This window comes from Ciconia boyciana, chromosome 11 (genome assembly GCF_034638445.1).
Source record: "Ciconia boyciana chromosome 11, ASM3463844v1, whole genome shotgun sequence".
Classification (NCBI taxonomy): domain Eukaryota; kingdom Metazoa; phylum Chordata; class Aves; order Ciconiiformes; family Ciconiidae; genus Ciconia; species Ciconia boyciana.
In genome coordinates, this window is record NC_132944.1 from 9,168,011 (window position 1) to 9,239,172 (window position 71,162).

At 48.1% G+C, this 71,162-nt stretch overlaps 1 protein-coding gene and 1 long non-coding RNA gene across 8 annotated transcripts in view; one reads left to right on the forward strand and one right to left on the reverse strand.

Moving 5' to 3' along the window:
• Positions 1-7,100: 7,100 nt before the first annotated feature.
• LMCD1 (LIM and cysteine rich domains 1) lies at positions 7,101-46,136 on the reverse strand. Of its 2 annotated transcripts, none has more exons than XM_072875568.1 (6): positions 45,934-46,136; positions 27,482-27,570; positions 25,233-25,488; positions 19,411-19,746; positions 13,357-13,572; positions 7,101-12,860 (listed from the first exon to the last, which is right to left on the reverse strand). In XM_072875568.1, exons 1-6 carry the CDS (start codon positions 46,012-46,014, stop codon positions 12,702-12,704), a joined length of 1,137 nt encoding a protein of 378 aa, XP_072731669.1. In that variant the 5' UTR covers positions 46,015-46,136; the 3' UTR covers positions 7,101-12,701. The 2 variants fall into 2 exon arrangements, with proteins under 2 accessions (XP_072731669.1, XP_072731670.1); XM_072875569.1 differs by lacking the exon at positions 45,934-46,136 and adding an exon at positions 38,360-38,398.
• A 13,161-nt stretch (positions 46,137-59,297) lies between these two features.
• LOC140658098 (uncharacterized) overlaps positions 59,298-71,162 on the forward strand; it is a 13,691-nt gene continuing 1,826 nt past the window's right edge. Inside the window, exons 1-3 of one of the 6 annotated variants that reach the window (XR_012044601.1) lie at positions 59,298-59,441; positions 70,000-70,106; positions 70,734-70,959. This is a non-coding gene — a long non-coding RNA (uncharacterized lncRNA). Of the gene's footprint in view, positions 59,442-69,624; positions 69,703-69,999; positions 70,107-70,568; positions 70,960-71,162 lie in introns of those variants that run through there. The other 5 variants (XR_012044602.1, XR_012044600.1, XR_012044603.1 and 2 more) reach the window with 5 other exon arrangements.

Sequence of the window (71,162 nt, forward strand, 5' to 3'; positions counted from 1 at the left end):
GCGTTTCTTAGTTTAGATTAATGCCCTGGCTGCGCCCCAGTCCTTGCCAACCTGCGAGACACTGCCTGGATTTCCTCCCACTCCTAAAGCAGCACAGGGCTTAGGGCTTGACATTGGCACTTGGTGTTTAAACAAAATACACGTTAATATCTGCGGAAGTCATGCCTGAGTAATAGCTGCAGGAACAGACACGATTAAGGGCTGTGGAGAAAAACAATTAAGCTGATCAGCCAAAATATTAGGAAAGCAAGTCTGCAAATACCATTTTTTTCTCTCTCAAAAATAAAGGAGCCTGAGGTTGCTGGGAGCTGTGCTCTGAATATTCATGGGGTATTACTGGTCCTCAGGCAGGGCTCATTTGCACTGAGGATAAGGAAGGCCACCAACTGTTAACCTCTGCAATTTAGTCTTTCATTTCCCGCATTAGTACACTATGGAAAAAGCTGCAAGTGGCGGTCATGGTGTATTAGTCCTGGTAACGGCTGCGTGAAATCAGGCTGAACTCCCTTGTTTGCCTGAAGAGAGGAAGCCTGGGCCCGAGCCCGGGGGAGAAGAGGAGGATTTTCTCATAGCCTGGGAGCACTGGCGGCCCCGCCAGGGCAGGGGGAAGCATGGACCTGGGCTTGGGGACTGTCGGACACGGACGGACAGACAGTGTTCCCGTGGGACGAACACTGTGACCTTTCCTCCTGAGAGAGCTGGAGGTGAACAGGACAGACCCGCTTGCTGACCAGCCTTGAGGGCATCAGGTCCTGCTTGCATCACGTTTGTTTTGCCTCTATCATCTAGTCAAGGTTAAACTCAGTCATTTAAAAATTAGATGCAAAGAGCTGCTGACTCTGCAGGCACTCAGGGGGATGTGCACGCTTTTGCCTTTACACTGTATCACAGGCAGGTAAATCAACTTTGGTACAAAACTTGTTGGTTCAAAGCCATTTTGGTACAAAGCCGTTTTGGTTCAGGTAGACTACTCGGGAAGGGTTATTTTTCTTGCCAGGTTCTTGCCTTCCAGCACTTCCCAGGCTCTCCTGCCCAACTCTCTCCTCCTTTACTGGGCAGTTCTCCCTTTCTCCATCATTTGCAGGTTCTTCTTTGGGTCTGGTGACCAATGTGGGTTGCTACTTGACAGATGGCGGCACTATATAGGATGGTGCTGCTGAAAGCAAGCCATTCCGCCCCAGAGCAAAACATCAACCTGCGATGTGGTTGTTGCTTCAAAGACAAAAAACTGAATCACCAAACAATGCAGATCTTCCGGATTCACTCACGCGGTGTCAAGTGGGACTATGGGAAAGTATTCAGAAAACATGTATTTTCTGGGGGATCTAAAATGCAAGCTGGTGTGTAGGAACAGAATAGTCTCTTGTAGCTCACTATGAACCTAATCCGGCATGAAATGGAGAAGACTGAACGCTCTCACTGGTTTGCAGACCCAAAGAGCAGATCTGTGTCCCTCCCTCCGCTGGCACGCCTGGGCTCCTCGGTAGGTGCTGGCAGCAGCCAGGACAGAGTCGGGCAGTGCCCACGCTGCCCGCAGCCCCGCCGCCTCCCGCCGGGCTCACCCCCGCGGCACAGAGCGGGTTTGCTGGTGGCTGGTGAGGCAGCAACCAACGCGCGAGCCGCGAGGCCGCGGCGGGGCATGGGGCACGCTGGCCTCCCGTTCCAGTCCTGTCCCCCCTCACCGGGCTGCCTCCACCCTCCGCTGGTGCTCGCCGTCGGCACTCGCCCGGGAGGTGCGGTTTGGCACCGCAGGGCATGGAAACACCCATGGAAAAAGCAACCCGAGAACAGCACGGCTCTGTCTCTCCTGCGGCCCAGCTTGTACAACAGCCATCTGTTTGCTGGCCTCAGCGTTTGGAGGAAGTGCTGGTGAATTAAAGGCTGAGGAACAAAACGTTTCATTTTGGTTTGTGGCATGTGGATGTGTGCAAGGGCAGCAGGAAGCATGGTGAGGGCTCTGTTTGGCTTTTCCCCCCCAAAAAAGGAAGATGTAACTCCAGCATCATGCCCATGTAAGGCCATGCAGACACCTTACAGGATCTATGAGACAAACTGGCTCTTGGGAAGTTCCTGATCACAGTCCAACTCCATGAGACAAACACAACCCAAAAAATGCAGTCTCTGCGCTACCGACTGCTGGGATGCTGCCCATTGCTGGGCTGGGAGAGGTAAGGAGGAAGAGCCTCCCCGTGCTGCTGGGGGGTTGTACAGCTGGGGTGGGGGTCCACGCACGGCCCTTCTCATGCACTAATACGCTGGAGACCAGCCTGGACAAAATGGCTGGGTCCCCATCATGAGAAACCACCTCATCCCCCTGCGCAGGGGAGCGAAGGCTCTGTGCCCACAGGATGTGGGACAGGCAAGGTCCCCCGGGACAAGAGGGGGGTGCGGGGCAGCCGCCCCGCCTGCACCAGGCACAGCCGAACAAACCCGTTTGTCATGCTGGCTTTGCAGGGCTGATTGATAGGAACGCAATGCTAATTGCAGCAAGTATGATTTTTCCATCCTAACCTGCCACTTCTTGTCCTTCCTTCAGCTTCTCATCGCGTGGTTTAAAACGCCTTTCGCTAGCGCAGGAACCGTGCCGTCGTATGTGGAGAGGGATGAGCACAGCAGACTGGGCAGTTCTGTAATGCAGCAACTAGGGAATACCTACGCATGAGTTGTGGAGAAGCTCAGGAGAATGAAGGGACTTCAAAGCGCAGCTCTAGCACAGACACAGGGAAAGCGCTGTACTTACAGTGTTTATAAACTGGCTGATGGGGTCTGCAGGGGGATCCCCTTGCATCACCGCTCCTTTTCATTGTCTCTTCTCCTGCATCCCAGTTGAGCCAGCATCCCTCCTCTCCCCCGGCTGCAGCGGCACTGCTGGAGCTGCTTGTCACAGCTCTGCTCTCCTCCAGCCACAGGAAGGTCCATCCCACACCCCAGGGAATTTATGAAAACCCCTCAACATTAGGCACAGCCAATTTATCAAGAGTAGTTCATTAAAGGCGACTCATTATTAATTTGGAGATTCCCCAAGTATGTGATTGTTCAGTCCCTGTAACAGCACCAGAAAAGAAAAATTGCTGCAACAAGTTTTCCTTGGATTTGAAAAATGACCTTTCTTTTCTGAGTAAATTCGGAGCTGCAAAGCCAGAAGGCTGGTGCCTTCCAGTTGAACAGCTTTTGAGTCCTGTTTCACTAAAAGGGTTGCTTTTCAAGCCTTGTCAATCTAAGGAAATTTATTTAGGCAGTCTCAAGGGAAGGTCTTGGCAAAGTATTAATAGGTTTCTTTTATAAAAGAGACCTTTATTCACTGGTCTTTAAGTTGGCCTGTGTCTCGTTCGGCTTTTTGAGTTCATGTGCAGAGAAAATATCTGTCTTTGACAGTCTCCATGCTTCAGCGCCATTGTGGGGCTCCGGAGGAATTTGCTAAGCCAGTAATGAAACATCTGGCTCAACAATAACACAGCTGCATGCGGCGCCTTCTCCCCCCAGGCGGTGAGGGGCCGTAGCCCTCGGTGTTATGGGCCCAGCACAACTAACACATGCGGCTAGGTGCAGCCCGCTGCAGGGGCACGCTGGAAGCGGGCAGCGCAGGCAGCGTGCTGGGCGATACGCTGGTGCGAAGGCAGACAAGTCACACAGGAAAAAATAACCAACCCTGCGGTGCACGCTTTCTTACCCCAGATCTGTTGCAGCTTGCCTGCTAAAGGTGCATCAGGACAGAAACTGCTGCATGGAAAAGCCCTTTGCCCACTCCGGGTTGTGGATGGAGCTAAAGCGTGGGCAGCTGGAACTCCAGAGGACCGAGCGCGCCTGCAGCGTTCGGGGCCTGCAGACCTGGGCTCCCACTGTGCAGGTTTTGCTCCATTTCACCGTGCGGCCGCCTGCCTTCCCCCAGCTCCCACCGACACAGGCTACTTGCTTCCAGCCCAGCTGCAGGGCAGGAGGTACCCGGGCGATTCAGTGGGACAAATTTCTAGCAAAGGCTGTAGAAAAGCAATGGGAGAATTATCCTTGCCAACAGAGTAGAGCAGTGAAATATGTAGCGTTTTGCACAATTTAAAAAATATCTGATTCAAAAAAAGCGTATTCAGCCGCTGCAGCGCTGGTCCTGCAGCCAGCCAGACGAGGAGGCACGGCCGCAGCTCACCCCACGTCAGCAGCTGGGGCTGGGCGGCCATTTCTCAGTGGGGCTCCCTGTCTGCAAGATGGTTTGAGCTGACACCTGGAAGATGCTTGAAGTAGAAGTGATTATTTGAACACTATCCATCATGATTTGTTCAGAAGGCACTTTGCTTTCCAGGTAGACAAAATCTGGTTCCCTTCAGTTTTCTTTTATTAGCAGTACAATGCAGTGCATGGACATGTAAAGTCAGAAATCAGGTACTCCTGCAGACGTGCAAGGCAGGATGGGAGAAGCACCGTCAGATGAGCACCGTGCCATGGGGCTGCTGGAGACGCTTGCACACATCACCTCTGGAAATAAGGCAACAATGCATAAAAACCTCATTGTGGAAAGATTGACTTTTTGGGTGATTTGGCTGAAGAAGTTGAGTTTAAAAAGTAAATAAAAGCTCAAATTAGATTTATATAGGCATAATTAACCTCACTTTTTATAGAATAACACATGCCCATATGAACTTTATATAGCTCAGTCCCAAAGCAGCAGCTGTTGCAAGTCTCTGGAAGAGCGTTTCCCCTGAAACACACCAGCACTTCATGAATACTTGTTTTTGCACCTCTAAATTTTTCTCTCTGGGGCTTTTAAGCAAGTTTTATTGTAGTGTTTATATAGCTACCTCAGTCTGCCTTTGGTTTATGTTTTTCTCACCTGAAGCCACTGAATTTTGAGTTTTATTAGTTACAGGTATCTGAAATTACATTCTTTTAAGAACTGACTGCACTAATAAAACTCCTGAAAAGTTTCTGTTTGAGGCAATTGTCTTCTGCCCAGGTATCTGATTCTTACAGAATTATACTAGAGAGGAACAGGTTTTCTATGGCTGTTTGTTACCACCAAGGTAAATAACAAGAATGCCATTGATTCCAGTCAGTCATTGGAGAAATACCCAAGCAAACAGATTTTTTTTCATGAAATACATTGTAAAGGAGAATGCCGCTTAGCTTTTCTTGCAGAGAATGAAGTGAAACACAGCTCAGTCACCACCAAGCCAAACCTCCACCGCTTGGGCCAGAGCAAAACAGCCTCTTCCAGGTCAAGAGGAAGGATCCTGCAGAGCAGAACTGCTCTCATGCTCAAAAGCTGTGCACTGCAGGAAAAGGTCAGAAAAGCGTGTTTCTTCCCCCTTCTTTAAGGATTTCCCTACCTTTTTTGCACGGTCCCAGAAGTGGAGGGGGTGCAGAGTTGGCCCCCAGCCCAGACATCATCCATGACCTACAGCAACCAGCTCTCACCCTGTCACCACTCATTTACTGCTGATGACAGGGCTCCTTCTTCACAGGTTCAGGGCCCATAAATAAATCACGGTGCCCAGGTGTTTTCCATAGACCTCTGAGGGAAACCTGTTAAATGTCTCCAGATCTGCCTTCCCTCTGGCTCTGCCTCGGGAAATCTGTGCAAAGCAGTGGTGGGAGCAAGCCTTGCTGCGAGACTCCTAGCCAGCTTCCCAGACCCTCCTCAACACCGAGGGGTTAATTGACGCCTGTCATTGAAGGTAGCCCGTTAACAGTAAGACAGTCTTCCTGTCACGGGGATAGCTAGTTTTCTCCTACCCATCTGAGCTGAGAAATTTTATTTCAAGTTTCATTGTTTGTCTTAGACTAGATATTGCAAATATATACACAGAATCAGTGTTCACTTAGGCAAAGGGCTCCCTTCCTTCAAGCCACCTCCCTTGCCGAGATGTATAAAGGCATCGCTCCGGCCCCTGCTCATTTCTTAATTGTTTTTCTCCCCACCTTAGCAGCGGAGGCTCCCCATGCGCACGTGTAGGGCAGCGCACAGGACCCCCCTGCAGCCAGGGCCAGCTCCTCTCCCGGCCCCAGCGGACGCGTGGCCCCAGGGTGGGGACAACCCCGGTGGCGAGGGGGGATGCCATGGGAAACCTGGAGGAGGAAGGTGACCCGAATGGAGCCGCTGTCCTTAAACAGCCTCTGCCTTTCCACTGCGAAATCCTCCCAAATCACAAACAGACGGTCCCTTTTTCTCCTCAAATATTTCTTAAAAAAAATTAAAAAGGGACCACAAATAAGACAGCACTGCAAATATTTGTAGATTCAGATCAGTTAAGCTTTGAAAAACTTCAGCTTGCAAAACTTCAGCTGAAATGTGGCTTCTCCCCAGTCAATGGTTATTTTCTCTCTGCCGATGGGCTCTGCCCTCCCTCCCACCCACCCAGCGCTCCTGGTGGGGTCTGCAGTTGGGGGGAGCAGGCGAAGGACCCCCCCGTGCCCGGCACAGCCCTTCGTGCCCCAGTGGGGTCCGGAGGCTGGCCCCTCTGCTGCTGGCGTGTGCCAGACCGCAGGCTCCAGCCGGGGCCAGGGCTCAGGCATGGACAGCCTTCCCTGCCAGAGCTGCCACACTCCCATGTTCATCTCTCCTCCGCTCAAGGGTGTGTTTTCAAAGTGCTTCCTCTCCTAGACCATCTTGAGGAAATACTGGGGGTAACTGCACTCACTGAGCCTGCTAAATAATTAACCTCAAATAACTAATGGCACTGGGCAATGAGTTAATTTTATCCCAATGTTTAAGCATCCACAGATTTTACAGAGTCAATCGGGAAGGCTTCCCCGGGAGCCCCGTTACCGCCCGCAGGCAGCTCCTGACGTTAAGCCATGCCTGTGCAGGCAGGCTCCTTCCCAGGAGTGCGATCGCACCCGGTTGCGGCTCTCCACGCACACTTGGCCCCGGCTCTGCCCTTTCAGTCTCTCTCTTTCTTTGGCTCTTGCAGCCCATTTTACCAACGCCAGCAGCGTCTCGGACACGGGGATGGCAGCGTGCTCTGGCCTGTGAAAAGCAGCAGCATCATCTCTGACCTTCCTCCTTCCCTCTTCCTCGCCGGAGCCCTCGCCCCACTGCAGCTCCGGCCCTTCCCTCGGGCAGCACACCCGCCCTGAGACCAGGAAAGGAACTGAAGCGAGACCTGGGAAACTTTCATATCCAGAAATAGTTTATTTGAAGTTTTAGGAACATTTTCGTGTATTGTTAGTCATATTTAGGAGAGCAGTTATACAGAACATTTGAGTTTAAACTGGAGCTTAATGTTCGTGTAGGAGGCACAAAGTCCTTGTGCTTGCCATCTTTGGCCATCGACAAGAAGAAATTAAGGTTTGTCCTTTGCAGATTCACAAGCTAAAACACCGGCACCCGTTACTGCAATACGTGATGCTCAATTGACCATTAGACAACGCAATGTATCCCTGTGCTTCCATGAAAGAGCTAGATTAATATTAAAAACCCACCAGGTGAGAAGTGCAGCTCACCGGTTCAGCTCTTACGGACTGCTCCGACCTGCAGACACCAGCACTTCGCACCGTCCGTGCGGGACCCCTGCGCCATGCCACAGCGTTTGAAATAAGCGGCGTCCACGTCCACGGAGAGGTTTCACAGCAGCAGTGCTAAAATTCACGGATCAGCAGCACAGAAAACATTACCGGCCCCAGGGCACTGTCACCCCCCAGCCTTGCTGCCTCCCTGGGAAGGGTGGCCGAGGTCCTTGGCCCACCATGGTGCTTGCTCGCACAGCGAGACCTCTTCCCGTAAGTGGCCATTATGAAATCCCTCACCATGCCCCATCCCTTCTCGCTCGGCAGAGAGCAAACGCGGTGCAGCCGGTACGAGCAGCTTCAAGCATCCAAACACCTGGATTTTCCAGTTAAAGGAACCCAGTGCAAAGCTTGGGGAGAGAACAAACAAACTCACTCACACAGCCAGCGTGCCCAGCACACTGGAACAGCTGTGGAGACTGGGCACAGCATGCCTCTCTGACCAAAGCCACTCTGAAAGCTTAACCTCCATGCAGCATCCTGGGCACGGAGAGAGACCCGTCTCTTAAGGTCCTTACCACCCTACCCGTCTGACCATGGCCAGGCGAGAGGCTTTTCATCCGAGCTGTTCACGCAAATACGAGCTGCTCGCTCAGGGCTGCATACAAACACGGCTCTTCCTCCAGCTGCCCGGCAGGAGCGGGGCAAGTCCTGGGAGATGCCCACTCAGGCAGGGTCTGAGCATCCCATTCTGCCGTGGTCCCCGTTCCCCGTCCTGCTGCCTGCTTCTTCCCGAGTTTTTATTTCACGTCCCCATCTGTCTGGCCACAGCGCAATGCAGATGAGCTGAATCAGCAAGCGGGATTGCTGACACCGTCCTCTGTCAGGGACCTTTGCTGTGGGCAGGGAAGGAGATCACGTTAACTGGCTGGGGGCTCGAGCGCTGCACTGTGCGCTGACCCTCTCGCCTGGGGTCCAAAGCAGCCCGTACCCGCTAAAGGGCATGCACACAGCCAGACGGTATAGAGCAGTCTTTGCACAGGAGCTTTTATTGGAAATGATGGACTGGACACAGCTGTGGCACAAGATGCCTTTCAAATAGTCACACAACACAGTCTTTGCCCGTAGCCTTTTCCTGTTGTACATAGTAACCTTGTGAAACACCTTGATTTTTATTAATTTTCTGGACAGACCCCCTGTGTATTGCTTGCTGATGGCTCTCTATTAGGCCAGCATACCCCTGTAAATTTAACTTTCCTGAAACCCAAAGCTCATGACCCACAGAAGGCAGCTGCAGCAGCCTCCTTCGTTCTAGATGATAAACGATAGCAAAACACAGCATATGCCTTCACTTGGGGTGAATATCTCCTCATGCTTACACTGAATTTCAATTTTAATATCAAAACTAAAGACCACATATGGTTTGAGCTATTAGATGCTTTAATTTCACGCTTTTGCTCCTGACACTTGAGAGGCACAGGATTTTGTTAAGCTGTTTAATTGCAGTAAATTTTTTAGCAGACAGTATTTTACAAGCTTCAAAAATACCTGAAAGGCTCGAGTGGATACCAGCAGTCCAAAAAGCCTGAAGCAAGCATGTGTATGCTGAAACAGGGACTTCAGAGGAAAAGAATTACCATTTATAGATCACAAAATCAAAACGCAAACCAGAACATGCTATAGTGGTACCTTTTTTTCAAGTAGCCAAATAAAGGCATCAATGATGGAGGATTGTGCTAATAAAGATGGACTGTGTAAGAAGCTGACGCTACTATGTGCGGACTGCGGTCACAGCCCAGCAAGATGAGCCCAACAAAGGCACCATCATTGAGGACAATCCTTGTACGCAGAGCGGACTTGACCTCCCTCTCGCTCAGAGACCATCCCACCGCGGGGAGGGCGGTGGGGATGCCCCAGCCCTGCCTTCACAGCCCCCGGGAGCAACGGCTGGGGACGAGGGGAGGGCCGCCCACTGTCACAGTGGACAGTAATGCAGGGCCGGACATGGAGGCAGGCACTGGGCTCGGCGTTATGCCTCCCTCCCCGCCACCGTGCTCCCCCCGAAACCCTGTCCCTCCCCCAGCGCCTCTGCTCTGACATTTACCCAAGCTCCCACTACGCACATTCTTCTGCAGCAGAGAAAACAAGAACCACCTCTTCTCTGCCGCCTCCCTCTGAGGCTCTATTGGTTTTTAACCCTGGCAGTGGTGGAAGGGGGATCCCCTTTACCTGCACAGGCAGGGGAGAGAGGAGGGGACCGCACAAGAAGAGTCCATTGGAAATCCCACCTCTAAAGGGCTTACACATAGGTGCTGCCCCACAGATGCAGCAAATGTGCCAACAATAGGGAGCAGGGAGTGACCTCACCCCTCTCTGCAGAGAGGCACAGGACGAGGGTCCCCATCCATACGGGTTTAGCGACAGATGTTCGAGGTCCAGATGAGCAACCCCCACCCTGGGGAGATGCCCTAACCACCCACCATCATCTCTTCTGGAGCTGATGCACACCATACACCTCTTAAGCTAGCTTACTCAGTGTCAAACACTCAAAAAGAGGAAAAGTTGTCACTGCACACTTTGTGGGGCTCAGTAGTGTCGGTGCTGAGAGCACAGCACCCAGCTCATAGGGTCCCCCACCCTGCAAGCTGGGGAGCAGGCTGGCACAGCCCCCCCCAGCCCCTGGTTTCACCTGCAGCTGGGGAGGGTAGGTGGCTGCAGGGGGAAGCAGCCCTGGAGCGGGGACGGCCAGCAGCCCCATTCAGACACCGACCTTTAAGGAACACCCCGCTGTGGCCAGGGGTCTGGCTCACCGCTCCCCTGCGCTCACTTTATCACAAACCCTGCAAGCACCATGCAGCCAGCCAAAGCAAAACAAACTGAAAACACCCAGGGAGAAGATTGCAGCACGCTGTTGAGTTTTCTGTGATGGCAATAGTTTAGTTAATAGTCTTTCACTTTTAAAACCTTGATGTTTTGGTGTTTTGGTTTTTTTTTTTTCATTTAATTTTCTTCCAGACACCTGGGTAATGGCTGTGCACCCACGCTGTAGGCAGATCACTCAGAGGTAACCAGCTGTGTGCACAAATGGACACTGACTTTCCATCAGGGAATGGTGTTTGGATGTTAATGTCTCTGCTGAAATAGCGTTTGGCTGCCTTAACAACACAGGGTTTAGAACAACAATGCATCTTTGTAAATTTTTTTAAAGATACGAAGACATTTCCCTTGTAACAAAATGAAGAAGAGGCAATAAAGCTAAGCACTGGGCTTTATTTTTCATTCCCACTTTACTTTTAACTAAAGCGCCTGTGTCCAAGGCTGATCCAAGGGAGCTTTATTATTCCTTGCACAGCTTCACGTCTACGTGTCCTCTCTTGACTTGCGGCATCTGGCCAAGTTTATGGACGCGACACCCCCAGGCACTCAACGCATCCATTGACTAACCCGAGCTGGACAAACGACCCCGGGAGCGCATGCACCGCAATACCCTGCAACACACGTCCATCACCCCCACAGCCACGGCTGTCGCTGCCACCTCGGGCTTTTCCTGCTCTGCTCCAGCTCCGGAGCAAGCATTTCATTCACTCTCTTTAAATACCCCAGCATTTCCAGGAATATCAACCACGCAACAGCACAGGGCTGGACAAAGAGTAAGAGGCGCTCACCCTCGACACGTACAGGTATGTCGTGACACCACATCGGTCCCACCTACTCAGAGATGGTGATGGACTTGGCCTGCTCCTCCCCAGCAGCAGAGCAGGGCATCCCCCGACACACGGGGCAGAGGCCAGCCCAGACTCGCATGCTCTAACCCTGCAGCAGGTACAGTTTCCCCCAACTCTCATTTGCAAGTTATTTTATCATTTTATCAAGCAAGCAAACATCCACAGCATGGAGCACGCTTTACAGAGAAACCACCGTCTTCCGTAGCAGAAAGAAAACCTAGCAATTGTGAGCTCCTTGCACACTCACCTCTGCAAAAAATATTCCAGTTCTCTGGCAAATTATGTAGACATTTAATATAAGAAAAAAGACCAAGCACACAGACATCTGCCAGCCTGGACTATCTGGTATTTTCAGTGACTACCAGAAGCATCGCATCACTTAGGGAACAAATACTATCTGCACAGACTCAGTGCCGGATCCTGGGATGGGGTCACCCCCATCAGATCCACGAGGTGACGGGGACCTCCCCGAGGGACGGGGGAGCTGCGGGATGAGGAGCGGGGCAGAGCCCAGGGTGAGGTGCTGCCGGCTCCAACAGGAAGGTACGGTTCCCTGGTTCTTGGAGGGGGTCACTGATGTATTACAGGGAAAAACTGGCATTGCAGCATTTCAGGCACAACTCCCCCCACCCCCCCAAGACAGCTTAGACTGGAAAGCTGTTTTCCATAAAATTCCTGGTCAAACCCAGCCGAAATAAAGGCCCATACTTTAAATGCTTAACGGCCTCCAGCATCGCAGTGGGAACACAATGCCGCTCTGTGGAAACACGCTCGCCTGCAAGAACAGGCAGTTGGAAGCAGGCGAGGCTGGGGAGCCTGGTCGGGTGGGACCCGCCAGGAATGCTTCTGCATTCCCCTTCCAGGGCTAAAGCTCACATGGGCCGAGCCAGTCCGCTGCCCCGGGGCAGAGCTGCACCCTTCCCCTCTCGCCAGGGTTACACCAATGGCCCTGTGTGCCAACTCGTTATTTTTACATTATTGTACACTAAGGAGGAGAAAGCTACAGCTACATGTTGCTGCAATTTTATATCATTTGCTTTCAGAAAGTAATCACCCAGGTTAATCAAATTCTTCAAACCCATTGCTTTACTACAGTTGTCAGCAGCCTGTTAGTGTAAACTTCCAGTATGTATTTCAAAAAATAAGAACCACCCTTGTTTTTGACCACAACCATAGGTTTAGTATGCCAAAAGTTACTTTTGAGATGTGTTATTTCCAAAAGACTATTGCAAGATCTTAGTCATAAGAAGCTTGGAGAGACTTTATAAAAAACAGCACAACACAGAACCTCCTTTTCAATCTCTCCTAGTCAGATATGCCGTGTACCTCCCACCCACAGGCATACGATTTTCCTTTGCTTCCTCCCCAAGGAAATATTCTCCTGCAAGCTGTATTGGATGCAAGGGGGCACTTAGTTGCTTGCAAGTAAATAGCCAGGCTCTAATTTTTTTTAACCTTCCCCTTCTCATGTACTTGTCAAATGACCCCAGTCCTGGTGGGACCTGGGGGAACTCGCTTCGCCCCCGGGCTGCTCCCTGCTCAGAGGCGTTTGCTTTTGCTGCAGGTCGTGCACAGGAGGCTGGCGTTGTCCAGAGCAAAGGGTTTGCCGGTCAGCAGCGTCTCGCACTCCAGGCAGGCAAAGTGCTTCTTGTGCCAGGCCATCCCTTCCGCCTGCTGGTAGTCCTCTGAGAAGATGATCTACGGGACAGACAGACAATTGCTTATTTCCACCATCTCGCCAAGCCGGAGCACGGCAGGACCAGGGAGAACCAGCCCCGCACCTCCCACCAAGCCCATCAGCCACGGAGGCCAGGCTTCAGGAACAGGCAGACAAAAGGCACAGGACTGCTCCTGAGCAATTAAGCCAAAGTCACAGGCTGCAGTTAAGCACTACAAAACCATCAGGTTTTAAATGCAACTAGAGGTGGATTGTTGCTCTGAGATGGACATGGCATAGCTAGCCGGGACCATCATTAACATCATGCTCTTCACCCCATTTTCCGTAGGCACCTCCGGCTCCCCAGAGCAGCCGCAGCCCTGGTGACCGGCACCAAAGGATGCCACTCCCAGAGGGCACGCTGGGAGCTGCGGGCAGGCGAGCAGGTGAAGACGTACGCCAGAGAAGCCCTGAATTAGCTGGCGCCAGGCCCCCAGCGCAGCGGGGAGCGCCGGGCAGAGGGAAGCCGGTCCCTACCTCGTCACAGCCGGCGCAGCGCGGCCGGAGGCTCTCGCAGTAGTGGCGCCCGCACCAGGCAGCCCCGCTCTTCCAGAAGTAGATGAGGTCGACGAGGGGCTCGGAGCACCGGCAGCACACGAAGCACGCCGGGTGCCACTGCCGGGAGTAGCCCGCCCTGTCAGCGTACACCACCGGGCAGTCCCCCGGCACCGCCTGCTTGCAGGTCTCGCAGCGCTGCAACAGAGAGGCGGCGGAGTGAGCACGGGCTGGGCGCGCGTCGGGCAGGAACAGAGCAGCGATGTTCAGTGCACAGGATGGATACTTACTTCTCAGACATACCGATTCACGGCATCTTTTCAATGTGCCTTTCTTAAGCACGCAGCTGGTAAGAAGCATGGTTAGCAAAACAGAACAACTCAATCTCCAAGCGCATCCCCAATACTTCCCACTTCTACATAGTCTGAAGGACCTACTGTGTTCCTGCTCGACATCCCATAGCACCAAGGAGGGCAGCGCAAATAAAACATTTAATTCCAGGACTGCTAAGCTGTGCAGCTTAGGTTGTTTTTGTTTGAGCTCTTGTTCTGTGAAGGGAAACTTGAGAATACCAAAGCCAGATTTTACAGCTGTATCAGCTTGGAAGGCCCAGCAAACACACCAATCCGAAATGAGGCTACAGAAACAGTGCTCTGAGGTGGAAGCGCGAGGAAATGCTAAACCGAAGAGAAAGCAATGGTTGCAGCTCAAGAAGAGTGCTGGGACAAACATCTCAGTTGTGCAGTAAGACTCAGACATCACAGAGAGCATCACAGGGCACTCATGGCCAACAGAAGCAACATCTCCAAGTCTATCACCTCACATCCTATGCAAACATTTGTACCAGTGCTATGTATGGACAGAGCGTCAAGCCGCAATATAATTAAGTGTCATTATAAATACGTATTTGCCAGCCTTCACCTGGAATACCATTTACTTTCTTCCAGCCAGATCCTCAGGCAGCTAAGAATGGCACTACCCGCCACCAGCTAAGCGTCTGGCCTTTGGGACCCCCCCAGGCTAACACCAACCTTTACTAAAATCCAAAGGTTCTCCACGAAAGTTAAGACATCCTATAGTGCAGAAGTGCAGCATGTCAAAGATGTTATTTTGCACAGAGATTAGGAACTTTGGTCTTTTCTCACTGTTTTTTAATATATACGCCTATACACAAGACATAAGACAGATGTCACTCTACAGATTTCAGCACAGTGCTTTCAATTTGTAACGGTCCAAAGAGACAGAATTAGATTTGGCTAATCTGAAGATTAATTAGCATCTATGCGTATTACATACAAGACCAACTGGGTTTACTCTTTATCTGTGCCTGCAGAGTGATCCTGCGATTAGTTAAGAGCAAGCTTTAGAGCTCTCCTCTCTGAAGCTGACAGCTGAGGGTCTGTTATTTAAGTTCGCATTTAAGCCTGGATAGTCCAGCTCAGGCTAATAGCTGCTGAGTCTGCGCTTTGTCACTCCCTAAAAGAAACGCTCTTAAGTAGCAGCTGGAGTCTTTTCCAGCAGAGCCCTTGGCTGCAAGGCCAGACTTTACTAGCAGTCTCCAGAGCGGGCTGGCTGGGGCTTTTACAAAACCAAGACACAGCGTGAAGCAGCTTGTGTTGCATGTGCTGCAGTTTAAGCTGCTGTGCCCGACCAGAGCGTTTGCACAGTGGCACGTCCCCTCCAGCACGCTCCGAGTGGCACAACGTCGGGAATTTCCCACCCCACGCTCAGGCAACAACTTCGTTTACAAACGCTCCGATTTAAGTTGACAAGTTTCTAATAGGTGAGTAGAAGAGACACAAAACCAGGTTTCTCAGCAGAAGGTAAACGAGCAGTTCCTGAGCTGCAGGAGGGCCCCAGGGCTGGGGCAGGGACAGAGGAGGGGGACCTGCCGCAGGGCAGCTGCAGTCCGCGTCCAAGGAACACCACCCTGATGCCACCGCAGCCTGGGAAAGCCTGCGCTGCGAGTACAGGACCCCCGGTGATCCTCGCTGCTACCAGCCCGCTGCAGCGGCGGCACAAGCGGCCTCTCTGGGGGCACAGAGGGAGCGGGGCTGCTCTGGGAGCTCTGCAAGTGCCAAACTACAGACAAGTTTCCTCAGCACATCCAGCCCCTTTTGCTAGTTCATGGCATGAGTGCCAAAAAGACTATTCTTTGTATCTAAGGAGTTTTCTTAAATTCATTTCCCCCTTTACAGCAGAAGGCTACAGGTCTATCTACACCCACCAAGTGGCTTTTTGTTTTGTTACTATTACTTCTAGCACACCATACATTTTGCTATTGCCTCCCCCTTCGTTCAGTCTGGATCTTTGGTAACCGCCCCGCAGTCCTTGGAGCGGTTCCACCAGGCTGACGGGCATCTCCTATTTTACCAGCAAATCCTGTATGACGAGCGAAGGCAGCACAAGAGGAGACACAAGATGTTTCCTGGCTTGGCTCTCCTGAGAGTCTGAAAGGGGATATGTCTGCTTACACTACTCCTTCCACTGTGAAGGGCTTCAGACGCATTTCTAAGTACTCCCAAGACCCACGCCAATGAGGGAGTAAACTCCAGCAGAAGTAGAGAAGTGCAGAAGCCGTGCTATTTCTGGTCTCGATGAACAAGAAAACAAGTACGTGAAGCTGCCACGCTCGGTGCAGAGCAGCTGGCAGAGCACTACTCCCAGCACACTGGCCTCGCTGTCAGCAAGGGCAGATGGGCACCGATGAATTCTGCACTGATCACACAGGACCGAGGCCATATTTTTCCCCAAGCCCCTGATACCTCCCCAAGGCACCAGATTTGGGTGACTCAGGGCACCAGAGGGTCCGATGCCATAGCTGCCTCCATGCTGTCACCCCCCGGAGAAACTGCCAGACCCACCCATCCCAGCCCTGCTTATCTTGCAAGATCTAACAGCGAGAACACACACAAGCAGCTTTCCAACTGTGAGATCAAGTTTCTTGCCAATAAGAACTGTTAAAAAAAACAACTTATTTTGCTGTTTTTTTCTATGGCAATTATTCACAGGGCTTTTCCTAAGCATCATATAACTTCCATCCCCCTGCCATTTACACACTAAATAAGCGGCTCTGCAAATTTAAGATGGTATTACAGCTTGGTACTCATTTTGCATCTCCATCATGTAGGGAGAGGAGTGAAGACTTTATTAGCAGAGTTACCAGAGGTGTTGGCCAAGGAAGTGTCCCTTTCTCCTAAGCTTTTTCAAACTTGCTCTCTCCCCTGGCTGCTATTTTGCAACGACTGCTCCCACGGAATGAGCAACCCGGGCACCATGAGGCTTCCCCTGAACATTCACTATATTGCTGGCCTCAAGCTTTGAGACAATGGCTAATTTTGATCAACTGCTTCAGGATTTGATTTTATTCCAACACAGTTACTTATAACACCAGGAGACTTTCCAGTTCTGGTAGGATTAAAGATGATTTTATGCTCAGTGGAGAACATTCAGCTCATAGGACAGACTTATTACAGTGATGAGGCCCCTCTCTGCAGCCAAGACAAGTTCAAAAAGCTGTTTGAGCTCAGATGGCTCTCTCATGGTGATTTACATTGGCCCTGTATGTTTTCCTTTACACACCAATTTCAACACAGCTAGCCTGAGTGTGCAATAAGGGGTTTAACAACCTTAGCGCAGGGACCACACAAACACCTGAGAAAATCATTCCAGCTTGTTTCTTGGTGCAGCATTGGTACCTTCTGGGTTTATTCTCTTCTACAGCAAGGGTGGTGGTTTGGTTCTGTTTTTTTCACACCTAATCTTCATAAACCTATAGTTCAGACTCACACCTTGATCTGAAATAGGGTGAAGTCAAGCTGCTGGTGCTGATTTAAGAGGTTTGGTATTTAATACATTCAAATCTGCATCCTACTTCTAACAGACTCAATGAAGAAACATCACACAAACTGCTCGAGAATGAGGATCTCCCAAATAAGCTATTCAGGATCTCTAAAGTAAGCTGTTCAGCACCATATTTTCCTCCTATGCCCCTGAACCAAAGGCACCTGTATCTTCTCAAAAAGCCTTCTTCATTGCTGCAGTCCTGCAGGTCTTTGGGGGCTGGGGACAGCCACGCGCCCAGCTGAGGACAGCATGCCCTGGAGTGGCCCTGGGCAGGCTGGTGGCACTCGTGGGCATCCCCTGCGGCATCCCAGAGAGCAGCAGCGGAGGGAGGCTTGGGGGAGCTTCCTCAGCCTTGGGAGCAGGCATCGTGTTTAACACCCAGGGTTTAGGAGACACACGGGAGATGATCACACAAGTACAGAGGTACCTAGACCTCCACACCTGTGGTGTGCTGATCTACACTTCAACCCTGAACACATTGACATTAAAACCTCCAGTGTCGCTGGCTTTGTGCACTTCATTTCTCAGTCCCTTTACATCCATTCTTAGTCTTCATATAGCTCATTTTACTCACACCTACTTTCAGCCTCACACCTATTGCAAAGTAACATGCTATATCTCATTTTTCTATGGCAGAACTTTTCTTCCAGTGCAGTCTTGCAAAAGCCAGTAGACCTTCTGGAAGTCTACCACATTTCAGATCTTGGGAGACAGTCCATTCATATCAGGTCAGCTGCATTAATTCCTGCACAGGAGATCAAATTAGAACGAGCGGTGTTTTGTCAGAGTGGGAAACAGGAGGTCTGTCTTCAGTACAGCAAGAACCCACAGCACTTAAGTCTGCTGCAAGCTGAGCTGCACAGCATGTTGGTCAAAGCAGATCTCATGCAACTGCTTTTGAAGCAGTTCCATTTTTCAGCTAGTGCCTCTAGAAAAATGATGCTTTAAACTACAGAGAATAACATCACAGTTATGTATTTATTTGGAAGGACAAACTTGCAGTCTAAATAAACCCTCATTGCTAAGATGACTTTTATTAATACGTTTAATGGAAACCTTCCTTTTTTGGCTATTTTTTTAGCTCAAAATTTTGTCCAATTCAGTATTTTTCTGCAATAGTGAAAAACTTTTACTGTATCATTGGACTCTGAAAGTCAGATGCACGTTAATAGAAAAGGCCATAGCAGAGGGGAAACATTACCCAATATGGAATGAAAATGAAAACTGCTTTTAATGTTACAATCTCAGTGCAGTAATGGCTAGAAAAATCTTGCCTTAAAAACCACTCAGACACCATTTTTTTTCCCAGCTTTAAACTTCCTCTGCTGCAAGTTGCCTTCACAAGGACTGTACGAAATTTTCACTCACTATATTTTATGATAAGCATTTGTTCAGCAACCACAATAGCCACTCCAGATGGCACTGGGAGAATATAAATCTAAAAGGGTGTTAGGGAATCTCAATCATTTCCCTGTGAAGATGTATTTTTATGCCCAGAGACATGCATGGTCTGTTCAAAGTTCCCCAGAGCAATTACAGCCCTGGGAGCACTATCTCCATGTTCACAGCTTTGCATTAGGCTGAGCCACCACCTACTGTCACTTGCGGTCTTTCCACTTGCATTGGTCTGGAAGCCTAGCTGGAAATACTAACTTGCGGTAAAACAGTTTCTGATCTTGAGTACCTTATTGACTCAATCATCTGGGGACGTGTCATGCCCAATCTTTCAGAGCTGCCAAGAATCCAAAGTTGAAATCACCAGCTCCTACAGCTAATGGAAAATTTGCTTACCTTGGTGGTTCAGGGCAGACTTTGCTGTGGAGGGAGGGAGATAGTGAAGAGGATAACACCCACCCCTCCTCATCCCTGTTAGATGGATACTTGTGCTCAGCAGGGCTGGCAGGAGCACGTGAGGGGTCCCACCGGGCTCTTTCACAGTGCTGTACCAAAGCACACCACGATGCAACTGAGCATTGCAGCACTGCTCCGGTAGTTTGAAAAAGCACTGCAGAGGACTTGGAGAAGCCCACAGGAGCACTATTGTGAACAAGGAACAGATAACCCTGGCTGATGCAATCTTTTTCCCCCTCTAGTTGAGATGGAATCCGTTCCCTGAAAGCTCCCCAAGCTCAGAGCACAGCCGGGACACCCCTGCCAGCTCGTCCCGCCACCGCGGAACACAGCACTTACGTAGTGCCCTCCCACGGGCGCGCTCTCCAGGGCCCCGTTGGTGGACTCGGGAGGTTTGCCGGCAGCAATGCTCTTGTCCTGTGGCTTCCCTTCCTCCTTCCCACTGCCGCCCTGGCCCGGCAGTGCCACCTCCCCAACGCCCAGCGCCTCGGCTTTGTACTTCTTCACAAAGTCTTCCATCAGCTTCAGCTCGCCCTCCGCAAGGCCGCGGCACTGGGACGGGTCCTGGTCGTACAGCGGGAGTTGTCTCATCAGCTGCCGCCGGCGATAGTACGCCCCGTCCGTCCCTGCCACCGGCTGCATCTCCTTGGGGATCAGCTCCATGTACTGCATGGCCTGGATGGAGAGAGCACTGATAGTTACTGAGCCGCCTTCAGCAGGGAAGCATGAGCTTTCTTTGCACAGGTGCTTTGCAAACAGATGCTCTGCTCGCGTTATGGAGCGGTGTCAGAAAAATGTGCCACTTCGCCTCCCTTCCCCTTTGAGTTGTTCTAACCTACACTTCAGAAATAAAAGGCTGAACTTACTCAGATGCAAGTAGCAGCCAGGCTACTGTTAATCCCTTCATCCTCAGAAAACAGGTTGGGTGGTTTTTTGAGGATTTTTTTTTTTTAAAAAAACCAGACTCCCAAGGCAGCAAAGCAGCAAAGACTTGCTTCACTAGTTGGCACCCAGATCCCAACACATCCTCCCTCGCCGGCGCTAGCATGCCACTATTCCAGGTAATTTGACAACAAGGTTGCTGAAAAGACCAGGATCCCATAAGCATCAAAACCTGAGACCAGCCAGCTTCCTACTGCCTCGTGCCAGGACAGGGAGAGCTCTGGGGAGTGAGTCAGAGGCTGCACCAAGAGCACCCCACGGCCCTCATAGGCTGCAGGCAGCATAATTTACAGTAAAAGATCCCCTTTTATCAATTAAAAAATACAAGAAAAAGTCATCAGATAGCAGTTGAGTCTGTATGTAACACCGGCACCCACCAACTCTACCTGACTATTGATTCTGCAGTAAAGGGAAGGTGTTTGGTCACTGATGCCCTGCAACATGGAAAGTAAATGCCAAGAAACTATCCAAAATAAAGTCTCCTACTCAACTGGCCACTAGCCACTACCTTAAAAGCAGAGTAAACCATGATCTTCCAAGAGGTCTGTCCCACACTGAATTAGTGTTTGTGGGACGGTGGAGTTTGTACAGTTAACTTCTTCTGGCCTGGTGCTAAGGGGAAGGGAGTTTCCCACTCAAGGCATTTTTCCTATTGTAGTGTGAAGAGCTAAGGGGCAGCCAGTTGGCTCTCTGCCATTCCGTTTTAAAGACCAGCATCCAGCTGCATTAGATTTGTTTCTTACTTGGTCAGCATTTGAAAACTGAATTTTTAAAAACGTAGAGAAGTTAACCGTTTACTGTACATAGTCTGGTTCAGTATGGCCTTTTAAATACAGAAACATTTGCACAACACTGAACAACTCATCACATCTGTAAAAACTTCAAAGTCAGCTTCCACCTCAGCTACTTTCAGCCAGATAGCAGTGTTGCAGGGCAAGAATCCTGCCAGAAGATTTGCAACAGCAATAGATAAATGATTTAATGGAGGCAGGGCTTCTTCCCCATTTCTTGGGATGCATGCTAACATCACTGCACATTATGATATTAGACATCAGCACTCAGTATAACGTGCCTCTGTACAATGGCAGGGTTGATATCCAGAGGTTTAGTAGGGGAGGGCTGTTGCACTGTGGGAGAAGGTGCTGCTTGGGAATAGCTGGTTGGAGAGCTGCAGGATGCTGCAGAAGCAGTCTGGTACACAGATGGCTTTCACAGAAGTGAGAAATCCTAATAGGAACTACAGAAGCAAGAGACAAGAACTCCCTGACAGCTCTTCCCAGGCCTCACACAGGCACTGCCCCACCAAGTAAGGATACTGCCCGTGGTGTCTGACAACTGGAGAGAGCAGCAACCAAAGCCTCGATGCTCTACGACCATGAATATTAAGACAGCGTATGCTATGCAGTCAGCGCTGGCTTGGTTCAGCTGCAGCAAGAGCAGAATAGCAACATGGTAGGATCTTAATGGAAGAAATTCTTAATCCACTACAAACGTGCCAAGACTAATGAACACTTATACCAGAGCTACGAGAATAGCACTGGGCCAACACGTGCATCTGAAGCATCTTGTTCCACTCCAGCGCCAGACTCTCCATTGCCAATACAAAATGTCTGTGCCCAAAGTGAGAGAAAAGCAAAGTTTCAAGCCTTTCTTAAAAGTAAAGTTGGACTGCTCAGTGGCAAGTTTCAGTATCTGCCCAGACATGTGGTGGGATTTCACTCCCTGCTCAAGGGGATGCTTAAAGTTATAATTGCCGATATCATAAAATGTGTCCAGAGAATAGATCAGGGGAAAAAGAATTCAACCTGACACCAAAAACTGACACGAAGGATAATAAAGAGTTGTTTCTTCTGCTGCTACCATGTATTATGGTCAAATGCTTTACTAGGTTGCCTTAGCGCAGATAATTTTGAGGAAGAGCATTTTAGGTTTTCACTGTTAGCTACTGGATTTTATGGAGATACTGTAGATATTTTACGATCTGTTCTTTTCACTTTCCCCCAAGGACCCTCTGAATATCTACTTCATAACTTCTCCAGGCATGGCTTAATGAAAACACGCTCTGAACTTCCTCCTGTTATTGGACCATCCACTTCAGGACAACAATATTAAAAACAATCCCAAGTTTCCAGCCTGCCTTCAGAAGGAAATCACTGGAGCGAGTCAGTTATGCACTAAAAGCTTTTTGGCCCAAATCCCTTTTAAACTGTCCCGAGAATGGCTGACATCCAGCATTTATCCTAAAAGTTTGTCAAGTTGATCTTCAAGCCAAAATTTATCAAGGCTGTCTTCAAAGCTCCTGCACATTGTTTACTTGAACCAAGATACCTTCCAGTCTGTTCAGGCACTATAAAGAGTTCAAAAGCTTTCACGAAGCACATGCTTCTGAGCTGCCCCCTCACCCGTGCCGCAGGGACGGAGTTTGCTGGTGGGGGGGCTGCCAGGTTCCCCAGTGCCCTGCTGCACGGGGCTGCGCTGGGGCTCGCCCCAAACACACGCTTGCAAGGGGGCACGGTCAGGGTTCAGCCCCGTAGAAGAAGAAAGCAACCCAGGAGCTGCCGCGTTTGGGCATCCTTCACAGCAAGGAGCCGACCCTGCCCCAAGGTGCCGGCAGCACCGCGCTGCAGCCAGCTTGCGGAGCAGCGAAACCTGGGTTTCTGATCGATGCCAGGCTGGGCAGCATGCTTAATGAATCAGGCTGGGTGGAAGAGCGCCAGCATTGTTATTCCCATCCCTCACAGGCTCCCTCATTCCCCCCGGGACCTGCGGAAGGCAAACAGTGGTTAAACAAACATTCCTGCTGGGCCAGCTCCTACCGAAGAAAAGAAGGAAGAGGAGGCTGCGAGCAGCAGCGCTACAATTAAACAGCTGGGCAGGCAGATGCATGGGGGTCTTGGTCCCTCATTAAAGCCCAGTGGTCTGCTCCAATTAGCACCACAGGCCCAGCTGCATTTCCAGTACGGACTGCATGCCACCCCCAGTCAGCCTTTCCAAGGGGGTGATGGCAACTGAGTTTTAAGAAGAAATAATCAGTCTGCCTCTCAGGTCTGCAGCTGCAACTTCACATTTGTTTCTCCATTTCTTTAAAAAAATCTGGTTGCAATTTTCAGCAGCTTTAAACTATTTGTTTAATTTGAAGAGCAAAAGCTGTCCACTAATGACAGTGTAATATGTGATGTTTTTAGTACCACAACACAGTTAAAAGCCAGTTAAATGCTTTCCCCTCAAGAAGTGCTCTGCTGGCTAACGCTTCCACATGCCGAAAACCACTTCCATTTGTTCCCACACAGCAATATTGCTCGCCCAGACGGAAACCAGGCACAGGAGGGAAGGAGGGGCTGGGGGCTTGTTTTCAGATGCAACCCTTGGCATTGGGACCATGCTCCCCATCTCCCCTTTTTACCCCGAGTTCTCTTTACAAAACCTAAACAAATATTTTTTTGGACCAGACTAGGTTTAGCTGTAAGGAAAAAAGTCCCAGCTCCAGTGCTGAATATGGGAGGGGTTCCTCTGGCAGCAGTGAGGGGCAGAGTTCGTGCCGCTGCAGGCAGGAGCTGCAGGCAGGAGCTGCAGGCAGGAGCTGCAGGCAGGAGCTGCAGGCAGGAGCTGCAGGCAGGAGCTGCAGGCAGGATGCTCCCAGCTGCAGAGCTCAGCTTCACTTTCCTCCAGGCTAGCATGCCTTGGCACAAGCTTTCCTGCTCCTGTTCCCTGTGGGATCAAGCTCCGCAAGTCTGCTGGGGACGGGCTCCTGGTGCGTTCTGGCCGAGGTGGTGGGGGTCCCTGGGCACAGGGGCTCTGAGCCCACTGCTCTGCTCGGTCACCCCGGCCACTGCTGGGGGATGCTTTCCAGTAGGAGATGGGGAGCCCCGAGGCACAACCCAACTGCCCACCCAGCATCACGCTGCCTACCACAAGTAGAATTTAAACCCCCTTTCCCCCTCCTTTGCTTGCCCAGCAAATCTGAGATGAAACTAAAGAAAACAGCATTACAAAGAAGTTAAGCCATGAAGTAAACACTGTCAGCACACTGTTTTGGCTCCATTTTGGTATTCCTACGGACACATGTCCAGGGCTGAGGTGATGCAGCATTCAACAGGAAACAAGGCTGCATTCTGGGGAGGTTTAGGGCCATTCTGTGATTTACAGAGGCACAAATGAGCACTAGTTGCACTCCTGGTTAATAAACCTGAGATGCCAGGCCTATTTTAAGGCCAAGGTTTTAATGACTACCTCAGCAAGCAAAGAAAATAATTACTATATTAAAGACGACAGTTATTTTGCCATTATCATTAAAGCCCATTTCCGTAACAGAATAATTTACAAACACAGCGCTGGATTTAGATGCAGCATTACTTCTTTCCACATTGATTTAATTTCTCTGCTTTTGAGACAGACTGAAGCATAATTTCCTGAAGTGTTTGCTGCAAAAAACCTCCAGGTTAGTGGAAGTGTCCCAGTTAGCTACCTCCACCTGCACTGGCTGGTTTTGGGACAGGCTCACACCCAGATTTGCAAGAGATGAGACTGAACAAGCAAGGCAGGACCTCCTTCTCCAACAGGGAGGTCAAAGCCCAGGGCAACTCCTCCTGCCCAAATAAACCACCCAAATAGCTTGTCTCCACCGCTTCTCCCAGAAGCTTGGTCCAGACCTGCATTGTTTTAGAAGCATGGAGATGGGTCTCTGGAGTTAACTCGTTGTCCTTGTGCATGTCCCAGGGCTTGCACGGCTTTCTGCCTCCTTGGTGCCCTCCCAGGGGTGTTTAGGGAGAGGATCAAATCCCAGCCTAGACACCCCAAGAAGGCCTGGAGGAATCGCTCCCATATCCAGCCTGGGGTTTTGGAGCGTGCAAACGCCTGCGTGGGCTGCATAGGCGTTGTACAACTGGCAGGATAGTGGAGATGGGATCTCTCCTCAGCAATGTTTTTATTGGACATGAGCTTTACCAAAGTAGTGAGCTTTCTAGTTGTAAAACCCATTAAGACTTCTCCTAGAAATGTAAGCAAACCTATAAAAACCCAAAGGCAATCCATTCCCCTCTCCTACCTACTCTTGTTATTGACATGGTTTTCCAAAATACAAAGTGTTACGTACATTTTTGCTCTGTGAGGCAAACCATATGTTTTACTATTTTTCCCCCCGATAACTCAGCTCTGGAATAAAGTTATGTTCTCCATTAAGCGACACGACTACCCGCCAAACGCGCTCTGGATTGTCTTACCAGCTTCTGGGTGAGCCCCGGGGGAGCCCACTCGTACGTGATGGTGTCGAAGGTGGGGTCTTTGCGAGAGACAATGGGATTGGTGATGATCATGCGGTTCCTTTTGTAAATGCGAACGCCATCACCTCCTTTCACCCGGGCGGTGAGCGTGGCATACTTGGAGTCCGACAGCAGGCGCCCAATTTTCCGATCATCCTCCACGTCCAAGCTCAGGCTGTGATCCTCCTGGCTGCATTTGCATGACTTGCAGATTTTCCTGCGGGTGACAAGCAGGACCATCCTTTCAATGCGAGCTGGGCCGCAGGAGGCACGTGATCCCACAACGGCTCAGCCACCAAGCATCAGCCTCTTTCAAAGGTTAAATGCAGACTGGGGTTATGGCATAAAGCAAAAGGCTCCCGTGGCCTGAGCCGCACATGGGAATTCAGCATGATTCATCCCAGAGGGGTCGGCAGCAACACAGAGCAGAAAGGTACAAACCCCTAGGTGCTGTCCCCAGGTGACAGCAGCCGCACTGATAGACCACTGCCTCCCACCTGCCACAGGGAGCTGCCACTTTCCGTGAGCTTTGAAAACCCCTTTAAGCATCACTAAATCTGCCCCCCTCACCAGTCTCCAGCAGCCGAGTGCTAGCCTCGCCTCTTACGAAGCTTCACATGCCATTAAGTGGCTGCTAAAAGAGGAATTGATACTTAAGTATAGCTATTATAATCAAAGTGATAGATAAGTCAAAGATAAGTCTGTAAGGCCACTCTGGCTGGCTGGCTTCTCCATCAAATGCTAACAGCAAAAGAACAAACTAACTCTGATGCAACCCCAAGTATTTCAGCAGGATCCTGGAACAAGGATGACTCAAACCAGCCTTTAATTGAGTCAATTAAAAAAAGGTAGTGATTCAACCAAATGAGTGTTTTAAAGTTTGGATTTCCACACAGCTGAGGTATTGAAATTGGGAACTGCAGGCTGCAGGACACGATTACATGCCACCATCGTGAAACCTGCTGAAGCATTTCAGTAGCTACAGACCTCTCCTGTGCACCACTGCAGCAGGACCCAGCGGCACAGCCCACAACAAACAGGAGTTCTCCAGGCTCACAGGAAAAAGTCTAGTGTTGTGCAAGACAACCTCAGAGGGCATTAATTCTTTTTTAATTAATGACATCTGGATAGCTCCCATTTCAGAGCCCCCTTTGTTTCTCCCATTTTGGTGTGCAAGCAGATAGGGCAGGGCAGTAGCCCACTGCCCCTGCCCAGAGCTGAACACACAGTACTGGTCAGCTCCCACCAGCTCCTGATACTGGTGGCTATTTACCTAATTAGCATCTTTACAAGGAAAAACTGAAAATAAAGTATCAAACACCAAGATGTTTCTGGCACGAAGCATAGCATTTCAGCCATCGAGGTGCTCAGGACAGCCAGCAGCAACAGCCACCGTGGTGCTGCTGATCGGGATGCAGCACCGAGCCCTTGCCAATGGGGCTTTGTTTCACCCTGCCAGCTCTGCACCCACGCTCGCCCTCAAGGATGAGGGTCAAAGCCAGGCAGTCGGCACAACTCCTACCGACAGCACGGGATTATCCTTTTGGTCAGCATTTCCCTGCCTCCAAAGCAAGCAGGGCCATGTTTGTTTTCCAAACAATCAGACAGGCTGGGAAGCCAGCATGCAGCGGGCAGGGGATCTGTGCTCCAGCACACATGCTGCGCAGGGCATCGGGTGGCTCATGCTGAGCACAGCACGCAGCAGCCTTGGCACCGTGCCCCCATCCTGACATCCCACTGAACAGCACTGACCATGCAGGGCTGTGCCAGGGACAGTCCCATGGCAGGTGAGACCCTTCTGCAGATTGGCCGTCTCTCACCCTGGCTTTCTCCTCTTCCCAAGCCACAGCCTGCTGCCAAGACCTGCACCCTAGCAGAGAGAGTCAATTCCCAGGGAGCAGGCAATGTTAGCAAAAGAAGAAAAAACCCATTGCATGAGAGCCTCAGCTTGGTTTAAGCACTTGTGGATAAGATTTTAACTCAAAAAAATAAGAGCAGGACCAGTGAGGGAAGGGAGATGGAGAGCAGGGAGCACGAGCATCTTCTCAACTCAGCAACTGTCCTATCCAGACAGGATGTTCTCTCTGCACCTCCCAACACCACTCAGGTGCTCTGCAGTTGTTCTTTGCATGCAAGGTCACTGGAGTCCAAATATTGACAGGACCACAGGGACAGTGTCGGGGCAGGGCCCATCAAGGCCAAGACATTACCTCCAAGAATGTGGCTCGAAGCCCGTGCATGTCCCTCTGCAGCGTAAACAAGGCACACCTCTTCCTGACTGCGGCTGGCTCACCGACATCTGGAAAAGAACAGGACACCAGAGTTGGAAAGGCTTTATCCTCAAAGATAATTCGAGACTAGAGTACTAATACTTAGGTTCGTCCTTCAGACATTGATTTCTTCAGCCATGCCTTACGTCCTGTGAAGCCTCAAACCTCCCAAACACCATTTGACAGCCATCCATGCAGACCTGCTACAAGTTTATGCAGGGATGCTTGGCACGGAGGTTTTCAAATTAAAGTGAGCGAAGATGGCATGTCTGGAACAGCGTAGGGGAGATGGCACATCAAACAGTAAATATGGACACACACTGGGCAGCCACCTTAATCTCATACACAGAGGCCTTAGGTGTCATTAAAAGGTTATTTTAATTCAGCTTATATATTGTATATGAATCTGTGCAAGTCAAATGTCATGCAGTCAGACATGGAGATGCATTGCCATGACCTGATGCTAAACTTGCTTTACTGCAGCTTGGCCCTCCTTGCTCCTTCTACAGGGGCTCAAGTGTATTTTGGGAATATGGCATGTTTCCATGCCTCTGGTGCTGGGTTTTACGGGTGGTTTCCACGGTGAACAGGAAACACAGCAGGGAAAGGCTCCAGGGAGGAAAGGCGGGGGGGAAGAAGGGCTGTGGTTACGCTATGCTTTCTGCTGCTCACTGAAAACAGAAGAAAGTCACTTATATACATGGGTGCTCACTGCTGCACAGAGACCGTCCTAGTAACCTCCCAACAGGAGACACACAAGTGCAAAAAACCACAACAGGAGCCAATAACATTGAAAATAAACCTATTTTAGTGTCTGCGCCATGGATTTATCAAACATGGCTTTTTGAATGTGACAAATGCAGGAGGGTATGATGGGAGACAAAAATTAAGTACTGCAGAAAGCATCAGGGAGAAGTGACACCACGGGACACTGAATTTATCTTGGCCTGGTTGTTTTTACAGAAACTCAGACTCCTGTCTGAAGGACACATTTGTTCCCTGTAAAAACAGACTTAATGAAGACAAGGACAGTCCCACCCCCAGGACACGCACACCAGGCAGAAGCAACGGCAGCACCACGGGAGCTTCACCCCTTCTCAGCAGAGCTGACCCTGCATAGTCAGAGATTAAACTACAGGGTGGTCATACACTTCTGAAAAAACCCAATACTTTCAGTCCTCAAGAAGCATTATAAAGCGTCACTCTTGCAGTTTTCTCAACACTTTGGACCTCGCAGCCTGCATTTTCTGTTAAGGCTTAACACGTACAGGTCTCATACCACCATGCCCTTTTTGGTGCTTGCTCTCATTCATCAAGTTTTTGTACAAGATCTTTAAATCCTCCAAAATACAAACTAGTTCTAGGCACTGACTATTTATTTGTGCATACACATTTAGAGCTCATCAGAAGAACTGTTAAGGCTGCAGAGGCGTAATGCTGGAGAAGGGTGTTGCCTGCCTATGCAATCTTAATCTAGTCCATGTGTTTTTCTGTGTTATGATAGCCTTTCATTACAAGACCATACACTATTTAAATCGATACTGTTACACCTCCTCCTGCCCCAGCTCCTCGTTTCCCTTGCCCAGCTCCCCTCCACCCTCAGCAGCCCACAGCCCCCGTCCCCTGCACGCTGCTCGCCCTGCCAGCCCCGTCCTGCTGCCCCTGCAGCACGGGCACGGCGCTCCCCAGCCTCACACTGCGATGGGCAGAGGCCATCCTTGCCAAATTTTCAAATGGAGGGATCAATAGCAGTAAACGAACAGAGGCTGTTTTTAAAGCGGGGGTTTGGGAGAACATGCTCAGCTCCTTCACCCTGCAGTGCTGTGGGTGGTTAAAAAAAGTAAATTCCCCTTTGAGGAGACTCTGCAAGGACCCTGCATGGGTGGCTGGGCACCAGAGGCAGCAGCTTAGCTGGTGACCAGCCCCAGGCTCTGCCCAGCAGCGCTGGGCTCCGCAGCTCTGCTCAGATGCAAAACTGGCGATTACGCTGGCACTGGCAGCTGCTCCTTCCTCCTGCTCCCTCCTGGTCCTGGTCCCACCCATCCGCTTCCAGCACCAGCTCCTCAAAGCTCCCGCACAGGCCTGGGGCACCCCAAGGTCCCCTCCAACGTTCAAACTCATTCTGCAGCTTTCAAGAGGAAAAGGTTATTTGATGGCACTCAGTTAGGAAAGGCATTTAATTTACTCTGAAAACCTAGTGTTGCTAATAAGGACGAAGCTTGCAGGAACAGATGGTTCTAGAAACAGCCGGACATTGGTTTGCCAATTTTAAGGTAGACTACAAGCCTTTACATGCTTTTTCGTGCAGAACTATTAAGTCCCCATACAAGACTGCTCATCCTTGAGAAACACAGCCCAAAGCGTACGAAGTGGCCCATTTCAGCTCACTTTGCCCAAGGGACTGCTATTTCATTTGTGCCTTGGCTTTCACCAGTAGTTTTCACCTCATTTTTCACCTGCAGTCTTTCCAGATATTCTGAAGCCAGTGAAAAGACCTCTCACCCTGGGAATTCATAAAAATACATCCTAAAAAATGGTCTTAACATGTGTGCACACACACTCCCCCACCTCTAATATCCAGAAAAATAGGACATTTTTGATTCTTCAGCTACGTGCCAGCTCTCCAGAACAGATAAAGACATTTAAGTTTCCAGCACAGACCAATTACAATCTTGCCAGTTCTGGAACCATGTGCTAGATACCTACTAACTGATTTTTTTTTTTACTGACTCTGATCTTAATGACTCAGAGAAGTGTAGGCAAGGGACTATGAATGGTTGTTTCTTTAAAATACAAACATCTGGATTAAACAAACTCATTTGGAGAAGTTTCACTACATATGAGGGGGAAAGCAAAAGGAAAAGCATTGTCAGTAGCAAGAACCAGTATGTGAACCCCCCAACAAGACAACCTGATGCTTCAGAGTCCAAGTGCCAGTACAGGAACTCAGTCATTTGGGGGTGGCCACCAGTCTGTGACCCCCACACTGATACATAAACCCAGCATTTCACTTTATTACTTCAGCGTTAACAAGACCCTTTCTGGGTAATTTATTCAACCTGGTAATTTGTTCTACTTGTCCAAATATGACTTCTGCTTCATGTCCCAGGTCCAAGTTTAATTTGAGGTTAACCGCTCTTTACTCCATCTGAACCCCATGGAAGTTACCTACTGAATCAGTACTCTCCAGAACACCCTTGTACCCGCTCTCCAGAGCGGGCTGGCACTACCCATCACCCCAGGTAGCTGGAAGATCTGTGTCCAGGCTGCCGGACCTGTTTTAGACACCTACCCGACTCCAAATGCTGCCACACAATGGCTTGGGCATGACTGTCCATTGCCAAGAGCAGGGAGAGCATCCTGAAGCCTAACAGCTGGCAGAGCTGGGATCAAACAGGCAGTGCCCCACATCACCACGGACCAAACAGCCGCTCACAGATGGATGGACAAGTCCCACAAGTGCTTCTGACCCAAGGGGCACCCTGCAGCACAGGCCATCTCTGTAAGGCTTACTGGACCAGCCAAAGTGCAGCAGGCTGCACCTTTCCACCTGCTGATCCAGCACAGCACCTCTGCCAGCACCCTGGGAATTGCTTTTGAACTTCTACTGTTGTCTCACCCGCAGTTACACATTTACTCAGCCCAAACAAATACAGTAAAATGGATCACTTTTAATACAGCAAAGTCTCAGCTCTTATCTTAAACTGCCATTATTGTTTCACTTGAACAAACCCATTGGCATCAACAGGCGATCCTTGCCTTGGGTTATACAAAAGCTGATCACCCATTTCCTCAAGACAAAACTAAGCAAGTCCTAGCCCTGATCTTTGGCCACATACAGCTTCAGACACACACTGAAGACCTAGTCACCAGCCCTCCCATTTGTGCACTGCTCTGGCCAGGACCAGACCACACGCTTTTGCGACCAGGAGCTCCAGATCTCCTTGGAAACTCTTGTTTGCAGGTGCCAGTGGCATGATGACTCACTGCCCCTCACCATGCAAGCTGAGTCTGAAGCTATAGGAAAACATATGGGGGAAACAATGCAAAAATTGAGAGGCGCTTCAAGGCAACATGTGGCTCCTGAGATGGCTTGGGCTTCCCTGCCCTCAGAGGTGTATGCCTCCAGCAGGAGGGGAAGGTGCTGGGATGGCAGCTCATCTCCACCATTGCCTGCAGAGTGGCTCAGGTGGCCCCGTGAAGTCTTGGGGACATCCCTGTGGCACAGGCAGACCTTGCCAGGGCAGCAGGAGCAGCCTGGGTGAACAGACCTGAGCCCCCTCCACATGGGGACAAGACACTTATATCCGACAGCTGCATCGCCTTCCCCTGTGAGCTCAGATCCCTCTGGGCAGTGTCTCCTCGTGATGACTGGAAGCACAGCCACATCTCTGTATTTGCAGGACAGCGTTATTCCTCACTCCCTCAGAAGTGGAGGGAGGTTTGAGCCACTCATTTCCATCTCCGTGCAGGGGCCAAACATAACAGGCACTGCTGCCTGGTTTTTGGGCTGCCTGGTCAGCAGGACTTCCTGCCCAGATATGGAGCTTCTCACAGCTCCGCTCTGGCTCCTCAAATATGCATAAAAGGAGATTTATTTTAAAAAAAAAAGATATACAAGACACTGCAAAAAACCCAAACCCAGTAAGATAATGCAAAACAAATGCTCCAACTATCTTAGACTCCACCTATGCCCAAGCCCATTTGGGAACAGCGGTGTTAAACGAGGAGATACTAAAGTTTAAGATTAAGAGCTTGAAGACATTTGTAATGCTTTAAAAAAAGCCTGTATCAACAAACTGCTTGGAAGAAAAGCAAATTCTGCTCACCATGACTAGATATACAATGCATTTTAAGATTTCTGTTTTGGCTTTTTTGTCTTACAGTGTTCTTGCTATTAAAAGAGAAAAAGCAAGTCAGTGCAGAGGAAATTCTTAGGTAGTGAAATGATAGGAAATTGAGGCCATTCTACCCACAAAAACATCTCTGAACAATCTCAGGAATATGCCAGTAATACCATGGTTCACTATTTTACTCGCCAAAGGCAGGGCCATCCTAGACACTGCTAAGTTTGCTCAATGATTGGAAAATAGAATGCCTATGATGACAAGTGACAAGGAAAAACCCAGACATGGTTCCATCTTGGTTTAGAGTTTGAGAACTCCTTTGGAAAGGAACACTGAGCTTCCAAGGCAGGTCTGGTGAGACAGACCCCTGGTTAGAAGTTATGAGCAGGTCAGAGTCCATCTCCACCAGCCTGCTCCATTTGCAGCTGAGCTGAGACTTCAGAAGGTTTTTCTGGTGTATCATCACCCTCTGACCAGCCCAGCACACCGTGGCCAATGACCCTTTACCAAAGGGTCTACTGAAGCAAGTTTGACAATTGAGCTTGTCGCGAGGGGACTGTCCTCAATGGCACATGGAGAAAACACTGTTTTCATATCCACATGACTTGAAAATCCTTCCAAGAAGTGGAAGCTTCTTTCCACTCTCCTCACAACCACTTCAGTGCCAGAGATTTAGTACATCCACAGAGGAGACTGCAGACTAAACTTCAGTAAGTGTTTTCCAGTGAATGGTCCTCTAGGAACAACCATGCCATGCCCAGACTAATGTGACAGGCAAACGGGCCAAACTTCTAGACCACAAACAGGCTGAACTCAGACCTGCCAGTGCTCAGACACACCAGCTATCATAAGCACAGGCCCTCAGAAATGTCTCCTCCCTTTCAGAGTTGCAGCTACACAAGTACTTTCCCCTCTTATGTATAACTGGATATATATAGACACAGAACCCCATTAGCTGTCACGGTTTTGTGGTCTCCACACATCCAGTCTGAAGCTGTAGCAATAAACAGCTCACTGCCCAAAACATCAGTAGCAGGATGGCTGCTGGGATCCTCCTGCAGACAGTGATGAGAAGGCTGATGTACTGTACAGTAAGGAAAAAAGTGCTTTGGGATGTAGTTAACATCTCTGCTTTGTAGCCACAGAAGTATGGGGTGGCTCCAGCACCCTGCTCCTGGGACACTCATTCCGTGAGACCCAATTGTTTTATGGAGTAACAAGTAGAATAAATTTAATGTTTATATAAGTTTTCATAGAGCTTACAAGAAGGCCAGTTAGGAAAAGCTAGCATCCTAACATCCTCTGCTAACAGCTGCTTTTGGAGAGAGGCTGGTTTATCTCAGGTCCTTGCAGACTCAGCAAGTCCCACTGAACATCTGTAACACAGATTAACACACTGAGTGCCATGAGAACCCGTAACAATATTCTGCTTTCCTTTAAGGACCTTAATGAGTTTGATACATGAGGGGAATCAAGCACAGTAACAGCAGAATAATATCTAATGCAGCCAAGCATGTGTCCAGGGGGCTGTTTCACCGCCTGCAGCCTGGTCTCCCCAGCCAGAGGCACCCACCTTTGCTGAAGAATTTGCTGCTGCATAATGGAAATGCAGTCATGAGTCTGGCCCTTGCTTTTCAGTGATGCTTAATTTTCCTTTTCTTTTGCCATTAGACTGCTCAGACCAGGCTGCTTCCTTCACCATCTCTCTACAGCTACGCACAAAGCACAGGGTCAAGACAGACTTGATTAAATTAGTTTTGACCTCCAGCAGAAGCATGCTACATGTCACGAGACCAGAGCACAGGCAAGAGACTTAGTTAAGTGACAAACAAGGTGGAAACAGGAAAGTGGAGCCAGCTCCAGCTGCTAAATCAGTCACTGTAACAAAAGGATGGTAACTGAAGTAAGGAGATCCTTATCTGATCAGGGATGCTTAGACCATACTCCCTTGGAAGACCTTTAGTCCTCTTTTCTCCTGCATATCCACAGGGACCTTGGTCTAATCACAAAAAGTTTGTAATACCCCTGCAGATGGAAAAACACCCTGAAAGGTCAAAGTATCTCCTAGCAGGACAGTTTCACCATTAGCCACGCATACACCACACACCACAAGAAAATGCAAAGGCAGCTTCAGCCAGAAGAGGACATCCCTTTGGTCAGCAGCAGTGCTGGCCACCACGCTGCTGCTGAGGGGGGCCAGACCTGTAGTAGGGTCACAAGCCCAGCTGGCAGATTAATCTGGAGTTGCATCCTCAGAGGAACTCAGGCCTGAAATAAGGCACAGAGTTTTGGCAAGTTTGGCCAATGTGGCTATTAATCAAAGACTGCTGAAGACCCATAAAGCTTCCAAGAATACACACCCTCCTGCAAGAGTTAGTTTCATGCACAGTGGTGGGATGCAAGGTAGGACTTGACTCGTTTGCTTTGACTCGCTGTGCTAGATGCCAGCAGAGAGCACAAGTACAAGGGGCTGAAGGGTAAGCCCATGAGAGCATTCCTCCCAGGCACTGCTGCACAAGTCACCCGCTGCTCTCCAGCCTCTGAAAGGCTTTTGGGACCGGCTGCCGCAGCTCCAGCTCCAGAAGGGTCTGGCGAAGCAGGGCCCTCCTGCTTCTGCAAAGAGGTTTCTGGATCCTGAAAACACTTATTGCACAACACCTTATTTGGAGACTAAAAACGGCGATGGAGACACGTAACTACCTCAAGTATGTTTTCTCCTCCTTTTTAGGAAGGGAAGAGGAAAAGCTGGTTTCCAAAAAAGTTACTACAAGTTCACAACAGCCCTTCAGAGCCGAGGTCCTCGTTTCACCTCTCCTTGCGGTCAGACCACTCCCCAGCACCCACAGCAAGTTCAATACGAACCCTTCTGTGCAGCCTCTGGAAGACCCTCATGCAGTCTTGGCATTTGATACCCCACCCCAATAAATCATAGCCAGGGCTGAAGAGAGCTTAAGAGAAGCTAAGGGACCACGTGAACACTTTGGGTGGGGTTCCTCCAGCTGCAACAAATTTTGGAGATTAACAACTCTAACTTTGAGAAAGTCCCTTGAACAAAGAAAAAGGGAAAAGTCATATGATATTCACATGGGTGGGACCAGTTTGCTCAGCACAATTGTTGAGGAGTTTGAGGATGTGGATGGATAGAAATTAATGTGTTGTCATTATTTGACTATAATAGAGCTAAGCTTGCATAATAATAGGGAGCTAACTCAAACTTCTCTAAGGACTTCCAATAACTGGAGGGTGTAAGTGTTTATATCTAACAGAAGAGGTATCTATATCACAGTGAGGGGAATGCTGCAAGCTCTGGAAAAGTACACCACTAAGTTAAAGCTAAGAAGTATTTACATGGGCTGTGGGAGAAAAATCAGCCAAGCCCAACAGCAAAATATTAAAACATCCAAGGGGCTGTGTTTTAGTTAAAAGCAGGAATAAAGCCAGACTCAGAACATACAAAAAGCCTCTTTGTCTGCATTTTCCTTCCTATTGTGGGTACAGCAGGGCAGATTTAACATTATTGTTTTATTATACAAAGCCATGTGTTGCACCCAGCTGTCCCTTCTCAGCATACATGCAGTTGCCTCTCCTCCAGGAAGGGTGGGCTACCCAGCAGCCTGTTTGACCAAAGCTAGGGACTTCTGAACTCTTTCCTCTTAGAAGTACCAGCAGGACATAAAACATCAGCTACTGGCCTGAAATAGCATCTTCTGGCATGCCCAGGGACACAGTGGCATGAGCCTCCCCAGCAGAGAGCTGGCAAGCCCGCCTGCTGCCAGATGACCTGGGGCTCATCATCCAAAGCAGCCCCCAGCCCCACAGAGACCCCGAACTGAACTGGGGCACTGCCCTGGCTGCCTCCAAAGCTTCCTTCAGAGCACTTAGGCAGCAAGGCCAAGTACTTGGGTCAGTGACCTCTGCAAATCCATAGCAGACCAGCTGCAGGGACAGAGCCATCACAGAGACCAAGCTTGGGGTGTTAATATGAGGTTGCCTTAAACTTAAGGCAAGGCAGGACACTGTTGTGCTAGCAATGAAACAGATCCTCTCCTGCTCCCCCCAATTTGTGTAGTAACTAGAGCTACTCCATTTCTGAGCCCATACTCTTCTGTACGCTACTGGGAGTCTTTAAAGTATCAATATTTCAAATAACTATATATAATAAAGGTAGCACCTAGGTAATATTCACTCTGAACTAACAAGAAATCCATGTCAAATAGTCTCACTCCTATTTTAATTTCCTAATTCAAGCTGAAAAGCAGATGCACTAGAAGAAAGATTCCCAGTTACCTGGTCAAATTACCAAGATTGTTTTTCCCTTCAGTGGTTCCTATGCTGGGAAAAGGTTCACAGTAACAAATCTGAACTCACAGCTTGCTTGAATGAGGCCCTTTGATTTTAATCATTTGACTAGCTTTTGTATATACATTGAAGTGCAAGGACAGTTATCACTAACTCCTTAGGATATCAATGTGTCACTGCCTGCATTTCAGCACAGCAATGCTGAAGACCAAGCTATCCACTAAAGCTCTGCATTCACAAGGTGTAATTGAAGTGTATGTCAAAAAAAATATCAAACCTCATTTTTGTTGTAATCTAAATGATGGTCCAGAATTTCAGGTAAACACCAAAGGCACTGAAAACTTGGCCTGAATGTCCCAGTAGGAAAGGCTGTATATGCCTGAAAAAACCCACAGCTTTGTTCAGATATTTAAACAAGTAATTACTTCTAATCCTAAAATATTGAGTTAAAGTCCTTTTACCATAAGAAGAGCCCCAGTCAACCTTCTCCTGGGTTGCAGAAACCTCCTTTCAAGAGCTTGGCCTTAAGGACCTTAATTCATGGTTTGGATGGGCAATCTGTCTCATCCAGCACCTTCCTAGATAGTTTTCCCCATCTTGGAAAACCTCTTCAAGGAATTTAAGGGGGATCACCTGCTTCTCATTAAACCTGCCTCTCAAACTTTTGGGGGAAATTACCCCCCAAAGATATCATTGGAGAGCTGAAAAGTTCCAAAAAGCTCTTTTGTGCAGTTGTTCCTCAGGAACCAGTGCTGAGCATTGCCTGGGGCAAGAGCAGCCGCTGCTCATCTGACACCAAGTGCTGGCAGAGACTAGAGATGCAGATGGCTTGATCTCAGCTTGCTGGGGATACCAGTGTCAGAGCCAACACTGCCCCAGACTTCTGCTTGGGAGGGCACAACAGCCAGTGATGCCTTAATTCATCTTAAATGTGCACTAAAGACAACCAAGGTACTGAAGGAACCCAACAAATAAGCCCTGGGTGATATGAAATACCCATGTCCCAGCTGGAGGACAGGGAGTTCAGCCTGAGCCACCTCAGGGTTTGTTTTGGCTCATGTCTCTTCTGGAACAGATACTCCACAAGTCACACATGCAAAAGCCCTGTCTGGTTTTACTGCTCTGCCATTCATTAGGGAAGCTGTTTGCTGCTTCTGCTTATCAAGCAGAGCCAAGGTATGACATCAGTCTGACGACATTGGTCTGACACGTGTCAGCTCTGCTCTTGCTCTCAGCCCTTGGAAGTGTCACTCACCCCAGACATACACGACCTGGGAGTTTGCATGCAACGAGGAGGGGGAAGTCAAAGCTAAAGCATTTGGACCAATTAAAGCACAAAAAATATACCAGCTCCAGAGGTGCCCCTGGGGACGTGGATTTTTTTCCACTTTGCCAGGGTCAGCACTAAGGACACGGACACACCAGAGCAGAAGAGCCACGGCAGCAGAACTGCCACTCCTGAATCACACTGACCCTGTCCAACAGTTTTATATATTGGGTATTATGCTAATTTTTTCTCTCCTGCTAACAACCAACAAACATCCTCCTTGACTATACCTGATGTCCAGTTTCAGGCCAGCAGGTTTGCTCAGGAGTCAGCTCACAGTACTGGCACAGAAGAAAACTGTCCAAAACAGCATGGACCAGCTGAAGGCCAGGCAAGAGGGCTTACCTCCAGAGTGGGAAACTCAGGGCCGCGCCGGACAAACTTTTCTGGATTTCAGAAGGGGCTCCTTGACAGTGTCTGCAAGTGGAATAAATTTGTGCAAGGGCAAACCAACTACTTTTAGACATGCATTAACCAATATACACACTTGCTACTATAATTTTCACTGAGAACAGCAAAGGACTGTTTTGATTTGTTTTCTTCTCATTTTCATAGACAGAAAACATCTATTGTAATGATGACCTGAAAGCAATTTGTTTCCCTGCCAGATTCTGAGCAAGCACAGTTATACAAATTAGCACACTCACAGAAGAAAAACCCCACTTACAAAAGACTGCCTTTCATCTCAGTTTCTCTCTATAGGATTTATTTAAGTCATCAGTGAATAAGTTGATATCATCTGGAATACTGGAAGCACTTATTGATATTACACTTTGCAGAATAAGTTTGTTGCCTTTTATTTTAGCAACATAAAGACCAGGGAAAGGCACCGATATCTGAGAAAACTATTTCAATGGAGCTGCCAGATCTCAACCTACAGGATGACAGAGATACAACAGAACCAGAGCCTCTGCAAATATCTTGCTCTTCCAAGAGCACATACTTGACAGCATTCCTTTCTCCACTAACAATGTGTGAATTAATGATAAGAGAAGGGCAAACTTTGAAAAATAAGATTAATAGATTTTTCCACAAGCAAGACATAATTAAGTCCAAGTATCTGAAGCACTAAACCAAAACCAAGCTGTGAGTAGGTGTATGGAATGGGAAGAACCTACCCAAATTTAATAAAACAGCAGCTGTGCTGGGTTCCAGAGTGCTCCAGTAAGTGTCTCATTGCAATCACCAATTACCTGCACTGAGCCAGCTTTGTCCTTCCCACCTCCAGCACGAGGAGAAGGTGCTGAACCACCACCAGGAACAGGGTCCCTCAGTACACTGACATCTTATACTTCAGGAGCAGCTTCCACCAAATTTCTGTACACCACCACTGAGTTAGAGCTGAGAAGATATTTAGGAGGACTACTATTCGCATTTTACAGCTGGGGAGATCAAGACACAAGAAAGCTGAAGATGTGCCCGAGGGCACAACGGCATTTCACAGCAGAGCAGAGGAAGGGCAGAGGCATGCCTGAGCCACCCATCCCACTCCTTCACCCCATCCCTCCTGCACTGCACCTTCACTGTATCAGCTCCAAGTCTCCCATAGGATCTGGCCACTATTACACCCCTCCAAAATCTCAAAAGGCCCATCCAGATGTGCAAGAACACAAAAAACATGGCTTAGACATGAAGTATTTAAGAGGAAAGGTATATAAACTAGCAGCCCTCTGACAAGTTCTCACACCAGCCTCTGGGGCTGTAGGTCTGTCTGTGTTCCATCCTAAATGTCCAGATCTGGAACAGGTACTTTAACCTAGGAGAAACACTGCTCAGTTACTATATCCTGATGCTCTGGATTAAGACACATGGCTGACAGGAGCTGGCTGGCTGTCCTGCAGACTCCCTGTTGTAGTTGGCACTTGTGGATGCTCTTTGGTAGTCCAAGCAGACTTGGCAGCACGTGTGATAGGAACACAGGGGATTTTTTTTTTTCCACTGGAGCTTCACAGTCTTGACACAAGTTACCCTCTTATATAGAGGGAAAATAAGGTGAGGTGCTTTTGAGTGACACATTTCCAGGTCTTCAGAAAGAGCAAATGAATGCATCTGAGTTCATTTTGTACCTGGTGATGCCCTGAACCCTAACACAGAAGCTGAAGGACTGTGCTACCTCAAATACTGGTAGGGCATGGGCAACTAGCCACAGTGCTTTTGGGTAAGTTTGCTTTCCTATGTTACCCTGGTAAACAACAGTAGATTTTTCTTCCTATAACAGGTTCCTTCCCAGTGAAGGATTATCTGGAATAATTTGCCAAAGATATGTAAAACTTAATCCTGACAGAATTTACCCTGTTGTCTGAGTAGGTAAGGCAATAAACCCCCAGCACTTAAAGCTTCCAACACACACATACAACTGTGCTAGAAATTAATGATGATATTTGCACAGCAGTTTGTATACAACAGCCACCCAGCTGCTTCAGTAGCTTGGTTAAAGCCTTAATCAAGGCTTTAACATTGCAGGCAAAAGCAGGTTTCTTTCCTAGAAGCATGTATTTTTCATGTCTGAAAGATACAGCTAACAGCATTCACAATTAAGTACTAGCAGAAAAAACCCTTTCTATTTGCCTTATTTCCTACTGCTCAGCCATCCTCCTCTATTTCCCTAATATTTTTATTTGCACTGTTTGACTTTCAAGTGAGCCAGGCAGCAGGCACTCTGGTTCACTAGTGCCCATTTAATTCACTGGCATCACCCAGCCCCTCGGGACGAGGAAGAACAGGCTTTCCTTTCCCTTGCCTCTCGTCAGTTCAGAAGAGCCCTTCCTGAACAGGTTTGAGACATTGCACCTAGTGAGCTAAACATTAACAACTGATGATGCCTTATCTGTCAGCAATTAAGTCAAAGCTGCTACTCATTTCAGTTTATCAGCTGCTTTTAATGCACTTTCCATTTGATTCATGAAAGCGTGGACAGCAACGTGCAGGGGAGTGCAAAACCTGCATACCCAGCAAGGGGAAATAGTCCCCCATTGCAGAGGGAAATAACTGCACTGAAGAGTTCAGAGACTTTCAGTAACCGAAGGAATGAAGTCAAAGTAGGCAAGACGGTAAGAGTATGAGGAGTCAGGCTGGTAACCAGCATTAGGAAACTCTTGCTCTTCCAAAAATTGCAAATAGCAGCCCTGAAATCTTTCCCTTTCTCTGAGCCCCATCTTTAAATGGAGCAATAGCTTCAAGCTAGGACATCTGAATACCTCTTTTTCCTGAATGGCTGAAATACAATATTTCCTTTTTAAAAAGAGAAAAAAACCTCAGCCTAAACAAATACTCCAGACACTGCCTGCAGGACGAGAGGGATTTTGTAACTTGTAAATTGTATTTTATGGGACTCAATTTAGCTGAGTCCAAGTCCCAAAATAAGCTCTTTAACCCATATGCTGCTTTATGATTTCATATCTATAAATACTTGTTCAGAGCTAAGCAGGTTTCTGCATTAAGATCAACATCTGTTTCCCTGCGACAGCTGCAGCAGCGCTTCCTCCCTTGGGCTCCAACACAATGACACTCTTCTTGGAGCAGGGGTTTCAGTCCCACAAGCACACAGTACCTTCCAAACAGGGGGACACGGGGCGATACAGTCATCTCCCTGGGCCATTGGCCATGTATAACCCATCATCAACACAGGGACCAAACCCCTCGTCCATCAAGAGGAGGCTTTACAGAGCAGGTACCAACTTTCCATAATGAAACTCTGAACTTCGACTAATGGAGACTATAACCAGAAATTATGAACACGAAAGATGTCTGCAAGGGATACATAACTTTCTGTGGTCTAATTGTTAAAAATTGAGGTTCAACTTTCAACAGAGATGCAATTGCTTGCAGTTACTGACAGTGTTTACACAAACGAGCACTAGCACATTTAAATGGCTAACGCGATGGCTTTGCAGGCATGCTCACTGCCGTTAACAGCACTCGCCATCCTTATCTCTGCATGCCCAAATTGCTTGAAAGTGGTTTTGGATATTTCACAGGTGAAGACGGCTACTTCTGGGCATAACCCCCATTATTTGGGAGCTGAGTGTCTTCCCCCATGAAGCCAGCCATCTGCCCGAGCACTGTGGAGGATCACCAAGCACTCGCCATGCTGAGGGGAAGACACGGCTGGGGGGGTTCAGCCCAAGTATCCTGTACATCTTGATCAAGGGATACAGGTTATGAAAAAATGAACAAAAAAGCTGAGTCTCCAATGTATTCCTCAGGTTTTTTAACAAGCTCTACATTTTTTTGACTTTACAAAGGTAAAGTTCCCAATCTTTAATAGCATTCCCATCCATCTCTGCAGATATATGCAGAGGAGTCTTCAAGTGTCCGGCTACTTTGCTGATGGAGAAGGGAGGCTTCTGCCTCTCCCCAAGACCTCAAGTCACTCAGGCCCCTCATACACCGGGGCTGATTTATCACAGCAGCAATGCTTTTTTCCTGCCCTGCAATCTGCTTCGGATGTTTGCAAAAACCTATGCTAAAGAACTGAAGAAAGAAAAAGTTAAAGAACCAAAATTTGTATTAACTGAGTAAACTTTACCTTGGCTTTGAACAGTGCTTTTAGCTTAGCGGGTTGTTTTCTTCTCCTGACAAAAATGGACTGAATTTAGTGAGAACAGTACACAAATCCTGCTGCCTGCACAGTCCAGCTGAACCAGCTCCAGTAACGCATGAAATGCCAGCCATCACGCTTTATCTGTTTTGGGTTTTAACTCCCCATTTAGAATTTAATCTAAACAACCCATTTGCCAAACAGAATGCCGTCCCACTCATGCTGTTTTAATTTCCTCAGAAAGAATCCCATAATATGCTAGGCAAGACATCAACAATAATTAAACCCAACAGTGATTGAAAATCAAATTTTCAGGGCCTTGCAAGAAGCCCTAATGAGTTCCAGACTTGCTTTCCCCGACTTGTTCAAACTGGTTGTGCAACACTGCCAAGCCAAATTAAAATTTGACAGTATTCCACCCCATGCCCAGAAAAAGTGCCCTTCTCCTGATTCAGGAAATTAAGCAGCCGTCTACTGCGAAGACGCCCATTTGTCTTTGGACATATATTATTCAGACAGTGATCCAAGGTCTGCATTTTTTTTTCTTGTTTTTATTATGTCATTTCATATCCCTTTTGAAGTGCAAACTAGCTGGGACTTTTCCTTTTTTATACTACCATGCCCAGTTCCAGTTCAGATGACAGGAGACAGGCAGCTTGTCAGAGGAATTATGCAGACAACAGGCATCGCACCTCCCTCGCCCCACGCGGGGGGTGGTAGGCTTGGCACTGCCTGCCCCCGAGCAGCCACGAGAAGATCTCACAGCAGAACTATGCCCGTCCACTGCAGACAGTTTGTGCTATTCCCTTCACAGATTTTAGTGAAATTACAGTTAAAGACAACACTTTGTCCTTCACCCTTCCACCAAGGGGAGCTAAGTATCCAGCCACGTGGTTTGGAAGGGCTCTGAGGGTTTCTGCATTCGCAAGTCTTTCAGGTGCCTTGTAAGCCCTCTGACGTAGTGCCGTGCAGCCTCACTGCTCCATGCCCTGAGGATGATGCTCGAGAAGCTCCTGGGAGATGGGTCTAGTGCAGAGACAGCTTTGCTGGGGTGTATTTCTGCTCCGTGGCACAGACTTGCTCAGCCCTCCCTGCTGCCCATGTCTAGCCCTGCTTCTCTGCTCCCTCCCACATGGGACCCCCAGCCTGGTGCTGCTGGCAGGGGCTCTACCCCACTCAGGCCCCCCACCCCTGTGAGCAGCACTCTGGACAAGACAGGAACTGAGCTGCCATCTGACAAAAACAGATTGACCACAGCCCAGCAAACAGCACAACCCACAACTGCAGCTGCCCATGAAAAAGGGTCCGTTTTCACTCGTGGGATTGATCTCCACTCAGTGCCTGGCAGGAGCTTCCCGAGGGCCTCCAGCTGGCACCCAAAAGTGCCCTCACCACAGAAGCTGTGGCAACCAGGACCTTATGGACATGCTCGAGGGTTATCAGCAACAGGGACCTGCTGGCAGAGGACATATTGCTCTGAGTCTCTGGGGATGACACACCAGAGGAAGCCTTCCCAGCAGATCCTTGCTGAGCCCTGGCCACCCCCCACACCGGGGGGACAGGGTCACCCCGTGGTGCCACACTGGGGGAGCCTGCCCTCGATGGCAAGCACAGAGAGGGTCCCTGCGGTGGGCACCCAACTGGGCCAGCAGGGACAGGGAAGGTAAGTGGGCTGGAAGGAGGAGGGGAGGGAGGGAAGGAAGGAGGAACCCCTCACTCCCACCCAAAAATCAGGTATTTCAGGCAGGACACACAGAGAGCGTGAGCATTGCACTGCAGAGGGGAGGGGAGTGCAGGGCACAGCCCCGGCCACCCAGACTACACTACGGACAGCAAGCCCTGCTGCCAAACACCAACATTTACCCAGGGTGACCTGCAAGGAGCATCCAGCTTTCCACAAAACCCAGCAAACAGTTTTCCTTGGGATCCAGCAGTGGCACAGTTCAAACCTAATGGGAGAGGGAGCTACACCTCTATGACAGAGACAGGCTGACCTTCCCATCCTGGCAGTCAGGGAGAGATTTCCAAGGACAGCGCTGGCAAGAAATTTCTCACAGAAGTTCATGGCAAAGGGTACCATCCTGCTGGGGAAGGTCCAGAGGTGTCCCTGTGCCCTGGCAGTCCCACACAGGCCAGTCCCAGGGCACAGCACTCAGCAGTGCCCGGTCAGGGCCATCTGGCATCAAGAGATGGGATTACAACAATGTGGAAACCAAGAAGTGCTGACATTAGGTGTTTAACTCATCTCCTAATTATGCAGTGACAAAGGTACAGCAAGTAAGGTCATAAGAGCAGCTGCTCCCTGACAACCCATTCCACACTTTTTTATTTAGCAATTAAAATCCCTTCCATTCAGCTTAACATCATGCCAAGAGGGCGTTTCAGTTATTCTGGTTCTTTTGCTCATCAGAAGACATTGTGGCAGAGATCTGGGATTTTCTGGGGAAAGCAAGCCTTTGAGAGTCTGAGCACAAGGAGTGAACGCTTTCCAGAGGGTCTAAAAGGAGACAAGCAATTCCCCCCAAGGGCACAAGCTCAGAGCAGCAGTGGTCAGAGTCTTACACACATTGATTTAGACAGCAAACAGTTGCTTTTCCAGCAAGAGCTTTGTTGAAGCAAATTTCTTGTACAGAAATAAGAACAAACCCCGATGCATCGTTGGACACGGTGGCTGGGCAGACCCAGCGCGTGGCCACAACACACAGCAAGATTTGCCCTGTCGAGATGTAGGAAAAATGTAAGTACTTCAGAGATTCCTTTTGGCTGCTCTTAGCCCTGAGTATTCAGCAACTCACGCAATAGTCACGCTCTGTGACATTCCTTCTCTTTGCATCTGCTGCTTCAGTTCCTGACTCAAAACCAGTATAACAACAGTCACCGGGCAAGTTTTGCCCCGGAGGACTCCAGCGAGCTTTGAATCAGGCCACATAAACACAAAGAAAGAAATAAAAGGGCGCAAACTGCCACCGTACCCCGCGGTTAGACGCGCGTTTAGCACTCAGACCCCCGGGGCTCAGCACCCCCCCGTTTAGCGCAACACTCGGGCAAGCACAGCCGCTGGTACAGCGGGGCAGGAGACAGGAGGTGAGGGGATAATAGAGGAAAAAAAAAGAAAAAGAATGAAGTTTTACAGCCCTGCCGGTAGCGGCGGTTCCCAGGTGTGCGCCCGCCCCTCCTCCGCACGCAGCCTGACGCGGTTTCCCAGACACGCGGCCGCTCCCCGGTACCGCGCAGCCCCGCCGCCGGGCTCCCCCGAGCCCTGACGGGGCACCCAGAGAAGAGGGAAGGGGAAAAAGCACGCCACGGGGCGCCTAGCTCGCTCAGTCAGTCAGTCAGTCAGTCAGTCAGTCAGTCAGTCAGTCAGTCAGTCAGTCCTCACCTTCTGCACACCGGGGCTCAGCTCCATCCGCGCCGCGCCCGCCGCTCGCCCGGGGCGCGCTGCCCGACCGGCGCCTTTCATTGGCGACCGCGGCTGCCCCGAGCCGCCCTCAGCCAATCCGCCGCCGGCAACAAACTTTCCTGCCCAATGGCGTGCGGCGGGGCGGGGCGCGCTGGCTAACGCGCGGACATGTGCGCGGGCGCGGAGCTCCGCGCAGAGCAGCGCAGGGCAGGTTAGGGCAGCGCAGGGCAGCGCAGCCCCCGCCGCAGCGCCCGGGGCTTAAAAAAAGAGAGGGCAAAGAAAGAAACAACAGTGGTTTTTAGGCGGTCCCGCCCCAAAGCGGCGGTGCCGGGGAGGGGTGCGGAGGGGAGGGGATGGGGCCCGGCGCCTGGGGATGCCCGAGCGGTGTGCGGGCCTGGTCGGGGTGGAGGGAGCTGGCAGCCCTCAAGCTAAGTCACCTTTCTTGGCTGAGCTGGGGGCTGTCCCGCTGTCCTGCTCTCCCGCCGTCCCACTGTCCTGCTCTCCCGCCGTCCCGCTGTCCTGCTGTCCCGCCATCCCGCTGTCCCACCGTCCCAGGCTCTGACACCAAGCGTGGGGAAAAGGATTTCCCGAATCAGAGAGGAATGTGCTGGGGCAGTTTATCACAGGAGACAGATGTGGAATGTTTTTAGCAGAAGAAACTGTCTGAAACCGTGTTTCTCTTGCTATTCCAATGTATGTTAAGCGTTGAATGATCATCTATTGCCTTTTGGGGTTTTTTGTATGAAATGGCAAGGTCTTCTTTACAGCTTTCAACAAACATTCCTGCCTTGGCAGGGAGGTCCAGCACAAAGCCCCTTTGTGCAGGTGAGGGTAAGAGGGCTCCACGTGCTCCCGCTCCCAGCTCTCTCACCCTGTTCCCCCTTTCCACTGTCCCCTGCCATTCTCCCCTCCTCATTGTGCCTGAGTCCAGCAAAAACCAGTGCTGAAATAACAGAAACCAGGATCCAACTGCCTCCTTATGTTCTGTGATCAAAGCAGAGCTACCAGGAGCAGCAAACACTACCACAGCTCAGGACTGAACTCTTTACAACTGTAATTGGAAAAAAAAATCCTAAACTCTTGTGTTGATTTAATATCTCACACGTTGGTACATTTTTCTGAGATTTCTTGCATACATTCCTGCAGAGAAAGGAAGCAGATACCTCGGGCTCATTTTGACCTGTATTCAGTTTCTGAGGGTGCTTTACAATTAATTACGTCCCTTTTGCTGCTCTGCTTCCGCAAGTGATCCTGGAAGGTTTTATTAGAGCTCACATTGCATTTTGTCCCCAGCACCTGGATATGCTTTTCTGAAATGAAGGAATACAATTTACAGCAGCCGAGTGGAAAGGAAAATGAGTGAACAGCAGCAAAGGCTGGTACCTCACTGGGAGGAGACTGGGAACGCAACACAGGCGCCTGTATTTCCTGCCTCGTGCTCCAGCCACGCTCTGCTTTGCTTCCTACAAGGTTCCTCAGTCTGCAGAAGAAGATAGGACTTTGTGCTGCTTCCAGCTATGGGATGGATTGCCTGGGTCCATGCAGAGAGGGGTAAATCTGCACAGTGCCACAGGGGGACCTGGGTCGCTGAATTCTCCAATCGTGCCTCAAAATCACCCAGGGACAGTGATGGCATCGTGCTACAGCTGGTGAACGCCGGGCTCTCCTCTGCAGCCCTGTGTAATGCTGGGTGCTCTCCCTCTCCGGCACAGGACTGAGTGGTTGACACCTCCCAGGATCCAGCCCAGGGAGAAGCGATTTACTCTGTTCAAGAGAAATAATCAGGATGGAGCCATGTAGGTAACACTGGCCTGATACGGCAAACGGGCCAAAGGCATCAGGGGCTGGCAGACCCCCGGAGAGCGGGAACGTGCCCTGACACGCAGAGCAAATGTCTGATTTCTTAGAAGAGGTATTTAAACAGCCTCAAAAAAATCTGGGTTGAAAAGCAAAGGCAGAAGAGAAATTCTGGAGAGAGAAAGTCCCTCTGGGGAGGGCGTTTGAACCTGACCTTCCAGAGGCATTTTGGGAGCGAGCAGAAGGAACAGCAGAGGGATATTGTTTTTCAAACCCGTGCCATGAAGGGCTTGGCAGCCCCAGGAAACATTTGAAATGGCAATGGGGTAACATTATGTCACTTTCCCAATGCACACATGCACATGGCAACCTGGGAAATAGGAAAGAACTTACAAAGGGATTTCTGGCAGCCACGAAGCACAGGGTGATGGGCCAGCACGCAACGGGGAGCTGCCGCCCGACCCCAGGGACAGCTGCGGCAGGTCCTCTGACAGCTCCCGCGCTCGCCCGGAGCTGAAAGACACGCTTCGGACAAGCGTGGAGAGAAAGCGATCTGTTTGCGGGTGATGAATGCATGTTGCGGGGAGACATTACATGTAAAAGTGCTGGTTTGGGGGGTTTTTTGTTTCTTGTTTTAGTTTTAAATAGCAGTTGTAAAGGTATGCACCGGCACGCTCCGGATGCCAGGGCAGTGACCAGGCTCTCCCCGTGTAGCGAAGGCTTTTCATCAGCATGGAAACAATCCTTGACACGGTGCGTAATTAGGCTCTATGGTTTCTTACTATTGGAAGATAATAAAACAAGATTAGAATAAGATTTAAAAACATCTTAGATGCTTATATTTACAATAAAATACATCTGGAATTGTAATTAATGATAACACGAATAAATCATGACAAGTGATAGCTAAGCGTAGCCAGAGTGAGCTGCCATATCAAGGGTGGATTATTTCTGATGTTCAGAAACCCCTTGAGAAGCACCTGATAGTGGCAGCTCTCAGAGACGGGAAACTCAGCCAAGCTGGATGGTGACTGGTTTAGTTTCTACGTTTCTGAACGATTCAGCCTGTCATCAGGAATAAACAACCATAAATGTTGTCTTTGAGGATGAGATCTGTTCCAGCATCACGGCAGGTTGCGAAGCAGAGCAAAGTGCAGTCAGGGCGAGGCGAAGGCAAGTTAAAGTCGGCTCCGAGGAGGACCCAACCACTCAATCTGTGCCTCGGGAAGGATGCCAACGCCAGTTATCGCTGACGGCCTCTGAATAATAAGTCTGCGCTATACTTAGCTCTTTGCTAGGAAGAGACAAAATCATCCTATGACTAAACACAGCTAAATCTCTGCAGTAGTCATTCTCCATAAATTGCCGACAAATGGACAAAGGGGAAAGATGCTCAATTTTGAGAAACAGAGATTTCAGCTTCCTGTTGATTCACCAGCAGCTTTTATCAGGACAAAACTATCCCTGCAGAGGTGTCACCAGACTATTGCTTCCTGAAGTGTACTCGGCGGTCGGCTGAGCTCTGAAGGCAGGAAGCCTGCAGCATGGACAAAAAAATAGTTGCCAGCTGATATAATGGCAGTAAGAGGTTGGCATTAGTAATCGTTTCTGAACCAAGCGGAGCACTGCTCTTCTGACAAGATGCTGAAGGTGAAGCCTTCCATCTCCTTTGAGTTTGTCTTTATTGGTCTGCAAGGTCAGGAGTTTATTGGAGTCGCTGAGGACAGGGGAGGAAAAGACATATTAGGTCATCTGTGTAGGGCTGTCTCTCCTAGTGCATCATTCTCTGTGATTTAAAGCGTCTTAAGCAATACTCATTTCTCAGGTCAGAATCTGTACTTTCTAAGATGGATTTTGCAAGGGTCTAACTCAGTTGAGTTTGCAGCCTTATTCCTCATTTATATTCCTGCCACTCGTATTGTTTCAGCCGTGGCTTTGAAGAATGGAGCAAGCCGCTTTCCAGCCCTTCTGACTTTTGAAGCCGGAGGATGAAGGCCACGTCCTCCCTGCCCTTCCCGAACCCTGCACGCTCTCACCAGCCGCTCCACTTGGCAGAGAGCGAGCCACTCGCCAAGCCCGGCTCTCTGCTGCCTGCAGCAGGGCTGCGTCTGGAGCGGGCAAGCCCAGCTCAAAAACTTTACTTCTTGCAGCGGAGACCTACCACAAGGTGGGAAGAAGAGGATGAAAAAGGAGGGGAGCCCATCAGGTGCTGAGGTGTGGATGGGCACCGTCTGAATTAAGACAAACTCCCAGGGTTGTTGCAGCTGGCCGATGGTTTACCAGATCAGCTCGCTGGGCCGGAGCTTCCCTGTCCCCTCCTTCACCACCGCCCACGTGCCATCCCCGGCTGTGGCATGCGGTCCTGCTTGTGCAGCACAGACCTTGGCAGGATCCTGGCGTGAGTGGCGTTACAGCGTGCTCAGTGCAGTCCTTAGTGCCAGACCTCGCATCTGGATTGCCATCGTGGTGGGCACAAACCCACGTGCTCCTGCCTGTGCATCTGCTGCAGGTCTCGCCCGTGGGGAGCGGGAGCCCTGCCTGGACACCAGCAGCCTGGCAGCTCCCGCTGTGGGCGCTGTCCACGCTTACATGGAGCTTTATGGACGCATGATATACGTCGTCCATAAGGACTGAAGGGAGACCGGTCCCTGAGCCGCAACTTCATTTTCACTGCCCTTGCACATGTGCAGGGATGCGTGCTGGTGCTCTGCTTTTATCCCAGCCCCTCTCCCTGCTCGGGCTTCTTAGGGGAAGGGGACAAGTCCCGAGGGAGGTGGAGAGCAAGGTCTGCTTGAAGCTGCCTGGCTGGGGAATCGGGGTCGGGCTGCGGGGTGGGGGCTGAAGAGACCAGACGTGTAGGGAGCAGACTAGCAAGGCTGAACCCTGGTGCAGGAGAGAGTCAGCACGGCGGGAGCAGAAGGATTTTCTGAAGAATTTCTTGATTTCTTCAGGAATCCCACATGGAGAAAAGGGCCAAATTTCTGCCTGGAATTGATGCTGACCTGCTTTGTTGTGAAGAAATAAAAGGCATTGCCGCAGAAAGGGGTGAAACCTTGGAGCTGAACATGAACTTTCCTGTTAACAAGAAGGCTGATGCCGTTGGGCTGACAGAGCTAAGCTGAGCCTCACAGAGCAGTCAATGCTGCTCTGTCCCCAGGGCAGATCCACACTGATACTGTTAATTTAAAAGAGCTGCTTGACTTGCTCCGTGACTGATGCAAGTGAAAATTTGGCCCAGAGACAACACAAATGGCCAACAACTATAAATATTTATGGTGCCATGAACTAGTTGAAGTCACAGACGGCACACCCCCATGTGCTGGTGTGGACCACCGCAGCCTCAGTGGCCGGGGGTCTGCCTGAGCTGCTGAAGTCTTTTGCCTCTTTGAGAGCAGAGTTTGTGTGCTGCAAATCAAGAAGCTAATGCTATGGTTAAAGGGATTACTGCAAACTATGCTGTTTTCTAGTGCGAGAATTTGTGGTATTACATTCTTGGCTAATTTTCAAATTTTCTCTTTTGTGCGAACATAAAGGGATAAATGAAGTAGAAAATACTGCTCCGCAGCTGCTTTTGGTTAAGTTTTTGCCCCTCTTCCATGAATGTAGTAGTAAAAATATGGATTCGGTTGAAATATTTTTGAAGAAATTTTTACCTCCTGGACTCTCAATAAGAGCAGAGCAATCAAAGAAAAATGACAGGAAAATAAATGGAAGAAACTAATAAAAAAGGCAGACAAGTGACAATTAAATCCAGGCAGCTCCTTGGTGATTGAATAAAAAAAGCCATATTCCTGTGTGTGCTGGTTTTGCCCATGGTTGTTTGTAGAGATACATGATTGCAGTGGAAAGAAAAAAAACACTGCATCAACTCTAAGAAGTATTTTGTGGCAACATACTATGTTTTTTTCACTGGTCGTGATCAAATGAGTCATCTAGTTTGTAGTCAAAAAATAGATCCAGTAATGTAGATTAAAAAATAAAACAGGAATACATGTGGTTATGAACACAGCTGTTACGATATGGGTTTCCTAATTTGGCTATATTCATGCAAGGTTTTCTTCCAAAGTTATACGCAGTTAGTTTCATCATCAAAAGATTATTTGTAGCGAGTAAAGCTCTTCAAATCATGTATCAGTCTGAGTCTCTGAATTCTGTAAGCCTATCTATAAAGTAAGAAATGGCATATAGCGTTTATGAAGAAAATTAATTATCCTTTTATTTTGAATCAAGGACATTTTTTACTTTTGCCTTGGCCATGCTGCTCAGAGGAAGTTGTTCCAGCGCAGATGGACCCGTCGGGAAGCGGCTGCCCGGCTCACCCGGCTTCTGTGCCGAGCCAAAGCAGCTGCCAGAACCGCACTATGCGGGTGCAGCCAGGTCTGGCTGGCCCTGCGCTGCCCGGGGTCCGGCGGAGGCAGGGGGGACAGCAGGCTGCTGGCTCTCTGCTGCCCAGGGGCTGCAGGACCCGCCACCGGGCTCCTGAGGGACCAGCGCCGAGATGGGCAAAGCTCCGTGGCTGGCATTAGCTTCGCCCAGTGCTGAGAGCCGAGGGCGTTATGGGGCTGCCGTGTCGCGTCTCCATCGCCCGGTTAGCATCCTTTGCCCAGCTGGCCACGTTGCCAAGGAAGGAGTGGCTTTGTCCCACCTGCTGGGAAGACAAATCTGGGAAGGGAGGAAATTGAATCTGGATGAGGCAAAAGCTCTTGAGAAAGCCGTGGGCGTACACAACGAAACTAAGAAATGTCCTAGAAAGGATGTTCCAGGGTAAAGGGCTGTAGCTGACGTATGTGGCTGTAAAAGGTCAGCAGATGGATCCAGAGGGCGCTGGCCAGTCATGCGCTTGGAAAGGCGGTGGAGATGATGAGGGTGGTAGAGCGGACAAAGACCAGCCATTGGAGATCATGACCATGGGAGCCAGTTGTGATGTCTGAGCCATGGCAAAGCCATCCTGGAGCAGGAGGGGTTTGGTTCTGGGCTGTCAATCTTTTAGCCTGCAAATGGCAGAGACCTACTGATCCAGCGACCCAAGTTCCTTATTGTGCGTGTAAATAAAGTAGTGGCCTTCTTTTTCGGTCCTGCATCAAGTATCTGTCACCCCCTCTGTATGTGTCTGTATCAGGCTGTTTGAGTTGTCTTTATTAGAGGACTGAAGTGTTATGGCATTTAGACCTTTACTACCAGAGTGAGAAATCTTAGAAGTGTAAGAATACAAAAGTAACAAAAGTAATTTTGTAGATCATTGTAGTTAAAAAATAGAACCACTAACAAAGTAGAGCTAACCTTATCTGATGCTGCTTCTTAGAGTCTGGTATGTAGTTTTATGGATTAAATAGTTTTTCATTTTGACACTAAGAGTCCTCTTTTAACTTTTCAAAAGGCACATCTGAAAACGACTCAGGAATCTCAAAAATAAAAATACTCGAGACAAAGATTCCTCCTCTGCAAAGTATCTCCTTAATTGAAAAACAGCCCCCAAAGTCTCTCTCCCAGCTCCAACTTCAAACCCTCTTTTGGAAGAATTTAAGAGTAGCCGTTTGCAAAACGTGCCCGCCAGCCCCGCCAAATGCATCCCTGCACCCCTAAGATGGAGAAAGGATGAAGGACTTTTCTCCATACCCTTTATGAAGAGAATACTAATTTTCATGTTCAAGTTGTGACTGTTTTCCCACTTTCTTATTTTTTTGTTGCCACTCGCAGTGCATAACCTAAGGTGCCTTACTTACTGATTGCCCCTGTAATCATACGTACCGGTTGGAATGATCTGCTTCTGCATGGTAACGTGTTGCCGTTTAAATCGGTATCACGATGCTCCGGTAATTCCTTTTAAAAGGTTGCCACATCACCCCCATTATTCATTGTAGAAGGACCCATTGTAGTTTGATAGTAGGTGTCCTGTTTCCTTAAATTAATGATATACTGCAGAACTGCTAGCATATATTTAAGTTGCCATTTACTATAGTAATAAATATTAATCAGACTGTAAAAGAAGAAATGTGCCATTGTTGGAAGGAAGTAAAAGAAAATTTTATGTTACCCTAGGCTGTCTTGTTTCTGCAGGGACACAAGAAAAATGGTGTTTATCATTTGGAATTTCAACAGAAAAACACTGTAGGGCCTTTCTAAATCCATCTAGCTTAACTGGTTGCTCACAAGTTCAAAAAACAACTATGGATTTAAAATAAAGTTTTTATTTCCCTATAGTTTAGCTACAGTTTATCAAATGTTCTTGCAAGTTGAAACCACGCACCACTTAAGAATGAAAGGCATCTCTGTACCATACGGGCTGTTTCCGAGCAGTGGCAGACAAAATCACAAATGTAATAGTTTCCATTATTTGCTGAAGTGGTTCTAAGGGTACCAAACAGCACCGAAGGATTTCAACCCAAGTATGAGCTTACATGCCTAAAACGTAAGCCCAGCTTCACATGCCAAACTCTGCCTTGCAACGAGACTTTCGCAAGGCCGTTCGCTAGGATGGCTCCTGCGTAACCAGCTCTGCATCCATCTCTGCTCTCGCATCGCTAGTCACTGCGTTTGTGCCGGTGGTGTGAGCTCAGGAAAGCTCTGGTAGCTCTCCAGGTCTGCGGCAGAGCTCAGGGCACTGCACTACAGGCTTTTCTCCACTTCACAGCCCTTCGAGCCCCTGTCAATGTCTCCTCTTTTATTATTCTTCAGGTGTGGAAGCTAATAAAAATGTGCTTGACAAGTGCCGGACTGTAGCCAGGTGTTTGCACAGTCACACTCAATAGCTCCAGACGAGCAGGCAAATAATCCTCTTGTTACACCTCGATGGTCTGAGGACAGAAGGCAGCAGGGTTTGTGGAGAGAAGGTAAACCTCCCCAGGTCCACTGATACAGCTGGAACCCATGGGGTGGATAGAGGGAGGGTCTGATGAAGTCTCTCAGTTCCAAAGCTTGGCTCCTTTTTCCAAGTGTATCAGGTCACATAATAAAAGATATTATCCCTTACCTTACCCAGATTTTGTCCAAATAAATATGAAGGACAAAGAACTTCACAAGACCTGCTTACAGTAACAGGGAAATTCTGCATCAAAGCTGCAAAGCTTCAGTCTTGTGCTGTAGCCACAACATTATATTTTCCTTTGGAGAGGCTTTGATACTTCTGTTAGTAATAAGTCCACCTATTAATCAATAAACTCATTTGTCTAATTAATGTTTAACCAAAAATGACTAAGACTTCAGACCGTAGGCTTCAGACTTGTAGGCTGTCTTAGCTTTTGAAAGGGATCTGCTCTGACTGGAATGGAAGGAATGGGCCATTTTCACCTCCTTTTGGTCTTGGTATGTAATTCAGAATCAACTTGCCAGTATAAATTTCCTCTTTTTTTCAAAACAACAGCTATGGGAGCCATTTTTGCAGCACCCTGAGCATATGGACTTCTTCAGGGGGCATCCTTATGAAGTTGGGGGATTGAATGCCATGTGCACGCCTATATGCATCATCAGGCAGCTGAAGTGCCTTTCCAAACCTGGCTCAAACAAAAAGGAGCAGCTTAGGTTAGCAGCTCTTTTTATCACAAACTGTGAATTCCCTTTCTTTTTCCCATTCATTTCAGAGCAGATCATTCATGTTCCGTTAACGCAGCGTAGGATTTATGTCTGTGATTTAGTAGGTACGAGTTACCTACTCCTGTCTCAAACACGTTGCCAGAAGTCTGGCATGCAACCCCTTCTGACATTACATGGACATTCCCTGTATTTATCTCCATTCCTCCATTAGTTTTGTGTTAATCTTGTTTATTACCTCGTTGTTACTCTTTAAAAACTGCCAGCTCATTCATCTCGCAGAGGCTCCCACTCAGATGCTGTCTACTAATTTGATTTAAGGGGCTGTAACTCTTTCGACCTGTCACTGGAAAATATGCCCTCCTTTGGCTCAGGGCTGCTTTAAGGAGCTCACGGTCTGAATCAGCGTCGAGATGGAGGGGCTATTAAAACACATCTCTGTCCAAAGAGTCAGGGTGGGAGAGAAGCACATCTGAAAATGACACTTCCCAACAAGAGCCCTCATGTTTTTAGTCAAGTTTGGTCAACTGCCGCAGGGACGTACAAACACCAGGGTCAGACGCTCCTCCCCTGCTCTCATAGCAATGGTCATGAAAACTCGGAAGGCTGCAGGAGGGGGAAAGTAGACCTGAGATTTTCCGGTCCCCAGTTGAGATGGGGGGACCCTGTGAAACCATTACCTCTCATCGACACACTCATTTCCCTCCATCTAGATTGTCTCAGAGACTTCTCGGGTGATTATTTCTCTGTGGCCAGAGCATATGCACACTCTGAAGTGCTGCCTGGAAGCCAGCAAATGCTGCTCACTGAGACAGCATAACAGTTTCATGTACTCTGGGAAACGTAAACTACTTTTTGAGATCTCTATTAATCACCTTTGGGCCTCTCCCAGCAGAGCTTTTTCCTAACAAACCTGATTGAACAAGTCTGCAGCCTAACCCCCAAGCACCCTCCCTCCTTTACCCCCAGAGTGCTGGGAAGGTGATGGAAAAACAGCCCAGAAACACAGAAAGGTGGGAGTGCTGAACTGGGAAAACTAGAAATGGAGCCGAAAGATAGGGCCAGGGGTGCGGAACAGATGACATGGGATGACTGATATGTGCTGAGCACATTGTTGGTGTCACTGAAACCTGTAATTAGGAATAAGGGAGAGGATGTTTCATGATTTTAAAAGATAAAGTTATTTCTGTTCTCTGATCGGGTCTTTGAAATATCTCCCTCCTGGGAAATTCATATAAATGAGAGACATACTCAAGTTACTGTCTAAGTAACACCAATATATTAATATTTTAATTCTGTAATGTAGGCTCAGTAAAATAAACAATACCAAAATGTAGAACTCAGTGATGTGCAAAATAGAAAGTCTCTTCTCATTTGCTTGAAGCAGAAACAATCATGTTTCATTTAAGCTAGATAGCTTACTCTCAGAATGATGGTGCAGAACATTTTTCTGTGTATGCATCATGAATGGAGCCGAAATACTCTCAAATAATAGCAGTTGATCATAATATAATAGGAAAAATGAGAGAATGATGTTACAGCTTGCAGCATATCTGGACCCTACGCAAACAGACTTAATCTGCTCTTCAGGCAGGGGCTCCACGACTATTAAGACAAAGGCTGTGTCCTTTCATAGAACCCAACATATAGTTTTGATGTACAGCAAGGACGAATACCCAGTTAAACTCCTGGTATTCTAGCCAGCATGCTAAGTTGCTACTGATGTTGACTCACACTTTTCTACTGGATGTGAGATAACAGACAATACCTGATCTGTTATAAAGCTGGCGTAGCATGGACACAATACACAACCTGGCCTAAAGTGAGGGGGAACAGCCTTCGCAACAAATTTGAATCTGCTGAATGCATTTGTAATCGATGAGTATATCGTGTGTTCAGTGTGTTTGTATTAGGGACTAGGAACTCTAAAGCTGTTTTTGCGGAAGCATCACATGATGGTCTGAGTTATAATCTGGAGCAGGTGCTGTTGGATGTTAAACTTACACATGAAGTACTGGGAAAATTTGGAAAAGAAAGAAAGTGAATTGCTGGCAATGGTTGATTGTGACCGTTGTGTGTGTATGCATCCGTCACAGTCTAACATGCACACACATTCACAACATGATTTTGGAATGTGGCTATCGGCCGCAGACGAAGCCAGATTTATGGCTCCTAGTTGCATAGAGGCATGTGGAAGTAAATCTGGGCAAAGGAATTTCCTTGTACCTGCCATTATACAGATTTTATACAGCATGGTTCCAGCAGAAGTATTTATCTGTATAATCACATCAACAACAGAGGAAACAGTGCTACATAAGCATTATGAAGAGAGATGATTTCACATCTGATATTCATTTGACTAAGAATATGATAATGCAGCTCCAAATCCATGTAACTGGACATTGGCATAAAAGAGCACAAAGACAGATTCAGTTACCATAGTCCCCAACAGGTGACAAAAACTGATTAGCTCAGTAGAAATACGCTGGTAGGAAGGCAAGAGTGAAAGCCTGAAGGAAGGATGTTGAACAGACCAGCACACAGGTAAATGGAGTTTGCCATTTCTAGGTGGACAAATTTATTTTTTGTAAGTGATAAAGTAATAAAATAAATGGCTTTGCTAACCTTATCATGACAGCTTGAGCTAATGTCTGATCATTGTTCTAATGCTTTTAAAGAACAAATCTTCTGCCTTTTAGTGAATTCTGGTCTGTTGGGTTGAATTCGGTATCCAGTAAAAGGTGATTAAATTTAGGGATATTCTTAGGTTACTAAATAAAATAAAATGGGACTAGGGAACACATTAAAGCAGCACACACATGCTCTGCAAGGAAAGCGACAATGTAGTTCTGTGCATAAATATGGGGGAAGAAAAGTTAAAAATGACTCCGCTGAAGAGAAAGCTTGAACTGCAGTTCATGCCTGAGTGCATACAAAAGAGGCCCCGCGAGAGAGAAACTCAAGTGTATATCCCAGTGCCTTAAATGATACAAACTCTGGCTCTGTTCTCATGGCCAGAGTCGTATTCGTAACGGAGGTCTTCTCTGAGGATCCTCGTGCGTCCGGTACGACTCCGCGCTGGAGCCGTTCTCCCAGCAGCAGCAGGAATCCCACCCGGCCCCAGGCTGCTGCGGCCCCTGCAGGGTCTCTGTGCCGAGGAGACCTGGAGGCTTTGTGCAATTTGGATGCAACTGGCAAATAGGTTAAAAAATTACTGCTGGGAGAAGGGATGAGGAACTGGCAGACAGAGATGGATGCCATGGTCACACACACACACAGAGGCAGGTTTGTCGTTCCTGCTGGACCAAATCCTAAGACATGTGAAGGGAATGGTGGCTGCCACTCACCTGGGGCACGTTAAAGGCTGAGCAGAAAGCCTGGGGACGTCGGGTCTGGGGACTGTGGGGCCCTTCCAGCCTGCGAGAAGGCAGAGCTTTACCCGAGCCTTGAGCGAGCCGTAACGGGTCGCTGACTTCTGTCATATTTGTAATTGCTATTTTATGAGGTAGTAGAGAACTGTGCAGTCTAAGGGGAAAAAAAAAAAGGCAAGCAAGCAAGCTCGGGTATAAGTTAGAGCTACCCACGGATTTTTCTAATTCATTTTCTGGCCTCAGTTACGGTTTTATGTGTCTCTTTCCTTTAAGCAGTCAATAAAAACAGTCCTTGCTATGGCAACTACCTCCTTCATCATTTGGACAGACATAACGCACTATTCTAAGGATGCTCATGCCAATTAGCACTGAAAACTTTTATAGACAAAGTATTTTAAAGGAGCTACTCAGTTACATTAGCATTTCCCATTAACATCTTTATTTTTAATCATTCAAAATGTGTATTAGTGGTCTGATTCCAACTCTCTATGGGGATAATGAACAAAGGAACTTTTGCAGGGATGGTGCTTCCTTGAGAGATACGCAGTGGGAGGGAGCGTCCCGGCCTTTGATGCGCACACGGAGCACATCCGTAAGCACTCGCACTCGGAAGTCCCAGCAGAGCACAATCCTGAATCAAAAGACAAAACTGCTTTTTTCAGCTTTCAGCTGCAGCGTGGTACATACCATATTTGCAAAACAGAGCTTGGCACGTCTGCGTAACTCATTGCTGTGGAAAGAGTCATCAAGATGATGTATTGAAACACAGCCATCTCCATTATGGTATGCCATGTATGTTTTTAAAAGCTATTTTTAAAATTAATAGTACTCTGTAATGCTGATAAAGTAGAAAGCATTTATAATTTGTTGCACTCCCAACCTCTTTCTAAATCCACATTAGTCTGCTTTCCACTTGACTGAAGTACATTTTTTTTAAACATATGATGGTTTGAAATTTATTAATAGTGTATTAAGGGAACAAAACCTTTATTATTTAATGGGTACATCATTTTAAAGTGTTATATAAAGGCTGTTGTGCTTACTTTCCACCACTAATTTACGTCTCAATATTATATATCAATGCTCCTAGTGCTCACTGCCACGTGAACGTTCATGCCTATCTCACAGGCTTCTTGCTCTTGATCAAGGGGTTGAATAAGGTATAGCTACACTGTACAAGGAGACACCTTCAAAAGCTCTAGCTGGTTCATGTACCAGAAAGAGTCTACATACATTAATGTGAATTTCAAGGCAAGGTATTTAATTCCACTGTGAAGGCTCCAGGAAACAGCACTTTGCAGTACGCTGAACTTTACGCATATAGCTTTGATTTTCTTAACCATCAGGTTTGAAAGACCTGGATTTCCAAGAAACCGAGATTCAAATGGTATGAATTAGTCTTTAGCTTTCTCCTTCAAACAGGCATCTCTCTCTCTAAGCCTGTGACTAACACAAATGGGACCTTCTGGCGATTTACCTCTTCCCTAGCTTATGAAGTCAGGACCTGCGGGAACTGATCTGACCTCAGCAGAGCCACTTGTTCCCTGCCAGTCCCTCTGGCTTCTTCTTCCTGCCTTTGCCATGCACCTCGCAGCTCACACCACCCTGTTCTCTGTCTCCATCCCCGAAGGCTTTGCAACTACTGAGCACTGAGAATTAGCAATTGTTTTTCTACCAGGTGCTAATAAAGAGCCGGGCCAAGCAGAAACATTTCTGCTCAGCAAACACCTTCACATGAGAGTATTGCTCCCAGGAGGGTTTCGCTGGAGGTCTTCGGTTCCAGGATCTGTCCCTGTCTGGGGGGCGGTTGCCCCAGAGCCCCCGCGGTCCCACCGCAGAGCGGGCACTACTGGCAGCTCACCTCCCGGCAGGGTGAAGGTTGGGCTGACGGGGCAAAGCTCATCCCCGAGGACGCGGCACCTGAGCCTGACTGCCACTGGGACACGGTTAAACTCTGACTGATCTCGTCTGCTGCCAGAATCACGCCATATAGAATACTTGATGCAGTTCTGTCCTGGTTTCAGCTGAGATTGAGTTAATTTTCTTTAGAGTGGCTGGTATGGGGCTATGTTTTGGATTTGTGCTGAAAACAGTGTTGATAATACAGAGATGTTTTAGTTGTTGCTGCACTAGCCAAGGACTTTTCAGCTTCCCATGCTCTGCCAGGTGCAGAAGAAGCTGGGAGGGGACACAGCCAGGATAGTTGATCCAAACTGCCCAAAGGGCTATTCCATACCACATGACGTCATGCTCAGTATATAAAGCTGGGGAAGAAGAAGGAAGGGGGGACATTTGGAGTGATGGCGTTTGTCTTCCCAAGTAACCATTACGCATGATGGAGCCCTGCTTTCCTGGAGATGGCTGAACACCTGCCTGCCCATGGAAGTAGTGAAGGAATTCCTTGCTTTGCTTTGCTTGCGTGCGCGGCTTTTTGCTTTCCCTATTAAACTGTCTTTATCTCAACCCTCGAGTTTTCTTACTTTTGCTCTTCCGATTCTCTCCCCATCCCACCAGGGGAGGAGCGAGCGGCTGCGTGGTGCTTAGTTGCTGGCTGGGGCTAAACCACGACAGTCCTTTTTGGCGCCCAACGTGGGGCTCGAAGGGTTTGAGATAATGACGGATTTGATTGGAATGTGCTAGATAAAATTTATATCTGTTATTGCTGTTAAGCTATTAATCGGCAGGCTTCTGTGCTTGCCATAGGGCTTGCCTGCCTTACTGTATGTTAGAGTCTAGGGCTTGGTAGTGGCTGCTTTTTGCTTTCACTGCTTGCCGTGCTGCTGTACTGCTGATCATCTTACTCTGCTGTGCCTGGGAACATTTTGATAACAGCAATAGCCTTGCGCCTGGGCTGGCAGATGGCCAGGACATCACTGCTGTTTCTGTGCTGCTGTACTGGACAGGCTGGAACTCCGGTGTGAACTCGAGTCAAAGGGACTGTGACCTGTGGATGAATCCACGTGGGAGCAGGACACCCCAGAGCGTCTGTGCCCATGGATTAGTCCATGCCAGAGCAGGTATATCTTGAAACGTCTGTGGCCATGGTTATGTCTGTGCCACAGCAGGTATCCCTCTGAAGGGATTGTGGCCCAAGGATAAGTCCACGCTGGATAAGGTGCACCTCGAAGCATCTGTGGCTGTGCATAAGGCCATGTTGGAGCAAGTTTACTTCTGAAGGTACTACATTCTGTGGATAAGTCCAAGCTGGAGCAGAGGCAAGGGGAGGACTTCATTGCAATGTTAAACCTGATGGTCTGTCCAAAGGGACCAGAGGTGGAGATTGTAATGGAAATACCTTTAAATTGTTGTATCCCGGGATTTGAGTTGCATGTTGTGGGAATTACTATAGCAGGAACCCCTTGTTGCTAGCCAGGCTAGGAGCAAGGGGAGGAGTTCATTGCAATGTTAAACCCTATATCCTGGTCCAAAGGGACCAGGGGTGGAGATTGTAATGGATATACCTTTAAATTGTTGTAACCCATGATTTGAGTTGCATGTTATAGGAATTACTACAGCCGGAACCACCTGAACCAATGGAGGAGAAGCCTTACAAGAAGCAGTGCAAGTGCAGCAGTGACCTGACCTGAGCTGGCTTCTTTGGTGCCCAATAACTCCAAGCAACACACCACCTCTCCTGTCCTGAGTAACAACCATAAGAGATGAAGCCCAAAGTCATGGACTAAATGAACTCAGTGGACATTTTGTGGACATTTTACAAATATTTTGTAGGGGTGGTCCATAGACTAAGGGAATGATATGTGTGTATTATATCAAAGGATGGGAAGGGTGACGGTGGGTAATGAGAATGTATTGGATAGTGTGAGACCTGAGCATGACGTAAATGGTATGGAATAAGGGGTGGATACTGTCCTGGTTTCAGCTGAGATTGAGTTAATTTTCTTTAGAGTGGCTGGTATGGGGCTATGTTTTGGATTTGTGCTGAAAACAGTGTTGATAATACAGAGATGTTTTAGTTGTTGCTGCACTAGCCAAGGACTTTTCAGCTTCCCATGCTCTGCCAGGTGCAGAAGAAGCTGGGAGGGGACACAGCCAGGATAGTTGATCCAAACTGCCCAAAGGGCTATTCCATACCACATGACGTCATGCTCAGTATATAAAGCTGGGGAAGAAGAAGGAAGGGGGGACATTTGGAGTGATGGCGTTTGTCTTCCCAAGTAACCATTACGCATGATGGAGCCCTGCTTTCCTGGAGATGGCTGAACACCTGCCTGCCCATGGGAAGTAGTGAAGGAATTCCTTGCTTTGCTTTGTATTGAGGCGCGGCTTTTGCTTTCCCTATTAAACTGTCTTTATCTCAACCCTCGAGTTTTCTTACTTTTGCTCTTCCGATTCTCTCCCCCATCCCACCAGGGGGGAGTGAGCGAGCGGCTGCGTGGTGCTTAGTTGCTGGCTGGGGCTAAACCACGACAAGTTGGACAAAGACTAGGGCATAAATATGCCCGAAAGAATCTATCAAAATTATTAATGGTGTTTTTCTAACCTTTTTAATGAGGAGATACTCACTTCCAGCTGCACTGCCAGTGTTGGCATCCTTGAGGTTTTTTTTTCCAAAGAGGTTTAATTGAGCTAGGTATAAATAGCATATCAGTAAACAAGACCTTTTGGCTCTGTGAATCATGTCTAAAATATTTGCAAGCCCTCCACAGCCTCTCTGATGGTGAAGAATGTGCTCATTAGGCCGGTCCAGATGCATTCCGCAATCCAGCGAGAACCTCGCTTCTCCAGTAGATAAATCACTGCAATATTAATGTACTTGTTTGCAGACAACAAGCACTACAGTGCTGAGGCAGCCACTCGAAGGACCTTGGCGCATGTGTCTGTTAGGACTTCCCAGATTTTCAGAGTTCCACCCAAAAAGGGTTTTGACACAAGAATCGTAGGAACCTGTGCTTATTTAATTCCATTTAATTTACCCCCTGCCTCTGAGTATTCCAGAATGACTCTAAAAATCATGTAAACAAACCTGTACTGAAAGCAAAATGGACACTGGAAAAAATAGCAACTTTTACTCTGAGTTTACTTACTTGGGAATTTCTCAGCTGACCGTTTATATGACGAACATCTCTATTTAATCTTGCTTTGGTAATGTAAGTGAATGGTCCCCATCGTCTTCAGGAATGCATTTTGTTTTCCTTCAGTAATCTCCATGGCATTAATTGCCTATGTTTAAGTGCATGTGGAAGTGTTTGCAGCATTGGAAACTCTCTTTTTATTTCTAAAGTCAAACTAGGCATAAAAACATGTATACATGTGGATACATACCTACACACTACCCAACTAATTACCTAAATTATAAAACAGACTTGTAAAGCTGAGGTCAAAAAGTAGAGACAAAATACCTCGAAGGTGAAGTGTATATAGAATGTTGTTTTGACCTGAATAATAGAAGTGAAATGTCTAGATCTAAAAATATTCTCAAATATACTGAGGCCCCAGATTCTTCACATTTCCTTAAAACGCAAATATGGGGATTGGAATTTTTCTTATCTTGCCTAACTCCTCTTGGAAATTTAATTTGTTGCATTTATAGACTGCCTTTTATCCGAGGATTTCAAAGTACACTGCCGATCTTAATTAAAATGATTGTATGTAGGGTTGCATACCATTTACAACTCTTGATCAAGGTAAGGAAAACAAGTTGGTTAACAAAAAAAAAGAAAAAGAAAGAAATGCAAAAGGCTGGTAGCATACAGAAGAACAGAGCCCAAGTCACCTGCCCAAATGAGCTGCCGACAATTCCTTTCATACACCGATGGCATGCTTGTTGTCCAGTTCCACTCTGAACTGAACACTGGACTATAGAAAGACAAAAACAAGTGCTATGCTAGTTGTGATCTCTAATGATAACTCACAAGCTGACATGTATTTTACTGGCTGCTAGCTTTAAGTCCCCTGTCTCCTGAGAATAATACACGTAATAACAGCAGTAAATATATTTTATAAAGCTTCCCAGCTCTGTTTCAGGACAGTTGCATTAATACATCTGATATTTTATCGCTTCTGGTGGTTATTTAATAGGTTAAAACTGAAATAATGCATGGCATGAAACATGGCCCAGACGCCTTTCAGGGACAGGTGTTTGGGGGGTGATTTTGTTGTGGGCGTTTCCTTACCTGCGCATCTCCCCATCATGTGGGGCATGGGGAGTGCTGTATTGTCTCACAGGGTGCAGAGGCATTGTGCTCTCTGTGGAAGTAAATACGTGCCGATCATGAGTGTTAGTGAAAGTCTTCAGAGTGTCAGCGCTGGACGCTGAGGAACAGTGCACAGCCCTTGCACAGCTCTATGGAAAGGGACTCTTGGGTCATAAATGTTTCCCATTATTTTCAAGCTATCACCTATCTGTTTTATTCCAAAACCTAAAAGAGAAGAGTACTTGTTGTATTCAGGAAATGCACCTGTGAGTTCTCATTGGTGTAAAATGTACTGAGCCTCACCCCCGTGCTGCTCAGCACACTTGCAGATCCCACTGCTTGAAGTAATCTCCCATTTCTTTTGTCAGCTCTTAGATTAGGAGCTAATAAAAATCTCAAGCATGATGAATGATTTTATTTTGGTAGCCTTAGTGCTAAGTAAACTCAGAGATAAGAAATATGAAGACAGTCCATAATCTTAAACTACATATTAAAAAATTATTTTTCATCTATTCTAAGGCTAAGAGGAGACCAGCAGCCACTCCCAAATTTGGATCCCTCAAAGAAAGCAAAAGCACAGGTTGTACTCAGAACAACATGAAATGGTCACACATGAACTAAGGTTTGTTTGAGATTTGCTCGTTCATAAATCTCGGTTTATATTTGCAGTCTGAAAAACACAGGCTGAGATTCTTTTTTGGGAAGAGTGGAACGGTTGAAAAAAATGTTCTTGCCCATTTCACTTTTCCCTGTTTAACTGCTGGCACTGATTTCCCCTGCTCTTTGACGCACCCAAGCACGCAGCCCTCTTAGCCTGCAATCTTAGAGCCTGCAGCTGGCTGGAGGGGGCCAGGTGGCTCACCCTGGGCAGGGGCGGCGAGGGGCAGCCCGCCCCGCCGTCCCTCACCCAGCACGTTGGGCCAGGCCTGCAGCCCTGCCCGGCGCTTGTGCCACGGGAAGAGCTGGTCCCTGCAGCAGAGCTGCAAGGCTTGGTGCATTCCCAAAGCCGTGCGCAGGGGTTGATTTCAGATTTCAAGCTGAGCCCTGCAGGAAGGCTGGCTGCCCTTGATTAAGGTACGGAAAGGTAAATTGTTATATGTAATGAACTACAAGCCCAATATATTATGAAATTTCAGAGGGCATTGAACAAGGTAGGTATTAGTTTGTTAATGTTGTGATCTTTGAGTACATTTAATCGGGTAGTCTCAAATTCTCATTATCGTGTACCACTTCTAAAAAAATAAAAAATGTATTTTAGTTCTATTGCCCATTTCCAGGCACTGCACTTTCATGTGCTGGGAAAGCTCATATATCCCAACAAATCACATGCTTTTTCTTGTATAATCACCAGATCCCTAAACTGACACGGTAGTAACAATTCACTTAAACTATCTGTAACGTATAGGACGAGCTCCTCAGTGTCAGTAAATCAGCATCTCTCTGCTGACTCTACTGAAGCTACACTGATTTACTCCAGATCTGAAATACTATATTCATTTTTTTAACTGAACCTTATTCTTTGTTGATGTGACTTCCATGAAGGTCACAGATACATCTGTGTGATGCCGTATGAAAGGAGACAGTACAAGGAGATAGTCTTCAGTAAAAAAACCAGACAGCTCATTCCAGTTGATTCAGAAAAACTCACAGTACTGCTACACACGTCCCTGTACTCCTCTGTCACTTGAAGGCATTGACTATAAATCCATGAGTGCAGCCAGTCCAGCCAGTCCAGTCCCTGAATAATTCTGCTGAGATTGTCAAAAAAGTGGGCTTTTAGTACAAACTGTGGTAATGCCTTCTGTGATTTGGTCACAGGTCTGTTAAGAGCCATTCATCAGGTTTGTTTCAGTACTTCAGAAGTACAGGTTTTCTGTAAGTCTTGAGAAAACAGAAGTCAGACTAATGCTCATAATATGCAAATTGCATCTTACTGAAATCCATGAAACTACTCGTAGACTGGAGAACTCTTCTGACTAAAGCAGGGTCCCTGCTAACTCTACATGTTGGGTCCTGCATTTGGCTCACAACAACCCCATGCAACGCTACAGGCTTGGGGAAGGGTGGCTGGAAAGCTGCCCAGCGGAAAAGGATCTGGGGGTGTTGGTCGACAGCCGCCTGAATATGAGCCAGCAGTGTGCCCAGGTGGCCAAGAAGGCCAATGGCATCCTGGCTTGTATCAGAAATAGTGTGGCCAGCAGGACTAGGGCAGTGATCGTGCCCCTGTACTCGGCACTGGTGAGGCCGCACCTCGAATACTGGGTTCAGTGTTGGGCCCTTCACTACAAGAGAGACATTGAGGGGCTGGAGCGTGTCCAGAGAAGGGCAACGAAGCTGGGGAAGGGTCTGGAGCACAAGGCTGATGGGGAGCGGCTGAGGGAAGTGGGGCTGTGTAGCCTGGAGAAAAGGAGGCTCAGGGGAGACCTTATCGCTCTCTGCAACTACCTGAAAGGAGGTTGTAGTGAGGTGGGGGTCGGTCTCTTCTCCCAGGTAACAAGTGATAGGACAAGAGGAAATGGCCTCAAGTTGTGCCAGGGGAGGTTTAGACTGGATATTAGGAAATTTTACTTCACTGAAAGGGTTGTCAAGCATTGGAACAGGCTGCCCAGGGAAGTGGTTGAGTCACCATCCCTGGAGGTATTTAAAAGCCGTGTAGATGTGGTGCTTAGGGACATGGTTTAGTGGTGGACTTGGCAGTGCTAGGTTAATGGTTGGACTTGATGATCTTAAAGGTCTTTTCCAACCTATACGATTCTGTGATTCTGTGATTATTCACCATTTTCCTTATTGAACAACAAGAGCTTCTTTTCTGTATAATTAAAAAGACAACATCAGGTTACTTATTCATAGCGCAAAGAATTCCCCAGATACAGAAGAGTAAACTTGGCAGTAGTGTGAAATAATCCTATGGTCAGGAACTCCTTCAGTGGCTGAAGATGAACATGCAGACTCACCCAGGCTTAGCAGTGTCCCAGAGAGCCTGCGGGCTGGGACACGGTCCATGGACCTGGCTGTGCTGTCCATACTCTGGCTTGGGGAGTGCCTCTTCCCTCAAGGAGTCCTGTCAAAGGGAGAAGAAATATTGGATGGTGATGTACTCCGCTTTGTGGATTAAATGACAAAATCTAGCCGTATGCTTATACTCAACCTTTAAGTGTAAATTAGAATCAAGAAGCACACACCCAAATGTTAAGAAAATATTGATTGAGTAATGACTCCATTAAGTAAGGTAGCATCCGCCACCTAGGGAGTCATGCAAGAAATGCAGGGAAACACCTAAGTGATTAAAATTGTAAATAAAATTTTCCTCTTAATTGTAGACAGTTCATATTTATTTTCACCTGCACCTGCCATGAAGCAACCTGATCTCTGTGCTGAAGGCCCATCACTGAGGAAGGGATGCCACCCTTCCTCCCACAGAAAACTCACCAAAAAGGGGCAGCAGAGTGGGCTCATGAGCACAATTTTGTCTTCATGGCAAATATTGTTGTTTTAACATTGAAAGAGAACAAAAGTGCACCAGTGAGTACTACTGAACAGGATGTGTGTTTACATCTTACCGATGATGTCCAAGCAGCAGTACAAGGGATGTCCAAGCAGCAGTACTAGGGGCGTGGAGAGCGGTATATTGGAAGCCACCAGAGATCACTGCTTTGGTACTGGCTCCATCCTCTAATGGAGCAATGCCCTCATGTTGTCTTAGTTTTTAATTGTTTCAATCAAAAGTTCCTTACCTACTCATACAGCAAAGCAATGAAGGTGTAGACTGTCTATCAGGTGAAGTCTCTCAATGAGGAATGGGTATCAGCCGAAACCCACGGGCACTGCGTGGGCTGGGGCAGCCAGGAGAACTGCACAGCTGGCAGGGCAGGGACTGTCCCACTGCACCTGAGCAACGTACACCTCTGAGGTTATAAAAAACACACTGCTGGATCTCATTTTTTGGTTAATAATCTTCACTTTTGCTAGCTGTTTTTAACCTGATGGTGCTCTTTTTTCCCCATCTATCTCTGTCCATTTCTTAGCATCTTGAAAAATAAACCAGTCATCACTGAAAAAGCCAGGTCAAGAAATGAAAACTAAGAGTTTATTTCTACAGTGAGAGCACAAGTCCTAATGATAGACTCAGCCCAACAATCTCTCGACCACCACTACAGCAAAAACACAAGTAATTTATTCAATAAATTCTGCCTCATTTTCTTGTCACAAATTGCCAGTATTCACTATTCAGTTTATCACAAAGTAATTTCTGCAGACAATTCTTGATCTGAAGTTCATTTGTAGTTCATCTTCAGAATTAATTTCTTTTTGTTGGACACGTTAATGGCATATAACTTGTAATTCTTCTAATGAGGCTTCCAGCATGAACACTTGCATTTGCAAGTTCAAAATAGGTTTTATGAAAATATTCCCCACTTGGTTAAAATTGATTTACAAAAATGTCAAAGTAAATTGCTAAATATTCATGAGAAGTGGATATAAAATACCTCTGAGCAAATATGAAATCAGCTGGCCAAATATTTTGGGGAGCCACTTCTGGCTGGGAGAAGAGGGAAGCTGGTGGGACTCTAGGGTCCCCCCATTAGTTATCCTGTCCAGGGGGACCCCATGGTGGAGGGACTGCTGTGTCAGCATCACAGCTAACTCCAGCCTGGTAACTGTCAGTTTTTAGGTCTTTCCTCAATTGTCGTTATAATTCCTCCACCCTAATTATAACACAGTGGCAGCTCACTGGATCAAATGTGTAAGAGCTCAAGATTGCGACACTGGTTCACCTCTTGTCGTCTTGCTCTACTATTGGTTTAAGTTCAGTGGCATAACAAGGAGAAAGCAGGCTGCCTAGAAACCTTGTGGATGAGGGAGAAGATAAATTCTTTTGTTCTCTGGATAAAAGAGATGTGTGTAGGCTATGGGAGATGCCAGCTGGGGCTGGGTCTTTCTTCTCACTGCTTTCTCACCGCCTAGCCCCAGGAATAGGAGTTTGGAGGCAAAGATGGGGGCTGAGAGGTCTCTGTGCATCTGCAGCAGCTGCTCACTGGTCCTGCTGTCAGCAGGCTCCCCTGACCCCAGCTTGCCATGGAAGAATTCCAGGGCTTTGCATAAACCTAAGATTTTGTGTTTTCTGGAATATTGTTTCTTTTTGTGAGTTTCCTTTTCTTCCTCTGTGACTCATGTCATGCCATCGCTGTGTTCAGCTCAAGGCATCTGCTCCCGCCTGCAGCAGCTGAAGCTCTGGCGATCGGCAGCTCCTGACGAGCCTGCAGAGTTCCTGTCTGACAAATTGATTTCTCCAATGCATCTGGTGAGCACTCTTCCCTACCTCTGTTTTCCCAATAACATTCTAGGTTACATGTTGTCTCTTAGCAGACTTATTTTTAAATGCTTTTAATCTTTATCTACAATTTCTCATAAAAATCTTGCTCCATTGACTTTTTAAGCCATTCTGTTGGAGATGTTGACTTCTCTGTGTTAAATGAATAGTGAATTAATGAGTGGCTCCACTTCTGTATTGAATCTTCTTGACTTTTTTAGTTCAAAATCAGAATCAATAATCCCTTGATCAAGAACATGGAGATGTTAGACAATAATATTTTTCATGGCTCTATTGAGAACAAATGTGTTTGATGCTTCTGTAGGGATGCCAGAAAAAAAAGCGGGGTTATTTTTGTCAGAGCCTTTGCCAGATTTCTCTGAGCTCTGTGTCTAGTGTGGAAAATAAAAGGCCTTATTTAAAAGATATAACCTTTACCACTGTCTCCTGCAGGTGAAGTCCCTGTCCCCTGAAGACAGAGGCAGAGCTCTCATTAAGATCTGAGTCAATATACTGGCTCTGGGCGATGAGGGTTACTGGTTGCATCTGCACCGCCTTGAAAGCAACGCAGAAGCTGGCCTTCAGGTCTAAACACCAGTGCCCTTTTCTCTGTTTTAGTAGGAATGCTTCTGCAATGGCTTTGGCACCTGACATCCCCTCTTGTAAAAGCTGGTGGGACTTGCGGCGGGAGCTCAGCCTGGGTGCAAGCTGCCTGCAGGAGCTCCCAGGGCTGCGGGCTCTCCCCACGTCGTGAGCAGAGCTGGATAATCCTCCCCGGGCTGCGAGGAGCAAAACCCAGTGAAACCGCCGAGCTGAGCAGGGCTGTGTGGCCGGGGCTGTGCAGGTACCCGCACTGCTGTTTCCAGAGTTTGTCTCCTCGGCACTGACACACTGATGTAATCCTTAACCAGCAGCATAGCCTGTGCAGCCAGGAATAAATACCATCTGGCTCATTAAGATTTTGTGCTGCAATATCATAGATTTGTCCCCGTGGAAGACTGTATATGTAAATGCGATGTGCGCTTCCCCGGCTGCCGGCAGCCAGTG

Excerpts from the sequence above, each read along its gene's own strand:
- LMCD1 (XM_072875568.1), bottom strand. The coding sequence starts at position 46,014 with ATGAAAGGCGCCGGTCGGGCAGCGCGCCCCGGGCGAGCGGCGGGCGCG. Across the intron at positions 19,747-25,232 it reads CGGGGCTCACCCAGAAGCTG|GCCATGCAGTACATGGAGCT; the intron begins GTAAGACAATCC and ends CTCTCCATCCAG. Across the intron at positions 13,573-19,410 it reads CGCCCGTGGGAGGGCACTAC|CGCTGCGAGACCTGCAAGCA; the intron begins GTAAGTGCTGTG and ends TCTCTGTTGCAG.